Source organism: Halichoerus grypus, chromosome 10, assembly GCF_964656455.1.
Source record: "Halichoerus grypus chromosome 10, mHalGry1.hap1.1, whole genome shotgun sequence".
NCBI classification, from domain to species: domain Eukaryota; kingdom Metazoa; phylum Chordata; class Mammalia; order Carnivora; family Phocidae; genus Halichoerus; species Halichoerus grypus.
In genome coordinates, this window is record NC_135721.1 from 88,206,936 (window position 1) to 88,279,024 (window position 72,089).

General features: G+C 42.3%; 1 protein-coding gene across 2 annotated transcripts; it reads left to right on the forward strand.

Annotated features, from left to right (window-relative positions):
• The first annotated feature begins 2,081 nt into the window (after positions 1-2,081).
• Positions 2,082-39,622, forward strand: LONRF2 (LON peptidase N-terminal domain and ring finger 2). 2 transcript variants are annotated; one of them, XM_036119552.2, is made up of 12 exons: positions 2,084-3,233; positions 13,211-13,329; positions 21,558-21,680; positions 24,038-24,196; positions 24,732-24,933; positions 25,327-25,426; positions 25,708-25,822; positions 28,989-29,110; positions 30,488-30,646; positions 33,775-33,937; positions 36,442-36,591; positions 38,283-39,622. In XM_036119552.2, the coding sequence occupies exons 1-12, from the start codon at positions 2,552-2,554 to the stop codon at positions 38,475-38,477; spliced, it is 2,289 nt and encodes a 762-aa protein (XP_035975445.2). In that variant the 5' UTR covers positions 2,084-2,551; the 3' UTR covers positions 38,478-39,622. The 2 variants fall into 2 exon arrangements, with proteins under 2 accessions (XP_077912935.1, XP_035975445.2); XM_078056809.1 differs by lacking the exon at positions 30,488-30,646 and having other exon boundaries at positions 2,082-3,233.
• Positions 39,623-72,089: the final 32,467 nt, after the last annotated feature.

A 72,089-nucleotide genomic window follows, 5' to 3' on the forward strand; every position in this document is an offset into this window, starting at 1 on the left:
TATCCTTTCTTTACTGAATAGGCTTTGTCAAGAATCAGTTGCCAATACACATGTGTGGGTTTGTTTTTGGAATCTCTATCTTATTCCATGGATCTACTTGTTTATTTTTGACACCAAAACCACACTGTCTTGATTACCATAACTTAATAATGAGTCTTGAAGACTCTATGTTGTTCTTTTTTAAAAAAGTCATTTTAGGTACTGTGCATTTTCATGTGAGTTTCAGAGTTAGCTTGCTAATTTCTACAAAAAGCCATGCTGGGATTTTGATTGAGATAGATTTGAATTCATAGATCAATTTGGGGAGAATTGACATCTTAACAATACTGATTTTTCAAAATATGTGAAGCAAAAACTGATAAAACCGTAAGGTGAAATAAATTAATAATTACAGTTGGAAATTTCAATATCCTTCTCCCAACAATCAATAAAACATGTATACTGAAAATCAGTAAGGATAAGGAAGACTTGACCAGTATTACCAACCAGCTTGACCTGATTAACATTTATAGAACATTCCACCCAGCAACAGAATACACATTCTTTTCAAGTGCATGTGGACCATTTACTAATATACTACATATTTGAACCATAAAACAAGTCTCAATAAATTTTAAGAGATTCAAGAAGTCCCACAAGGTAGGTTCTCTCACCTCAGTGGTTTGAAAATAGGGATCAATAATAGAAAAGTATCTAGAAAATCCCAAATATTTGGAAACGAAATAACACACCTCTAAGTAACCTATGGAATGAATAATTGGATTTCTACATACTAGCAACAAGTGGAAATTGAAATTTAAAAACAATTCTATTTACACTATTACAAAAATTATGTAAAATTTAAGGATAAGTGTGGAAAAAAAGTGTAAGACCTGTACACTAAAAACTAGAAAACATCGCTGAGAAAAATCAAAGACGACCTAAGCAAATGGAAAGACGTGTTCATCTTTAGTGTCTCGTCTTTGTAGCACTAATTTAACTACTCAGCTTTTTCCTCTGAGCTTTCTGGTTGTTGGTTGTGAATTTGTTGAATAAGCAACCTTTAAGTAAGTGAATTGTTACTATAAAGAAAGATAAAAAAACCCAAAAGTGATTAAAAAGAGAGTTTGGAATAATTCAGAAGTGAGAAACACATCAAAACCTACTTTGACTATAACTGTTATCAGTCAAAATAGAGAGCCCTTTGCGCCCCGTGACCTGTGGAAATCATTCATGGGAAGGGCTGGCGGAGGGATGGGAGGTGGTGGGATGTGATCTGCATTGATTATAGGACTAGGAGATTGGCCAAAGTTGTCTCTTTTTTCCCTTTGTGAATTAGTTTAATTTTTCTCTCCTTACCTAAGGAGGAGGCATTTCCCCTTTCCCAAAGCCAGATTTGATTAGGGTATTTTATATTGCCTTAGTCATCAGCTTTAATGTTAAGCCTCACAAATTTAGAATAAAGAAATTTCTACTTGACATAATGAACATACGGATTTTGGCATATTGCATTTTATTGCTTTTAAATACATAGAATTAAAAAAATGGTGGAACAATGGGGAAACAATAGGCCATGTCTAGTGAAGAATTCTATAAACTGGTTAATGAGCACAGAAGGAACATTTAGTCTTTGCTCCTACACCAATGTAGCTTTTAACTCCCTCCTTCCAGCAACTTGTCTGCAGTACTCCACGTTAGGAGACATTTTTTAAAATTCTATTTCGGCTTTTCTAAATCAAGGGCGCAGTATATTGTCCATTACTCAGATCCCTCCTCCTCCCAGCACCTAGCATGGGATTTCTTTACGTTATCTGTTAAAACTACTGTTCTAAATCACAATTCGAAAATGTCTCAGTCTAAAATTTAGAGTTCCATTAGGAAGCTTCCTGGAGATCTGTTCAGTGCCCACTTCAGGCTCTCCTGTCACCTAAGACAATTTCCTAAATCAAATTCGCGACGTGCTTGGTAGCTGCCTCGGTTCCCTTTTTAACCACGGCCACAGGTTGTGCGGGCGGCCAAACCTCCGAGGAAAGGCTGGAGCCGCGGAGGAGGAGACCTGGGCGCCGGGCCCGCACGGACACCTGTTCCGGGCGCGGCCGCGGCGGCGGGAAGAGAGCGCGCGGCGAAGAGCGCGTGTAGGCGAACGCGCACGCACACGCGCGCCCGGCCGCCCCGGGACGAGGAGGGAGAGCGTTTGCAGGAGACGCGGACGTGGGGAGGGGGTCGCCACGTTCTCACAGGCCGCCTGGGTTACATAAGCGAGCGGGGGGAGGAGGGGGCTTCGCGAGCGCCGGGACTCGGGCCGTGCCCGCCGTGCCCGCCCCGTCCCCGCCTCTACCCGGGTGGGCTTGTGACCCTGCGGGACCGGCCGCCCACGCCGCGCGGGGGACACCGCCCCAGCCTTGCGCCCGCCCTCGCCAGTGGTAACCGCGGCCCAGAGCGGCCGCCCCCAGACGCGCGGGGCTCTCGGCGAAGGCGGCGGCCGCGCTTCCACCGCCGGGCCCCAGGCAGCGGAGCATCCTCTCGCCTAGGCTTCTTCCGTCCGGGCCTACGGCGCCGCAGCCCCGTGGCTATGAGCCCCGAACCCGTCCCGCCGCCGCCGCCGCCGCCCCAGTGCCCCGGCTGCGACTGCGGGGAGCCGTTCGCCAAGCGCTTGGAGAAGGGCGACGAGGCCTTCCGCGCCGGCGAGTATGAGATGGCAGCGGAGCTCTTCCGCTCGATGCTGGCCGGGCTGGCGCAGCCCGACCGCGGCCTGTGCCTGCGGCTGGGGGACGCGCTGGCCCGCGCGGGCCGGCTCCCCGAGGCCCTGGGCGCGTTTCGCGGCGCCGCGCGGCTCGGAGCGCTGCGGCCCGAGGAGCTGGGGGAGCTGGCGGGCGGCCTCGCGTGCGCCCTGGGCCGGCGCGAGTGGCGGCTGCCGGCTGGGAGGCCGGGCCGCGCCCCCGAGGAGCCGCGTGGGGAGCAGCCGGCCTCCGCGCCCGTCGCGCCCCGTGACCTGCTGGGCTGTCCGCGCTGCCAGCGGCTGCTCCACAAGCCGGTGACCCTGCCGTGCGGGCTGACAGTGTGCAAGCGCTGCGTGGAGTCGGGGCCGGCCCGGCTGCAGGCTCGGCGAGTCAACGTGGTGCTGAGCGGCCTGCTGGAGAAGTGCTTCCCGGCCGAGTGCCGTGTGCGCAGGCTGGCGGGCCAGGCGCGGGGTCTGCAGCGCCAGCAGCAGCCCGAGGCCGCGCTGCTCAGGTGCGACCAGGCTCTGGATCTGGGTAAGTCGGCTTTGGGAGCTGGCCCGCCAGCCTTGCCCACCCGTCGAGCAGCAGGGGTGGACGTGGAGAGCTTTGCTCAGGCTTAGGGGTTATTTTCTTCTGAAGGTGGTAAGGTCAACCAGCAACCGGGGTGGCTGGTGTCAGGGGCCAGCTGCGCCCCACTGGTCCCGTCTTTCGCAGAATCTCCGCATCCTTCCTGAGTAGCTCTGTGAGGCCAAGACTGTCTTTCGCTCCCATCTCCGCTGTCTAGAAGTGGGAGGATGGCCAAGTGTTTTTATTTGCCCTGCAGGAAAATGCAAATAACTAACACCCTAGAGGCGCACAAACGGAGTGCCTTGTGATGTGGCAGGATTTGCTCTGGGGGTTTCAGCTAAACAATCCAGGAAGGATCCCCTTCCGTTCTGCTTTTATTACTCGTACATTCTCTCTCAAAGGGCAGATGTTGTTATGCTGTGGTTAGCTTATTAGATAATTATATTAACTAGTGTGTGTGTTTAATTTTTAAAAAAATAACTAAAATCTGTGACCAGCACCAGGCTCTTTTACCCCTCCCCCTACCTGTTAAGAATATGTAATTTAAAAGACCCAACTTCCTTTTGCTACAGGTTATGTATGATTTAAATCACTAGCCAAGAAGACTTGGTTTAATTTTTTGTTACTAAAAGAATCTTGTGTGCTGTAGTCATTATGCATTTTATTTTAAATTTAGAGTTAAGGTTTTCCCTTTTAGAGGGCGCACCTATATTTAAATTGGGGGATTCATTGTTGGAGTAGAGCAGTGAAACTGTGTTTTATATACCAAGTATTCTGTACCATTTTTGCAGCCAGTATATCCATACTTTAGCAGGCTGTATATTTTTGAATTTTCCTCTGTCTTGTTTATGTATCTGTAGCATGGAGCAGCACTGTCCAGTGGAAATATTGCGTAAGCCACATATGTAATTTTAAATTTCTGGTAGCCACATGTAAAAGGTGAAAAGCAGGTGAAATTAATCTTAACAATATTTTTTAAACCTATACATCCAAAATATTATTTCAACATACCTTCAGTGTAAAAAATGGAGATTTTACTTTAAAAAAAAATCAAATGCATTGTGTATTTTACATGTACTGCCTTCCCCAATTTGGATACAAAATTTTCATCAGAAATACTTCCTTTATATTTCAATTTCATAAAACTTAGAGTTGAAAAAGTAGATTGGCATATTGAAGTTGTTCCAAATTAAGTTTTACACTAGTCAATAGAGTATCAGCTTTTAAATTTAAATTTCAATTAGTTAAAATTAAAAAGTCAGTATCTCGGTTCCTCTGTTGCTCCAGCCCCATTTCAGTTGCCCGGTAGCCACACGCAGCTGGTGGCTACTGTCTTAGACAATAGAAGTATAGAACTTTTAAAACCAGTTGTTGGGGAGCCTGGGTGACCCAGTCAGTTAAGCGTCTGACTCTTGATTTTGGCTCAGGTCATGATTCTAGGGTCCTGAGATCAAGCCCAGCAGCAGGCTCCCTGCTCAGTGGGGAGTCTGCTTCTTTCTCTCTCTCTCTCTACCTCCGTCCCTCCTTGCCCCTCTCCCCTCCGGCCCCTTCCCCTGCCCATGCTCTCTCTAAAATAAAGAAATCTTAAAAATAAATAAAAACAGCTGCTGGAAATGAAGAAGATCACAATACCAACTATTGGAGAAGATGGAGAAAATGAGAACTATCATATGCTGCAGATGAGTCTGCAAATTATACACCTGCAAAATTGTTTAGTAGTACCTGAAATGTTAAATACGACCTTTGGCTGAGCAGTTTCAATAAGGTTCACATATATGGGCACTGAAAGAATGTACACGAATATGCAAGAGTTTATATCCTCATGTAGAGATAGCCCTGAAGTGGAAGCAACCCACATGTCCAATAAGGATGTAATGAGTGACTATATTGTGATGCCTTTTGGAATACTATACAGAAAGAAAGTAAACCAGCTACAGTTACACACTACAATGTGGACAAATCACAAACATAATGTTGGGTGAAAGAAACTAGACTCAAAAGCATTTTTACCATGTGATTCTATTTATCTGTAAATCCCAACAGGCAAAATATATTGCATATTGTAAGTGAGGGCAGTGGTTACCTTTGGGAAAAAAAAATATTAGCAGATTGAGTCCAGTGATACACTTAAAACACATCACGGTCAAGTAAAATGTTCATTTAATCCTTGTATATCAACCAGTGTAATTCACTACATTTACAGAATAGAGAAAAATCATATGACCACAATGAGATACCATCTCACACTTGTGAGAATGGCTAAAATTAACAAATCAGGAACCAGCAGACGTTGGTGAGGATGTAGAGAAAGGGGAACCCTCCTACACTGTTGGTGGGAATGCAAGCTGTACAGCCACTCTGGAAAACAGTATGGAGGTTCCTCAAAAAGTTAAAAATAGAACTACCCTATGACCCAGCAATTGCACTACTAGGTATTTATCCAAAGGATACAAAAATAGTAATTCAAACGGATACGTGCACCCCAATGTTTACAGCAGCGATGTCCACAATAGCCAAACTGTGGAAAGAGCCCAGATGTCCATCGACAGATGAATGGATAAAGATAATGGTATATATATGCAATGGAATATTATTCAGCCATCAAAAAGAATGAAATCTTGCCATCTGTAATGACATGGATGGAAATAGAGGGTATTATGCTAAGCAAAATAGAGAAAAATACCATATGATTTCACTCATGTGGAATTTAAGAAACAAAATAGATGAATATAGGGGAAGGGAAGGAAAAGTAAAGTAAGATAAAAACAGGGAGGCAAACCATAAGAGACTCTTAACTGTAAGAAACAAACAGGGTTGCTGGAGGGGAGGTGGGTAGGGAGAAGGGATAATTGGGTGATAGGCATTAAGGAAGACCCTTGATATAATGAGCACGGGGTGTTACATGCAACTGATGAATGACTGAATTCTGTCCTGAAACTAAAAATATACTATATGTTAACTAAGTTGAATTTAAATTTACAAAATCTGTAGCAATCATCGTGATGATAAAATATTGAATGTTTTCCCACTGAAGGAAAAGCTGACAAGGCTGTTCACTTCCATCACTGCCATTTTGCACTGTATTAAGATTCTAGCTGGTGCAACAGGGAGACAAAAGGTATTGAGATTGGAAAAATAAAACATTATTTGTAGATGAAATGTTGGGAGTACATAGGAACTTCAGAGGAATATTTGAACTATTAGAAATTATAAGTGAATTATCAAGGTTGTTGACTATAAGGTTAATACAGAAAGATCAGTGGTAATTATATATACTTAGTAAAAAACAAAATAGAAAACCCATTTATGTAACCAAAAAATTCTTTGGAGTAAATCTTGAAATACCTAAAAGTTGTTCAAGACCTCTACGCTGAAAATACAAAACATTTCTACAAGAAATTAAATAAGTGGAAAGATGTATGATTTTCATGGATTGCAAAACTCGGTATTGATGTGAGTTCTGTGCATATTGAACTATAGATTCAGTGCATTCTCAGTCAAAATCTCAGCTAATGGTTTTGGTGGAAGTTGATGAATGGCCAACGCAATAATGGGGAAAAATAACAAAGCTGGAGAACTGATACTGTAAGATACCGAGGCTTAGTATAATACAGCTGCAGTAATTAACACAGAGTTGTATTGGCCAAGTATAGACACATAGAAAAGGACTCTCATGTACAGTCACTTGGTTTGTTACAAAGATGCCAATAGAGTTAAATGGGGGAAAAAGTCTTTTAAATAGTCTAAGTCTGTTGCTCATCCATTTGGGAAAAAAATGAACCTAGATGCCCATTGCACATCATACATGGAAATTATCAGAGATCTAAAAAAATCGTAGAATGTTTTCATGAACTTAGGGTAGGTGATACTTTTTAAGACACAAAAAGCATAACCATACAGGAAAAGATAGATAAATTTGATTTATTTATTTTTTTTAAAAGATTACTTATTTATTTATTTGACAGAGAGAGACAGCGAGAGAGGGAACACAAGCAGGGGGAGTGGGAGAGGGAGAAGCAGGCTTCCCGCCGAGCAGGGAGCCTGATGCGGGGCTCGATCCCAGGACCCTGGGATCATGACCTGAGCCGAAGGCAGACGCTTAATGACTGAACCACCCAGGCGCCCTGATAAATTTGATTTAATTAAAATTAATAACTTCTGTTCCTGAGACCCCCCAAAAGAGTGAAAAGGTGATGGGTATTTGTAATATGTATCTAAATGAGAATGCCGATTCAGAATATTGAAAAGAATGCCTATAGTTCAAGAACAAAAAAGGAAGTCTGTCTAAATAGGCAGAGTTGAACAGATGCTTTGTAAAACTAGATATCAAAATGGGCAGTAAATATATGAAAGAGAGCCAAATGTAATTACTGATCAAATGCAAATTTAAACTAAAGACATTAAAGCATACCTGAAAATGAAAAAGAGTAACCATATTTAGCTTTGGCAAGTATTGGAAGCAATCGGAACTCTTTACATTGCTGGTGGAAGTGCAAATTGGTGCAAGTTAAACATGTTTGGAAGTACCTACTAAAGCTAAATGTAAACATAACTTCTGGCACAGTATTTCCGCTTTTGAGTATATGCCAAATAGAAATTAATGCTTATGCCCAACAAAAGACATACAAGAATCTTCATCGCAGCTCTCTCTCTCTCTCTCTCTTGCTCTGTGTATATGTGTATATATATATATATATATATATATATGCCAAAACATTTGGATAACAACCTGTCAGTAGAATAAGTATTTAAATCAAGTCATACAGTGTATTATGCAGCAGGGTTTTTTTAATTTTCATTTTATTATGTTAGTCACCATACATTACATCATTAGTTTTTGATGTAGTGTTCCATGATTCATTGTTTGTGTATAACACCCACTGCTCCATGCAATACATGCCCTCCTTAATACCCATCACTGGGCTAACCCATCCCCCCACCCCCCTCCCCTCTAAAACCCTCAGTTTGTTTCTCAGAGTCCATAGTCTCTCATGGTTTGTCTCCCCCTCTGATTCCCCCCCCTTCATTTTTCCCTTCCTACTATCTTGTTTCAGAGATACAGGTCTGTGATTCATCAGTCTTACACAATTCACAGCGCTCACCATAGCACATACCCTCCCCAATATCCATCACCCAGCCACCCCATCCCTCCCACCCCCCACCACTCCAGCAACCCTCATTTGTTTCCTGAGATTAAGAATTCCTCATATCAGTGAGATCATATGATACTTGTCTTTCTCTGATTGACTTATTTCGCTTAGCATAATACCCTCTAGTTCCATCCATGTCATTGCAAATAGCAAGATTTCAGGGGTGTTTTTTTTGATGGCTGCATAATATTCCATTGTGTATATATACCACATCTTCTTTATCCATTCCTCTGTTGATGGACATCTTGGCTCTTTCCATAGGCAGCGGGTTTTTTTTTTTTTTTTTTTTAAAGAAACAGAGACATACAGCAATATGGAGAAATCTCACAGAATGTTAGTGACAGATACAAAAGAGTACATTCTATTCATATAACCCCATGTATAAGTTCAGAAACAGGTGAAAGTAATTCATGTTGATAGAAGTCAGAATGGTGGTTACCTTTAGGAAAGGTGTACTACCTGGGAAAGTGCAAAGGAGCTTTCTTAGGTCCTGATCTGGGTAGTGATCACTCAGGTGTATATGTATATAAAAGTTCAAGATACACATTTATGATTTGTAGCCTTGACTTTGTAAGTCCTACATCATTTTGAACAAATAAACCATGAGAAGTACTGCCATTTATTCTTTCTATTCACCAGGACCACTACTTAGTTGACATTGCTTTGTGTATCAATTCATTCAACTCTTCATAAATAACACTTGTACAGTTCTCTACTTCTCACCACTGCCCACTCATTTGACGGATCTTACGGTCGTAACTCTAGCTCCCAGCATGACAATGACCCTGGGTTGCAGTTGGAGAACAGTCTCTGATTAAGCCTAAACACAAATGTAGAGAGTAGACTATCTCTTCTTTTCCTCACAAAGCCTGGTTCTCGAACTGTACTCTTTTTGACTCCTTTCCCCATACAAGGGTTAATCGATCAACTGTTTGGATATTTTTGTCAGTTTCTTGGAAGGTGCACACATGTGTTTTTCTTCCATAAGCTGTCTCCACACAAAGAATTTTAAGGTGCTTTTCCTCTTCCATTTATTTTTTGTGATTCCTCCATAAATTCTCTCAGTTTTATTAAGCTTAAGGCTTAATGCTTAGGAAGTGTGTAGAGATTTATTTGAAATGTTTTAAAAGATTAAATTATGAAGTTCTGGCTTCATAAATGGATTGCCAAATGGTGGAAGTCAACAAAGAAAATAATTTGATTCATTCAGTGTCTGGATGGGAAGTGACTGTTTGGACTTCAGTAAAAGTAGCCTTTAGAATGGGAGGAGTAGAGGCTTAAATGCATTCATTAGAGAAGAATGATTAAAAATAAATGTAAATGAAGAGTGTTTTTAACTCCAAAAATTTTGTCAAGATCAATTAAGCTAACACAAGTGTAAGCAAAGAGATAATGAAGAAAACATTAGTGAAACAGAAAAAACTTAGGTTGGTTAAGAAGTCAGAAGCTGGTTCATTACAAAGACCAATAAAAGAAACAAATGTTTGGCAAATGTGATGAAGAAAAAGCAAAACACAATTAGGATCAGGAATGAAGAAGAAGCACAGTTGCAGATATAAAAGAACATAACAGATTTTAAAGCCTATATAAAAAGGACAATTTTAAGGAAACTATAAATTATCAAAATTGACCCAAGAAGAAGTAAAAGCCTGACATTGACCAATAACCATAAACAAAATAGAAGTGCTACTCAGGGCTTTTTCTTTTGAAAAAGACATTAAGGTCAAACAAATTTTAACAAGCTTTCAAGGAAGATTAACTTTCATCTTATTTCAGATCATTGAGAGATATGGGAAATTTTTCATTTAGTTTTATAAGATTAGTGTAGTTTTGATACTACAATCAGTTAAGCTTAGACAGGAAAAAAATTATAGGCTAGTCTTACCTATCTACATAGTTGCCAAAATCTTAGTTAAATTTCTTAGTATCTGAATCCAACAATACAGTAAGACTTAAGATCAAGGTGAGCTTATCCCAAGAATATGAGGATGTTTCAGTATTAGACAAATTGTTCAATGTAATTCCCTATAAGGACAGATTTAAGGAGATAAACTCCAAGTAATCTCTCCTGCTGAAAGAGCATACTATAAAATTCAGCACCTACTTGTTGTAATGCCTTCTTAGAAAACTAGGAGTAGAAAGAAACTTAACTAATTTGATAAATATTCTCTGTCAGGAGCTTACAGTAAACATATTTCATGTTAAAACATTCCACATGTCCTTTTTAAAATTCAAAAATAAGAGATAAATGTCTGCTATCACCACTGTTACTTCAATGTGGAAATGAAAAGAAACACAAGGAATAAAACCTAGCATGCCAGAGTCAAAGCTGATTGTTTTCACATGATATGGTTGTTTAGAAGATTCAAGAAAATCAACTCTGGCAAAGTAGGAACAAGGTGGGAGATCTTCATTCTCACCCACATTTGCAGCAGGTGTATTTCTCAAGCTCAAACTATAGTTCTAGCAGCATTTTTTTTTTTTGAGATTTCCAAAAATCTCTAAAAGTTATTTCTGTATTTGAAAATGTATTTAATTGTGCGTTTGAGGAACTTTTACTTAGTCCTCAGTTGCAAATGATTAATCTGTAATTATGTTTACTGTATGACATACTACAGAGACAAATATGAGAAGAATCTAATAGAATTCTATAAAGAACTTATAAGCAATAAAATGCTCAATTTAAAATCATATGCTTGTGGATTGACATCTGTATTTCATATTCCAAGATGAAAAACATAAAATCTCATTACAGATCATAATCAGCACATGAACATTTTCCAATTTATTTTGATGATAGGGGAAACTAACTTTGAACTTTAAGGAAAATGTTGTCCCTTCCCCCAAAGAATTCCATTCTTCTAATTAGTAGACCTGTGTTACAAAAAAGTACTAAATTATTACTGTTATTTTTTAATTTTGCCAATAAAAATTTTGTGAAAATTTGTTTTCTTTCTTGTTATATAAGTACCTGTACAATATCCTCAAGTTTTTTCCTGGCCTACAAAACCTAAAATACTTACTGTTTGGTTTTTTGCAGAAAAAAGTTGTTGATCCTTACTCTAACCAGTCCATGTCATTTTAAAAGATTCAACTTTTGGGCGCCTGGGTGGCTCAGTCATTAAGTGTCTGCCTTCGGCTCAGGTCATGATCCCAGGGTCCTGGGATCGAGCCCCACATCGGGCTCCTTGCTCCGCAGGAAGCCTGCTTCTCCCTCTCCTGCTCCCCCTGCTTGTGTTCCCTCTCTGGCTGTGTCTCTCTCTGTCAAATAAATAAATAAAATCTTAAAAAAAATAAAAATAAAAAAATAAAATTCAACTTTTATTGTTAGATTCTCCATTTCTGCCATATCTTTGCTCTTTTCCCACCTTTTTTCCTTGTCATACCTTCTCTCTATTACACATATGTAGCAATAACAGAGTCATAAGTAGCCCCCCCATGTCTTGATGTAATATCCTTTTGCATGAGTTCTATTATGCACACTTGCCCACTTACCTACATAAACTAGACGTGGTGGCATTTGGAAAGTACCAAGTGGCTAGTTTGAGAAAGAGTCAAGGTCTAGGTTCTGGAGCAAACTGAAATGGGTATTAGGTAGAGAAATGAGAACACATTAGGTACTTAGAGTATTTATCAATTAAAATGCATGCTGTAGCTCTATTGCAAAGATCCTGCAATGAGCATAGGTAGAGTGAACCAGGTCCCAGCAGGATGAAAATGGCTGTGAAGGTTCTGCTTTCATAAGCTCCGGCTTTGTCACCTTTCCATGGTACCTTGCCAAGTCAAGGACTTCACATACTACATATCAGCTCATAGAGTCACTCTTGGCATCTGTGTAGCGAAGCTTATCTCCATAGTCTCATATGAGCAGTTCTCAAGCTCTCTTCTGTTTGAGGAAGTTTTTTTTCCCTTTCCTTTCTCACTTAAGAGAACGTACTGTAGGTACATTTATGATGATAAGTCCACATCCATGCAGTTGTATAAGAAAAAAATTACGGATTCTTTTGTTTCTTGAGTATGAATTTCCTTGTATACTTTCAAGAAAGTTATTTATTTTTTAAAGATTTTATTTATTTACTTGACAGCACAAGCAGGGGGATTGGCAGGCAGAGGGAGAGGGAGAAGCAGGCTCCCCACTGAGCAAGGAGCCCGATGCGGGGCTCGATTCCAGGACCCTGAGATCATGACCTGAGCCGAAGGCAGATACTTAACCCACTGAGCCACCCAGGCACCCCTCAAGAAAGTTATTTTAAATCTTTTCATTTTTAATACCTAGTTATAGCATTAAGATGATTCAGCATTTACTCATTATTATTGCAGATAATGTTGTGCCTAGTGTGTATTTGGCAGTCTGTTTTTCTTGGTGCATTTTGAAGTCATGTTAATACTCTTTCTGTTTTGGGCGCCTGGGTGGCTCAGTTGGTTAAGCGACTGCCTTCGGCTCAGGTCATGATCCTGGAGTCCCAGGATCGAGTCCCGCATCGGGCTCCCTGCTCGGCAGGGAGTCTGCTTCTCCCTGTCCCACTCCCCTCTCTTGTGCTCTCTCTCTCTCTCACTCTCTCTCTCAAATAAAAAAAAAAAATCTTAAAAAAAAAAAAAAAAAATACTCTTTCTGTTTTCCTGAGAGAAGCTATGTAAAATAAACTTCTCAAGCTATTAAACCACATATGATTTGAGGGAGTAAGTATTTATTTTGCCTTTATGTTTATTTTCCAATTTAATATTTTTAGTGACTTAAAGATTTATTTTTAAATGTAGTCATTTTAATTTTTTTCTATTGCCCATGTCTTTCAGCTCCTAGAGATAATTCGTTATTGCTGCTGCGAGCAGAGTTACATTTAACCATGAAGAACTATGAGCAGGCTCTACAGGATGCCAATGCCGTTTGTCAGAATGAACCTCTCTTGACTAAGGTATTTGACTAAGGTATTAGTTGGCTTTGGAGATAATAAATGTAAGTTTATGGGATTTTCTTAAGAATAAACGAAGATGATTGTGATTAGGTACCTATACACAGTGTACATTTCCCTCATGATAGTAGTCTAAATGTAGCAATCTACTTCATAATAAACCAACTCAGTTTAAAAGACCAAAAAGTCTCCCAGCGGGATTTAGTTAAGAAACACTAATTTAGATTACTTTTAGGAGATATTTAGCTGAATAATATGCCTTTTTAATAAACAAATAAATATATAAACACAATGATAAAATTGTATAATTTGTGAGTAAAGGGAAATGTTTAAAATTACATGTTAGTAAGATCGTATAATAATCATGATTAACAGTTGGGCCCTAATATGCATGGAACATACAAATGTTGTTAGTGAAAGGATGAATGTTTTGTATTTTGGAATAATTTTATTCTGTGTTGGAAAGGTCTAATATTTCTTTCTGTGATGATGCAAAATAAGCTTTGTTAAAATAATAATGATAGCTTAAGTTGTCACTGAAGATTAAGAAGCCAAACAATAAAAGTTGTAGCTTTTTTCATGAATCTCTGGATTTTAAAACCCAAAAGAGATTTTAAAGTTTTAAGGAACTTGTAATGAAATTAACATGGATCATATGCTCTATTAGCTAGTAAGTAAAAATATTTTGTCCCTCTATATTACTGTTTATCATTTTTGTTTTAGAAACATTGAAGAGGCATTAACCCATGTTAATAGAAAAGATGGACTTCTTTCCTTCCTTCTACCCAACCTTCCTCCATTCTTTTAAAAAAAAAAAATGTTTTCAGCTTAGATTAAGTGTTAAATTGGAATTGGGGATGAGCCTAAGGATGGGAAACAAATGTTTGTTGGACCAAGCCCAGAAATCTGTTTTTTGCTTGCTTGCTTCACTAAAAATATTTTCTCCTCCTTTTTCTGATGACTTTTGTCCTATCCCTTGATCTATTAATCTTCTAAAGTAATTTCTGTCAGTAATGATTGAGCCTTAATTGTTATGAATTATAAGTTTATTATTTCTGACTGACAGAAATTGTATTGCCTTATGAGGCTGTATTGCCCTATGAGGCTAGTTTCTGTATTGCCCTATGAGGCTAGTTTCTTCTCCACAGTATTGATTTTTTGAGGTAAAAACTTGGCAGTGTGTCTTTGATGAAAGACAGACTTAGTTACTACAAAGTTACGTTGAGAATTTTAACTATAAGAGAGCCAGCAAATGAATTATTAGCTTTTGGGATTTGGGTTATGTCTTTAGGGTTTATTGCAAATCTATGGACCTCAATTCTTGATAAATGCCTAGTGAAGAACAGCTTTAGTGGAAGTATACCCTGATAAATCAATTTAAGGTAATGAAGGATGGAAATTTGTTTCCAGGTTAATGTTATAACTAAAGGATTAGAGCAGAAGCGACATTGGAAAGTAAGTTGAAAGGACTGAGGGAAGGATGAAGTTGTCCAACTGTGGCTGAGATGATACGGAAGCACTTGTAGAACCAACTTCGAGTTTTCAGTTGGGGACTACTATACCAGTGTGTTTTATCCAGGCAAACTATCCTTTCAAGCCATCCGTCATGGCTGATACTGATTCACAACTTTTGGTGCAAATGGAGATAAGTCAGTGCTAACAAAATATTTGCCCATATGCAGAAATATAAATAGGCATGTGATAAGTTTGATCTTATTCAAATGGGTAAGCATACCTGTGCTTTTTAATGCTCATAGAATCCTATGCTGGTAAAATAAGTCTCAATAGATTTCAAATTATTGAAATCTTGAAGAGTATGCTCTCTGACAATAGAATGAAAAGAGTAATTGATGATAATAAAACATCCAGGAAATCCTTAAACTTGTTATTTAATTAGATTACCTCTAAAAATCCATGGAACCAAGGAGAAATCACAAAGGAAACTAGGAACTATTTTGAAATCACTGATAATAAAAGCCCATTACATCTAATTCGTCATATACAGCTAAAACCATTCTTTGAGGGAAATTTATAATATTAGTAAATTATTAAAGAAGGTCTCAAAAGAGTGATCTGTTTCCTCCTTAAAAAACTAAGAAAAGAAGAGCAAATTAAAATAAAAGTAAGTAGAAAGAAAGAAATAATATAAGAGATAGGAGTCAATACATAGAAAACAGAAAAACAATAAAGAAAAGTCAATGAAACAAAACCTGTTTTGAAAAGATCAGTGAAATTTATATACCTCACAAGACTAATCAGGAAAAAAGAGAAAAGATACAGATTACTAATATCAGGAATGAAAGAGGAGATATCACTATAGATCCTACAGACATTAAAAGGATAAAAAAGGAACAATTTTATGAACAAATTTATACCAATACATTCAACAACCTAGAAGTTAACAAATTCCTTGAAAGATACAAACTACCAGTGTTCATTCAAGAAGAAATAGAGAACCTCAATAGCCTTATCTTTCTTTAGAGAAATTGAAGTTGTAGTTAACCACCCTCCCCTCCAAAATATCAGGACCAGATGGAATTGCTGATGAATTCTATCACACATTTAAGGAAGAAATAATGCAAATCCTTCAAAGATTCTTCTGGAAAACAGAAAAGGGGGAACACTTATTTTATGAGAACAGCATTATTGTGATAACAAAACCAGGCAAAAACATTAAACAAACAAACAAACTTCACACTGATACCTGTCATCATCTCATTTGAAAATCAATTTGTATTGACAGACTGAAAAAATGCAATAAATGAAGGTAAAGCACTTGATAAAATTGAACGCCCTTCATGTTAAAAACTTTGTATGAACTAGAAATAGCAGGGGATTTCCTCAATCTGATAACACTATCTATGAAAACCCTTATAGCAAACATCATTCTTAATGGTAGGAAATGGAGTGCCTTTCTGCTAAGACCAAGAAAAATAAAAGGTGTTTGCTTTTACCACAATAAGATACTGGAGGTACTAGCCAGAATGGTAAAACAAAACCAAAAACAAAAAAGAAAAGAAATAAAAGGCATACATAATGAATGGAAAGGAAAATGCAATACTGTCTATTCACAATTGACATAATTGTGAGGAAATCTCAAGAAATTTACAAAAAGCTTGCAGGATACAAGGTGGTATGCAAAAATGAAACCAATCATATTCTACTAAGCAACAAGAAACAATTATAAAAATGAAAATTTAAAAATAATACTGTTGACAATAGTTTAAAAAAACATGACATACTTAGGAATAAGGTTAACAAAGTACCTACAAAATCTATATACTGAAAACTACAAAACATTGCCGAGAGAAATGAAGTATCACTTAAATAAGTATAAATGCGTACCAGGTTCAGAATACTCAATGTTAGTAAGATGACAGATTCCCCAAAAAACAACAGTTCCAATTAAAATTCTGGTATTCTTCTTTGCAGAATTTGGCAAATTGGCTTTAAAATATACATATATGTATGTGTGTATATGTATACACACACACACACATTTATGGAAGTACAAGGGACAGAAGAGCCAAAACAATTTTAAAAAATAAGAATGGAGTTGCAGGAAATACACTACCTGATACCAAGACTTACTATAAAGCTACGGTATTGAGAACTGTGTAGATTACTAAAACAGAAGACAGTAAAGAAATAGACCTACACGTAAGTGGTGAATTAGTTTTTTACCATAGTGCAAAGATAACTCTATAGGAAAAGAATAATTTTTTCATTTTTTAGTAGGAGAAAATTGGATATCTATTTGCAAAAAAAAAAAAAATGAACCTCAACCCTCTCCTTACATCATATATTAAAATTAATTCAAAATGGAGCATCGACTTAAACATATAGTCTATAACTAAAGCATATCTGAAACAAAATATAAAAATCTCTGACACTTTTTGTAAAGCAAAGATTTCTTATCCAGGACACAGGACAAATTGTAAAAGAAAAAGTAAATTGGTCTTCATCAAAACTGAAAACTCTGTTCTTTAAAAGATAATGCTACAAAAACAAAACAGCAAACAGAATGGGAGAAAATATTTGCAAGACATATATCTGGCAAGCCATATATCTGTATATAGCATATATAAAGAACACTTACCAACTCAATCATAATGTAAATAACCCAGTTAAGTAATGGGCAAGGACAGATACTTCACTAAAGAAGACATAGGAATATCAACTGAACACATCAAAAGAGGCTCCACATCATTAGTCATTAGGAAAATGCAAATTAAAACCTCAAGGAGATACCACTATATACCCACTAAAATGGCTTAAACTTAAAAGAATGACCATACTAAGTGTGGACGAGGATGTCCAACAACTGAAATCCTTACACAATGCGGTGGGAATGCAGAACAGTACGGCCACAATGGAAGACAGTTCAGAAGTTTCTTTAAAGTTAAGCATACACTTCCTATGTGACCTAACAATCGTGCTCTTAGTTATTTTCCCGAGAGAAGTAAAAAGATGTTAATATAATATTTATAACAGCTTAATTCATAATAGTCAAAGACTGAAAATAACCCATAGGTCCATCAACATGTAAACAGAAGTTATCAGCAAGATGGCAGCCTAGGGGTCCCAACACTCATTTCCCCCACAAAATCAACAAAAGCAATAAATAAACAACTATAAACCAATGAAAACAGCTCTGGGAAAGCTCTGGACTACAGTAAAGCAGCAGTAGAAACCCTGTAGAGCCCCAAAACTAAGGGTGGCCACAAAGAAAAGTGTAGGAAGTATTTTACCTGTATCACTCCATTCCCCAGTCCAGAGCAGCTCAATACTGAGAAGTGTCCCCTCAGAGGGATTTCACCCCATGAGGTAAAGAGAACCGGAGGACTCTTGCAATCCTTGTCATCGCCATGAACTTCTGCAGCCTTTGCTACTGAGGACCCCAATACTCTTAACCAAAGCTGAACCCAGCTGATAGAAGTGCCCAGAATCCTGCCTCAGGGTCTCCTTCCCAGGGCTGGTGCTGTTGCTGTGGTGACACCTGGCCACTGGAGCCCAAGTTACTGCTGTGCCCTGTTCTCCAGGACTGGAATGCCACAGGGCCTCACCATCTACAGGAAGCAGAGCTGCCTCTGTGTTGTCGCCCCCTCCCTCAGTCTGAAGCCCTGACGCTGACCCATCGTTTCAAACCTGAGCTTCTGCTGCTCTGTGCCCTTCATCCTGGGTCCCAAGTGACAGCTTTGACCTGCTACCACTGGGTCATGCTGCCATTGCTGTGTATCCCACCCCCTTGGTCCTGAATTGGGGTACCTCTGTGCCCTGTTATGCCTGGGCTATCTGTTGATGCATCTCTCCCCCTCCGCATTATCCCCCTAAACTCATGTCACAGCAAGGAGCTCCAGAGACCCAGATCCCGGTTCCATGGGTGATCTGCACACACTCTTACCCCTCAGATACTATTGTCACAGCAAGTGAGTCTGTGTCCCAGACCATGGGCTGAGGTAGTTCTGCCTGTCACTGAGCCTGTGACCCCAGCTTCTCTGCTGCTGTGAATGCCAGCACACCAGGACTGTCGCCAACACCCATGGACAAAGTACAACAGGAGGATCCCAGCAGGCTTTCCCCCCCAACAGCCCTAGCCATCACTGCTGTCACAGACACCCGCAGGAGGCCCACAGTCTCGGCTGCTAAGGATTCCCACAGCCTTTGCCAGTGTTGGACGCAGTTGCCAGATCTGCATGGACACCATGCTACCGCACCCTAGCCAGCTGGTGCCTTTACAGCCAACTTTAGATGAAAATCTTTCCCCCTCGAATCCACATTGCCCAGACAGAAAACCAGCAAGGAAATAATGGACTTGGACTATATTTCAGGCCAAATGGATCTGATAGTTACATATAGAATATTCCACCCAAGAGCAGCAAAATATATATTGTTTCAAGAGCAAACAGAACATTCTCCAGGATGGATCATATGTTAGGTCACCAAACAAGTCTTTTTTTTTTTTTTTTTTTTTTTTTAGATTTTATTTATTTATTTGAGAGAGAGAGAATGAGAGACAGAGAGCACGAGAGGGAGGGTCAGAGGGAGAAGCAGACTCCCTGCTGAGCAGGGAGCCCGATGTGGGACTCGATCCCGGGACTCCAGGATCATGACCTGAGCTGAAGGCAGTCGCTTAACCAACTGAGCCACCCAGGCGCCCGGTCACCAAACAAGTCTTAACAAATTTAAGAAGATTGAAATCTTATCAAGTATCTTTTCCAGACACAATGGCACGAAAACTAGAAATAGTAACAGAAAGAAAGCTGGAAAAATCACAAATATGTGGAAATGAAACAACAGACTTCCAAACAACCAATGAGTCAAAGAAGAAATCAAAGGAGAAATAAAAAAATCTTGAGACAAAGGGAAATGGAAACACACATACCAAAACTTATCGGGTGCAGCAGAAATAGTTCTAATAGGGCAGTTTACACCTACATTAATAAAATAAAGATCTCAAACAACTTAATCTTATTCTTCAAGTAACTAGGAAAAAAAAGTCCAAATTTAGCAAAAGGAATAAAAATTAGAGCAGAAACGAAATAGAGACTAGAGAGACAACAGAAATGATCAATGAAATACATGTGTGATTTCATTTATATGAAATTCCCAAAAAGGCAAAACTCTAGTGACAGATCAGTGGTTCCTGGACTTGGAGAGAGGTTAGGATTGACTTTGAAGGGCATGTGAGAACTTTCTGGGGTGATGGAAATGTGCTACATCATGATTGTGGTTGTACTTACACACTGTATATATTTGTCAAAAGTCCTATATTGTACCTTTAAAGTTGGTGGTATTTTATTATATATAAATTATACCTCCATAAGTCCATCACGGAAGAGAATAGGGAATATTTATGAGATGAGAAAGCTCAGCAAATTTTTGGAATGCAGGTGAATGGATGAAAAAGCAGAGAACATTATAGTTCAAATGGGAGCTGAGCTTATGTCCTAATGCAAACTCCAGAGAAGATTCAATTTAAGCTCTTGGGAAAGGAATAAGAAAGGAGGTTTGCTTGACATGCCAGTTCACTCCGCCACGCAGAACAGTAGTGGGGCAAAAAAAAAAAAAAAATCATAATGCCCCGCCTCCACCTCCTGCAAAGAATTTGGACAAACTGCTTGGGGAAAGTGTGGCTGCCAATGCATGCAGGAGGTTCCCCCCTCCACCCCGCCCTAAGTAAGCCCCTCTAAATCCTGATGCATGGGGCTCCCTGCCTAAGGCCTGGCTTCCCTACCACACACCTGAAAATAAAACCTCTCAAATAGATCTCCCTCATGTAGATGAAGGATCCAAAAAGTCTTCCATTCAGCAATGAAGTCTATGAAGTCAAGGGTCTGGCTCAACACGAGACAAAACCAGTTGGAAACAGTACATCTTTTTAAAATATGAATGAAGGGGTGCCTGTGTGGCCCAGATGCTTAAGCATCTGCCTTTGGCTCAGGTCATGATCCCAGGGTCCTGGGATCGAGCCCCGCATCGGGCTCCCTGCTCGGCGGGAAGCCTGCTTCTCCCTCTCCCTCTACTGTTCCCTGTGCTTGTGCTCTCTCACTCTCTCTGTCAAATAAATAAATAAAATCTTAAAAAATATATATATGAATGAAGAAACAGGGATTAACACGAAAAAATTCAATAAAATAAAGAAGAAAAAGACTAAAATGCATGATCAGGACTGACCCAAATGGAAATATAATATATGAATTGATAAAACAAATTATAATGTTTACAATGATTTGAGAAAATACTGCATTCACCCAAAAAAAAAAAAAAATTCTGGTGGAAAATACTGATCCCATATTGCACTTTGTTTATTTCTGTTGTAGTAATTTGTATGTTATGCTTTGTGTTATAGATATTTCTTGTCATGTCGGTCTTTTCTCACAAGACTATGCTCTTTGAAGACAGGAACATGGTTGTGATCTGTGATGACTGAGTGTATTTAAAATTGGTAGATAGTCACTTCTCTTACTTAGCATGGCCCTTGAAACTGCCTTGGGCTTAAATTCCTAGTCTGGTGACTCCTGTGTTCTGCTTATAGATTGTGTTTATGAGATATTCAGGTTTGCTCAGGTTCCAAGGTAGTAGAGCTAGAGCCATCCTTGGGGGGGTTTTGTTTATTCTAGCTGATATGAAAATTCAGTAGTTCTAATGATTTTTTTTCGGGGCCCTTTGTATGCAAGTATATAATCACACTTTTTAAAAATGTGTATCTTGTCTTTTGATGAATCCAGGGGCATCATATGAAGGCTCAGGCTCTTTCTGGATTGGGAAGAAGTAAGGAAGTGTTAAAGGAGTTTCTCTACTGCCTTGCTTTAAATCCTGAATGTAACTCAGTGAAGAAAGAAGCACAGAAGGTGTGATTTTCTTTAAACGAATTCTTTCTTAAGTCTCATTTATATAGCCTTTATGTCCATGCTGAGTAATTCCTGCGTGTCAAATAAACAAATAATATAGTTCTGAATATTCATGACAATGTGATTAAAAGCACACAGGAATGATCATGAGTTTCACACGTTTGATAACTTTCATCCAGGGATAAAGCACAATGTTTCATGAGACAGCATTTGCACAGCTCCGTTCTGCTGGGATAATGACATGGGCTAAGGAGGCAGGGTCAATGTGTGAGATTAGGGGAGGCAAAGTGAGTTTTCTTAGAGTTGTAATTTCAAGCATTATAGTTTGTATAGGAGACCTATAAAAGACATTGTGATAATATACAAAATATAGCAGTTCAGCTGGAAAGGTTGACTTGAAATTGCCAGCAAAGCTTCACCAGCATGATGCAGGTCTTTAACCCAGCCTTATTAGAGGTCATTGAGTCACATTTACTGTGGGAACCCACCCCGTATATAAGAGCCTGTACAATAGTTAGTCTGAGCACTTGCAGTGACCACGAGTTCTTGTTTTTATGTCAGTGTTTCCCTATTTTAGCACTATTCATTGCTGACTTCTTTCATACATTTACCTTGCAATTTCCACTTTACAGGCTAGTTTTATTTTCTGGAGCAAGAGGGAATGAATCTGTTCTTCCTCCTCCATTTTAAACCACCTTAGATATTTGAGATTGGCTGTTATCTTTGCCCTAAGTCTTTCTTTGGACTGAACATCCTTTTCTCATGGAACAAGGTTGTAAGGTTTCCTCCTCTGGATGCATTCTAGTGTACCTCAGCATCCACATCTGACAGCGACACGAGGGGAACTTTTTTTTTTTTTTGAGATTTTATTTATTTATTTGACAGTGAGAGAGGGAACACAAGCAGGGGGAGTGGGAGAGGGAGAAGCAGGCTTCCCGCAGAGCAGGGAACCCGATGCGGGGCTCGATCCCAGGACCCTGGGACCATGACCTGAGCCGAAGGCAGACGCTTAATGACTGAGCCACCCAGGCGCCCCACGAGGGGAACTTTTACCTTCCCTTGTGTTCATATCATGAAGCGTGTTTGTTTATTTTTAGCCTAATACCATCACACTGTTGGCTCCTATTAGAACCTGGGTTAGCCCAAACACCTAGATCTTTTTTTGTTTTCAGTGAGAACTTTCTAGCAATACTTTTGATCCTTGTATTGTGCAGTGGATTGGTCTTTGTTAATGCTGTCAAATTATCATTTATGGGTTTTGGCCATTGTTTCAACTTGTCAGAATAATACTCAATCTTAACATCGGCTCTTCTATCCCTGCCTGCTTTGTCCCACCTGCAAATTTCACAAGAACCTTAAAACGTATCTCAACTGCTCTTTACAACAGCTTAAGAAATTCAGCCTGAGCTCAAACTTAAGCGGATTTACAAAGGTCCCAGGGCCAGAATCTAGGCCTGGTGATGCTTGGGGTGCTTCTTGTCTGTCTGGTGCTATTTCAGATATGATGTTTTTCCCTGTAGCATTCTGTGAGGGGTAGATGTCTTCTATCTCAGTGCCCCAACACTGCCAGCCTGTTGATGCCCATGAAATGTAATCTCCCAGGCAGCCTTCTGCTGCTTTACTGGAGCCCCCCAGAGCCAGTGCTGAGGACACTGATGTCCCTGCTGAGTGCTGTTCCTTCTTGATACAGAGGTCATGGGTACTGGTGCACTGATCTGTCACATGAAGAACAGTGGCAGGGTCTTTATTGGGTTTCAGTCACTCCTTTATACCTCTCTTAAGCCTTTGGATTCAGCTGAGTCCATGAGGTTTGGCAGGACCATCGAGTGACTGGCAGTCACTTCCCACCACCACCAGAGGCTAGTCCATGGTTCTTGAACTAGAATTATGGCTCTTCACCCGATCTTCCTTTAAAGTTCTTTACTAGGCGGCTCTTCTAGTTCTCTTGTAAGTTGAGCAGTTCCTCTAGAAATATCTCAGTTGTGGGTGATCACAACGTGGATTTAATTTAGGATCCCCACAACCTCTACACCCCACTTTTCTCTCTTAACCATGAGACTTTTAAGGATGATTTTCTGTAGCAGATATGTAAGGACCAGACAGAAAGAACTGGTAATACTCATATTTTATAATTGGTAAGACTAAGCTGGAAAGGGACTGGTAGCTAAACTGCCTAAAGCATTGATTATGGTTCCAGAAACTTGAGTTTTGAAATAGTGGCAGTTGGAATATGGTAAATATTCTTTTCAATGTGTTAGGCCTATTTGCCCTTAGAGTTTCCTTTGGATCTTTAAGACATATTATGTATTTTTCAAAAGTGTTTTAAAATTGTTTTTTTCTTCTTGGAAATTTTATAGGTAATGTGCGAGGTGTTTTTTCCAGCTTCAGAAAATGTGCCTCAGAATTTGACATCTTCCATCCAAAGCAGAATATTGAACAGCAGGCTAAAGGCTCAGTGTGCCAGCCATGTAAACACCCAGCCTCTGGAAGAAGGTGGTAGTGCAGGGGGTTCTAAGGTATGAAGTACATGTGTTTGTCAGGATTATCTTGATTAAGCTTTATGTACTGCCTTAATTTTGAACACTTACAAGTTATTCAGACTGTGGCATTATGTTAGTTGGAAGTACTTCTCAAGACCGGTTCTAGCTCCTCAACCTGAAAGTTTTTAAGTTTTTAAGTTTTAAAGGAAGCTGGTGGAAGTAATGAAAATGATTGAAAGAAACATGTAGAAACATTCAGGACATCACACATTGAGAACCCCAGGCATCAGGAGACTCGAATTTATTTTGGCTTGGAGAAAAGAAAACAGAGGGTTGGTTTGCATATATGAAGACTGATGTTCAGTTGATCTGTCTCAAAAAGAATTATTCTGTATTTTACCATGGGAAGTGTAAAGCTCATCTTGGAAGTTAATAGATGAAACCAATCATGAAGGAAGAGCATAAGCCCTCTTTTTTCCGGAGATTTCTAAGAAAAGCATTACATGAATATTGTTTTCTCTTATGCTATGATTTCTTTAATATTCAGGGTTCTTTTTTCCTACTTAACCAGAATCCATCTGAGAAATCTGATGTGTTTAGAAATACCAATTCTTCAGTTTTGTATTTTACACTGGGCCTGCACTTTGAAGAGGATAAAGAAGTGTTGGAGAGTATCCTTCCAGTAGCACCCAGCACCAGTTTAAAGAGACAATTTCCAAATGATTTGGAGGATGTGCATGACCTGAATGGCCCTGGGAAAATTCCCAAGAAAGGTCAGTAAGTTATTTTGTCATGGAGTTGTATGACTCCAGAGTGATAGAATGTTAGCTAATATTCAATATATTTAAAAAAAAATTTTATACGGATAGTTTAAAATTAATAATGAAAGGGATATATCAGCTTTATGATTATAGAACATTTTAAAATTGTTAATCCTACAAAAACTTCATAGTCAGAAATAGGGAAAATTTAGTTATAACTTTAACTTTTATTCATGCTCACTGTCCAGATAGATTATTGTTATATATGCTTAATCTGATAGGAACTATTCCTGCCCAGCATGATTTGTTATATTGGTGTAACACATTTTAGCCAGAGGAAATGCAGATGCTGCATGCTCTTGTCCAGATGAGCAATGTTAATTATAGCATTTTAAACTTTTTCAGAGGCAGATTCCTCACCTCAAAGGAACATGACCTCTAACATAGGAGAAAGTCCAGAGCTCTCCATAGATGTAACTGACTTTGAGTGTGCCCTTTGCATGAGGTAGGATGACAGAGAACCTGTGCAACTGTTTGAAAACCTCATCCTTTCTGAATTGGATATCCTAAACATAATGGGCTTTTTATTATCAGAGAAATTACGTATACCTTAGTAATAAATGATTTATTTTCAAAAAATTTGATAAGGAAAATCTCAATGGAAATGGATATCTGTAATTTCTACAGCTGTAAGGGAATTATCTTAAGGAATTCTTAGAAAATAAATAGATTATTTGAAAATCTCTTCTGGACATTTTTGGCTAAAAACTCAGATATATTTTCCAGGTTGCTCTTTGAGCCTGTCACTACACCATGTGGACATACGTTTTGCCTGAAATGCCTTGAACGCTGCCTCGACCATGCCCCACATTGTCCACTGTGTAAAGAAAAACTCTCAGAAGTAAGTATTTCTTCTGGAACAACAGGACCATTCAGCCACTCCTCTCATCCCTCAGTAGATGCTCATTTCTGGGGTTGGCTTTGCTTCCACTACCCATTTACTAAAGAAAGTTGGATTTCTCCAGTCAAAGATAGGTCTTTTTCCTATCTGATTTCTCAAAAAGTACACAAGAGAAGTTTAGATGCAGAAACAATTAAATGTCAGGGAAATTTTCAGGCATGAATTATAATTGAGATATACTGAAAACAGGTAACATAATTGGAGCTCTTATAATGTGTTAGTTATAAATAGTTGAGATAACATTACTGAGTCCCCGCCATATGTTAATCCTAAAGGGTTGAGATAACATTATGGCGCACTTAATACGTGCCAAGGATTCTGTCCTTTACCTCATCTCAAGGTGAAGTCATATTGCAGTACTCAGTTTTGCATAGGATCGAAGACTTGATCAGTTCTGACTACTGGGAAATCCCTTTGGTGTGCTGTCCGTTGTGTCTTTTGTCTGTAATCAAAGCCAGTAGTACTTAAGATTCCATGGAGGGAAGCTATTTAGTTATGTCTAACTCAAAAATAAACTGTTAAATCCATCCTTAGGTATGGTAAATACAATGAACAACACTTAAAAGCTCTTAAAGCTCTTCTGATCAACTTTTCAAATTGTGAATATGTATCAACTCTATTGGGCCCTGGTGCCACTAACCTTCCACGAAGCAAGTTATTTAACCTCTTGGGGGGAGGGAGGGGGTTTTTAATCCATAAAATGATACTAATTATATTTGCCTTAATTACTACTAGAGATTAAACTCACTTAATGCATTTTAAGTGGGACAAAGTGGTTTTTTAAAGATTTGTCTATTTTTAGAGAGAAAGAGAGTGTGTGTGTGTGCGGGTGTAAGCTGGGGAAGGAGGACAGAAGGAGAGAGGGAGAGAGAGAATCTCAAGCAGACTCCCCGCTGAGCGCGGAGTCTGATGCGGGGCTTGATCTCAAGACCCTGAGATCATGACCCGAGCCGAAATCAGAGTCAGACACTTAACGGACTGAGCCACCTAGGTGCCCTAGGCTAAAGCGGTTTTTTTAAAACAAATGTCCAGTAAAATTTATTTTTGAATTTGATATGGTAAAGGAGATATTATACTTATGTGAATTTTTAAATAATTGTAACATAGTTCACTGCCAAAATTTGTTAAAATAAGTTGTAATTGAGACCTTTCTGAATCATTCTATGTATATACTTGCTTTTTTAAATTGCATACATGCTGGAACTCTATAAGTTAATCAGGGCTCTCATCATGAATATGATTCATTGTACTATGTGCCATGTGTCATGATGACAGTGCTTTCTGAGTAGCAGTTTCCTTTGGCAGTTCCTCGGCAGGTCCATTGCACTGTGTTTGCTCTCTCTTCTTGCTAACGGTGGCGTAGCATCTGGCCTGTTACCTTGTCGTACCCATGCTTGTCTGGGCTGGTGGGCCTGGAGGTGGCTTGTTTATTCTCAGACAGTAAAATGCATGTCTTTATGACTACTGTGTGTAACACAGACCCTTTGTTCACTTCCATGTTCAGTGCTCTCTGGTGGGGGGCTGTGTGATTCGTGCGTTGAGGTTGGCACTATAATACAAGCTCCTTAGGGACAGAGAGGACTTCTGTCTTGTTTTCACTCTATCTCCGGGGGCCAGAACACACAGTAGAGGTTCAGGAAATCCATTCTGAATGAATGATTGAATGAATGAGTGAATGGTTAAGTGCAAGTTCTGCATAGATTGCCAGTGCTGCAGAATTTGGAATATAACGAAACCAACTAAAATTAAAAATCATTCCTGTCTCTTTCTTTGATGCCGAAACCCCTTCATGAGCTTAGACTTTCTCACATACATTATCATAAACACAAATCATCAACTATCTAGGTATGCACACAAGTCTTGGCTAACGCAATGCCAAGTAAAGCAAATTGTATTACTCTTCAGTAAATGGTGCCATAAACTAACAGTATAAAATAGGGATGTCATTAATAATACTTACTGTGAATTAAGTTAAACTTGTTTCTGCTGGTTATTCTGTTACTGAGGGCCTCAAACACAGTTGCGTCCCCGAGGCTGAACTCCTAGTTCTCAGTGACAGCAATACACGTGGCTTGTTTCACACAAGCTGAAGGAGACATGGCAGTATGTCCAGGACCTGCCCAGACGTAACTGTTAGAAATCTGTAGAGCAAACCCCGAAGTGCAGCACGTTAACAAAGCGACACCCTCACAGTGAGACCTACCAGTCCCACGGTCCTGGTGCCACTGTGGCTCTACACCAGTCCCTTAACCCCTCTGAGACCCCTCTTCCTTATTAGTACATTGTAGACGATGCTTCTGGGATAGGGCTATTTCAAGGCCTAACTTCATTTATATGAAACATCTGTAATTGGTACCTGATATATATTAGGACGTTAGGGAAAAGAGCTGTTATTTGCAAATTCATATGCCTAAGATAAAAGTGGTGCACACACACACACAGAGTAATATAGATCTTCAGCTACATTTGACCCTTCCAGCCACCGGGATCCTGGCACATTTTAATTCAGTTTCCACCTATTTCCCTTTACATCCAGCTCTCATTCCTTGGTCCCTCAGTCCCTTTCCCAATCCAAATAAAGTCAACTCTGCCTCTCGCACATGTCCATTTAAGTAACAAAGCAAAGCTAGAGAAAAAGCCACAAAATTGGGAAGATTGGTTTCAGTTTAAATTCACAGTCTTAAATCTTAGACTCAAAACATTAGTAGTCATTCTTACTATGCTTCTCTAGTAGCTTCCATTTTCCACTTTCTCGGGTGATTATTTCCCATTTCTCTTCTTTCGCAACATACCCTACTCACTTCCTCTCCCTTCCCTGACATTGTGATACATGATTGAGAATGCAGAAGCCAGCAAGGTTGGGATTCACTCATCCTTCCTCCAGGTGATGAACACCTTCTCCTACCTTTTTCTCAGATTGGGAGGAACTGCCCTGCCCCGTCCCTACCCCAGGCTGGCTGACCTCCCAGCTCTCCATCCCCATCCTTTTGTCTTCCCAGAGACTATCCCTCTCCCCGCTTGTTGACCTTTTCTACTGGGGACAGAGTGCTCTGTACTCTAGAATTAATTACCATGTGGTATTATTTAACATTTCCTTTTGTTACAGTTGCTGGCAAGCAGAAATTTTAATATAACTATTTTGGCCGAAGAATTAATATTTCGGTATTTATCTGATGAACTCTCTGATAGGAAGAGAATTTATGATGAAGAAATGACAGAGCTGTCAAAGTAAGTCCTCATGTTGTATGTACTTGGTTTTGAGTTCAGATTAAAGAAGGAAACCTTTGCATTCATAGCTATATCTCAGGTTTTTATCCCCCCCTTGGCAGAGAAATTAGACCTAAAAATAGAAAAAAAAATTAATTGCAAAGAGTTTATGGAAATTTGATTGAAAGGGGTCATAAGAAATATTTCAAAAGTGTGTCCTCATGGGGCCCCTGGGTGGCTCAGTCAGTTATGTGTCTGACTCTTGATCTCAGCTCAGGTCTCGATCTCGGGGTCATGAGTTCAAGCCCCATGTTGGACCCCATGCTGGGTATGGAGCCCACTTTAAAAAAAAATTGTGTCTTCACAAAATTATGTAGTTGCTTTTTGTATCTAAGTAAGTGGTACTGAATTTTTCAGAATTGAAAAGGCACAGTATATAGAAACAGGAGGGAAAACAGGTTTACCCCTTGAAATAGTCTTGACAGGTGTTTTTATCTTTTAAAGTGATTAGAGTTGTGTGTTGTAGCAAACTTTAACTATTGAGGTCTTATAATTCTTCCACTCTTTTTTATTCAGAACTCATTACCTTTGACTACTGTGTAGTTTTTGCTTTTATCAGAACTTTTTTCTCTTCTTCTTATTTATTTTTATTGAGGTAAAATTGATGCATAGCACTGTATGAATTTCAGGTATGTAACATAATGCTTTGATATTTATATATATTGCAAAATGACCACCACAATAAGTCTTAACGTCCATCACTATACATAGTTAGCAAATTTTTTTTCTTGTGGTGAGAACTTTTAAGACCCATTCTCTTATCAACTTTCAAATATGCAATGCAGTATGATTAGCTGTAGTCACCATGCTGTGCATTACATCCCCAGGACTTACATATTTTGCAGCTGGAAGCTTGTACCTTTGACCCCCTTCACCCATCCCCCACCCCACCTCAGCCTCTGGCAAGCACCAGTCTTTTGTCTGTATCTATGAACTTGGTTTTGTTCTTTTTTTAAGATTCCACTTGTAAGTGAGGTCATACAGTATTCATTTTTCTGACTGCTTTCACTTAGCATAGTGCCCTCAAGGTCATTAGAACTTTTTTTTATCATAGTCGTAAGCTATAACTTTTTCCAAGTAAGTTAATACAATTCAGCATGTTCTGTCTCATCAAATTAAATAAGACCGGCTTGGCAGGAAACCTGGTAAGCTGAGAACTTTCTCATGAGGTGGTCCTTGGCTTCCTTTCCCCACTAAAGACTGAGACAGGCCTGAGGGTTTTATGTTGTAAATGAGAAAATTGAGGTTGGCTAGCTTTTTCTATTTTACAGTGACTAATATTCCCTTTTGTTTCTAACTGCTCCTACTTCTAAGTTTACATTTTCCCTCACCCAACAGTCTTACCAGAGATGTCCCCATCTTTGTGTGTGCCATGGCCTTCCCCACGGTCCCGTGTCCACTTCATGTCTTTGAGCCCCGCTATCGGCTTATGATAAGAAGATGCATGGAAACTGGCACCAAACGGTTTGGCATGTGTCTGTCTGCTGAGCACGCAGGGTAAGAACTGTCAGCATTCAGAGGGTCCTAAATAAATACATAACTTGTTATTTTTCTCGAAGAACAATTTAAGATGATGTTGAAAACTTCCGGTAGCTCCCATTACGCAACAAGGTCTAAGTCTGAGGCTATCTATGATGTGGTCCCAGCCTTTTTTCTAGCCTCATCTCCTACTCCTTTCTTTCAGACATCGTACTTGCTAGTCCACTACCATATTATTTGCCTTTCTCTAAATACAGTTCATATTCATGCTTCTCTCTGCCTGTAATTCTCTTCTAGTTCATCATCATGCAAACAAATCCAGTCTAACTTTTAAGGTCTAAAAAATTTGCTAAAAAATCGAAGTCTCCACCTACACAGCCAGACAAATTTCAGGCTTATAACAACCCCAGCTCTTAAGTTTTTACCTCTCCTCGTTGTACATCAAATTGGCAGGCAGCTCCCCTCCATGGCTGCTCTGGAGACCCTGGGTCCTTCCCATCTGTTGGCTTCCTTATCCTCTAGGGCTTTGTCATTACTGCATGGTTATGATAAGGTCACTACATGCAAGTTGTAGCTGGTAGAAGAGGCACATATGCTCTGGAAGGATTCTGGAGAAAAGGGATACATATCACTGTTGCTCACACCTACTGCATTGGAGGCTGGGAAATGTAGCCCACCCATGTGCCCAGGAAGAAAGGGAGAATGGATATGTAGGACTATCCACTAGTTTCCACCATATATGCCTAGGAACAGATCTTTTTTTATTTTTTAAAGATTTTATTTATTTATTTGACGGAGAGAGCACAAGTAGGCAGAGAGGCAGGCAGACAGAGAGGGAGAAGCAGGCTCTCCCCTGAGCAGGGAGCCCAACGCGGTGCTCAATCCCAGGACCCTGGGATCATGATCCAAGCCGAAGGCAGACGCCCAACTGACTGAGCCACCCAGGCCCCCCAGAACAGATCTTTTTAAAGATATGTATAGGACCTTTATGGAAAAAATTCTACAGCTTTATTGAAAAATATTCAGGAAGATCTAAATAAATGGAGAGAAATACCATATCCATGGATGGATGCATAGACTTTGATGTCATAGAAATGTCAGTTTTACCCAAATTAGTCTATAAATCTAAAGGAGTTTCAGTCAACATTCCAAGAGGGGTTTTTCATGGAATTGTTCAAGCTGATTTTTAGAATTATTATGGAAAAGTAAAAGATCAAAACCATGATAGTTTTGAAGAAATCAGTTGAGTAAGATGAGAGAACACTCTCATAATAAACTTAGAAGTCCTAGTAAGTAGATCACTGAAACAGAATATGGAGATAAGGAACAGATCTGCTCATTTATGGACCCCATATTTACATATAATTTTGTGAGAAAAGGCAAGCTGCTCACTTAAAAAGTGCTTAGAAAATTAGTGGGCAGTCCAGATGGAGAAAAACAATCTTTTCTCTGCCTTGCACCATATACACAAATTAACACATGTTATTTACATTCTCAGTATGAAAAACAACATATAAAAATTTTAAGAGAAAACATTGGAGACTATAATTAGGAAAAGGAAAAGATTTTTTTTTTGTACAAGATGCTGAGAGCACATAACATGGAAGAAGAGATTAATACGTTTGAATATATTAAAATGTGATTCATCAAAATCAGCAAAAGCAGAGTGAAAAAACAAGTTCCAGAAGTTCTGCTTCCATGAAGGATACAGAACACTAAGAAGAGCATTACTCCAGACAAACTCTAGGATGTAAGTTTCTTGAACCTGTTGGTGAGCAGAGGTTGCTCATAGTAAGTGAGGAAAGGCAAGTCCCTCCAGGGAGAGCAGTAGACAAAAGCCTGGCTTACCTGTGGCAGAGCCCAGGAGACCTGCAAGTGGGTAGGAAGAATTCAGCTAGTTTTCTGGGGGCCATGTTCTAATGACCTCATGTGGACAAGCATGAGAGTCCAGATGCTCTGGGAGTTACAGATGCAAGGAGGATTTGCCTTCATTCACAAGTTCTTGTCCACAGACAGAACAGGATGCTCATTGGAAAGACAGTTTCTGTAGCTGAGACAGGCTTTGGAGGAGCTGACATTTGAAGGCATTTGTCTGCTGATGGCTGGGGCAGGAAGTCCTCCCTTGAAGGGAATCTTCAGGGCACCTCCGTCAATGCCACCAGCTATGGATAAGATAGCCTTGTTAGATAAGCAGGAAGAGAGAGTTTTAGGAGAGATCCAAGCAGAGGTGTCCAGCCTTACAGGCATGTGACTTGGGAACGGTCACTCATCGTTTGCTTGAAGGTATGTAATGAAGTTGTTCTTTCACTTTAGAATTAGGTAGCCTTGGGTTCAGATCTCAGGTCTAAATCTTGCCATGGCCTTACATAAGTTGTTTGATTTTTTTAAACCTTCCTGTTTTTGTGAGGCTTGAATGAGAACATTTTATAAACCGCTCCATGTAATGCTTGACATGTAACGGGCTCAGTCAGTCTCCTCAGGAAGCGGATGAGAGTTACAAGAATGAGAGTGGTTAAGATCACAGGGGACAGCTCTGGAGCAAGGACGCCACCCTGGGCGGGCCCTGTGTGTGAGGGACACGTGGAGGAGGGAGGCAGCTGAAAAGGGCTGCACTGGTCAGGGAGCGCCACAGAGAGCAGCAGAGGGTGTTGGGTCAGTGACAGATCAGCAGGCTCATGCCAGAGTCATGTGTGACTTCTAGTGGGGTCATCTCAGTGGAATGGTGGGGTCTGGAGATCTGCTGGGGAGCAGGAGGTGAAGGCAGTGACTGTAGGTGACTTTCCATAGCGGTTTGTTGGGGAGGACAGAGCTGGCCGCATCAGTGGACATGGGGAAGGAGGGAGCAGAATCTGTGAGTGGCATGGCGGCCCCCGGACATACCGTGTGCTCTCTGTACCCCCCGCCGGTGCCCTGACCAAGGGGACTGAGGATGCTCTCTCCACCTCTCAGGTCCTTCCAAAGCACTAGCTTATTTGAATCACTGCAGTCCTAGCACACCCGTATGTTTTGCATTTAACAGAAGGAATCATCTGCAGGTGTCTCTTAGAGAAAATAAGCTTGCTGGTCCCATGTGGAGACACCACTAGTTTTGTTTGGATCTTCTGCGTTTTTAAAATCGTGGTAATTTCTCCCGACTGTCCTGTCAGAATTTCAGAGTACGGCTGCATGCTGGAGATTAAGGACGTCAGAACGTTTCCTGATGGGAGTTCGGTTGTGGATGCCATTGGGATTAGTCGGTTCAGAGTTCTGAGCCACCGTCACAGAGATGGCTATAACACAGCCGACATTGAATATCTCGAAGATGAAAAGGTGAGGTTTATTTTACTGCTGCGTGTTTAGAGGTCAGTCACCTTGTTTCCCTCTGCGCTGTGGAAAAACTTGGTCGGATTTTTACTGACAAGATTACTTATATCCTCCCTGATTTATTACCTCAGTGGATTTTTCACCTGACTTGGGACTGGTGGACACATCTCCTCCTCAAAAAAATTACCTTACTGTTGCACATTGCGAAATGCCTTTGTGATTTGTTGTCTCGGTGTTCCAGCTCAGGAGTTGGCAAACCTTTCCTACAGAGGGCCATACGGTCAATACTATAGACTTTCCAGGTCATGCAGTCTCTGTTGCAACTACTCAGCTCTGCTATTCTAGCACAGAAGCAGCTGTAGGCAGTCTGTAAATGAGGTGGCATGACCCGTTTCCAATAAAATGCTGTTTACATAAACATATGCAATGAATAGGATTTGACTTGTGAGTAGTAGTCCATCCCTGTTCTGGATGCTGGTATTAGTTCAGAATGAGATATAATATAAAAAACAGTGCTTAAAAATACCTTCTAAAGCTCAGTGTAAAAGGTTTGGATTTCTTACCCCTTCAGAAATACTGATATGTCTAATAGAAATATCAGAACCCATATCTTGACAGATTAACAAAATGTTTTGAAGGGATTCTCAGAAAGATGGGTACAAAGATGTCCCTAGCAGTCTTATTCATTAATTGCCAAAACCAAGAAATAGTGCAGATGCTCATCAGCAGAGGAATGGATAAACAAACTTTGGTATATTTATATAGTGGAATACTACTTGGCAATAAAAATGAAGGAACTGCTGACACACAGAACAACATGGAAGAATCTCCTAGGTCTCTCAACAAATCATCTCTCAATGTGATGCTAAGCCAGGGAAGCCAGACACATAACCACACATGCTGTGTGGCTCCATTTATAAATTCCAAGACCAGGCATCACTTGTCTCTGGTGTTGGAGGGCAGAGACTGGCTGGGGGGTAGAGGGAGGGCCATTGTGGGTGATGGAAATGCCCCCTGTCCTATTGAGGATCATGATCCCACTGGTGTGTACGGCTGACAATACTCTGAGCCAATCATTAAGACTGATGCATTTTCTGTATGTAAATTATCCTGCAGAAAAACATTACAACCATCTAGAAAGAGGAAATCCTTGGAATTACTGTATCCCTCTTTTGAATTCTTTGGTTCACATTTAGAAACATGGAAAGCGAGAGCCTTTAGCTGTCTGACATCACACTGGAAGTCACTTTGGGGACAGTGATGTACATTCATGATGCCCACAAGAAGAGCCACACCCATAGCACCAGCACCATCCCTTTTCCAGCTGCTGGTTCTGGTCATCCTGAGCACAGGGGCTCGCAGTGCAGGGGAGCCAAGCACAGCGAGTCAACCCTAACGCCACAGGACCGGAGAGTGGGGTTTAAAGGATGTGACCGAGTGTGATTGTTTTCAGGGTCCCTCTGCCGCCCTAGTAACAAATCTGAGGAGAGGGTTTACTGACGTGGATGGTGATTTTTAGTGGTCTATGTATGTAAAATGAGAGCTTACATAGCTACAACATGAAATAATTTTGGTGGTTTTTTTTTAAAAAAGAAAATCCTCTACTACGTAGAATGTTTAATTTGTATAAGTCAAATTGAGAATGGTTGTATGCATTATAATCTAATTCCTCAGTTTACCCTAGTTTTCAGAGATACTGGAATTTTATAACCAGAAAGGACCTGAATGGTTTATTCCCACTTTGTAGATGAAAAACCCCTACCCTCAGGAGGCTGTGTGACTGCCTCATGAGAATCAGCAGTGAAGCCAGAACACACCGGGGTCACTTTGTCCCCTGCCCAGTGCTTTTCCCACTTAGGTGTTCCTGAGTAGGACTGGGACATACTTAAAATGAATGACTTGGTAGTGAGATAGGCAGCCAGAAGCAAAGCATGGTAAATCTAAAGCATCAGGCTGTGTAAGGCTGTGTAAGGCTAATGCAGAGAAGTGTGGTAGCTGTAACATGTCTTTTGGAATATAGTTTGGTGATATGGAATACAATATTTTAAATGTCTCACTCTTTGACTTGGCAATTCTACTTCTAGGAAACTATCCTGAGGGAATGACGGCCCTTTCTCTCACCACCGACAACAAAAATAAAACAACCCCCCCTACTTTTGCATAAATATTTATATTGCTGTGTTATTTTTAAATATATCTTATCTGAATGGTGGAGTGAATTCTCAAATAGAGGATTGCATGTAGCCATTGAAAATTACTCATAGTAACATGGGATATGTTTATATTGTTAAGAGAAAAATCAGGATGTTATAGAAAGACAGGGTAGATAGATCTTCACTGTATAAGAAAAGTACAGATTTGTATGTTGAGCACATAATAGGTTTATAAAACACGAATCAATTATCTAAGAAATAAATGCCATGAATCCACTTAGCAAATGCGGCAGATGTCGCTGCATTTCATGTGTAATAATGAGTTGTTGAAATGGTGGTCCCTTTTTCCTTGATCAGGTGGAAGGTCCAGCATATGAAGAACTTACCAGTCTTCATGATTCAGTTTATCAACAGTCGGTTTCCTGGTTTACTTCACTTCAGGATCACATGAAGGAACAAATTTTAAGCCATTTTGGGTTAATGCCAGACAGGGAATCTGAGCCTCAGGTATAGTCTCCTTATTTCTTTTATAATGCTATTATCTGCTGCTATATAATGTACTAAGACATATTATTCTGAAGGAAAATTAGGCAGTATTATGCAATATACTCCATCGTGATCACTTACGAACCAATTCATTTATCAACAGCACAAAGAAGCACCTAATATAGTAACATGTGCCTTTTGGAGCAAAACAGTCAATGCTTTCTGATTAGTACTGCATAAAGGTAATTTCTTTTCTATCAAAAAAGAATTTATTCTGATTGGCTGTCAGCTTTAGTACTTTTATTTCTCTCCAACTATTTAAACCAACTGTTTTATTTCTTCTCCAACTATTTAAATCATTTGTTTAAATCTTACAATTTAGAGAGTAATAATCCTGTATATTGGCATGAACACTCCGTGTTTTGCACATAATATTGCCTTGCACCTAATAAACAGGTGTTGAATAAATGAAGAGAAAATCAAACTCTCGTTAAATTAGAAGCCTTCCTGCCTTCTATCCAGCCCAGCTTTCTCTGGTGCTCTGCAAGCGTGCTTTCCGTGAAGCTGGCTTTTCAAGCAATGCCTGGCTTCAGGCTGTGAAGCAGTTCTAAGTGCAAATGAATCCTCTCCTCCTCCTCTGAGTGACAGAGCCAGGCAGGGATGGTTTAGGCTTGTGGCTGAGAGTATGTAGTTCCTTCTACTGTACATGCTCATCTTTCTTGTGGAGAGAGTGGGGCTGGAGGACCAGCTCTCAGAAAGTTTGGGGGAAGATGAAATGTCCTTTGTACTTTTCCCGTTCATTTTTATGTTCTTTTCCTATCTCTTGAGGATTTCTGACTTCCACCCGTCCCCCCCGCCATGTCTTTTCCAAACTCAAGACCATCCTGTAAGCCAAAAATTGTCTCAAATGTAATCCTCCTGATCTTTCAGTAGAATCTTCCTCATCCTAAACTAAGTTGACACCAGAGTCTACCCTCTCTAGTTCCCAGGTGGGATTCTGTATACCTTTGGGGTGGGATTGGAGGAGAATCCAGGACAGGAAGCTGGGAAGCCTGGTTGTCTTGGTTCTTAATGCCAGGAATACCGAGAACAACTTTATGACCAGCTTTGCTTAGAGCTCAATCCAGAAGTGTGTGTTTGGGTATGTGAAATAAAGGCTATCAGTTAGCATAATAATTCTTATACAGTTAATTCATGGTGATTCCCATATATATAATTAACAATAATTCATATATAGATGTTTCATCTATGTGTGCACATTCATCACATAGCTATTAAAAGCTTTATTATAATACTCAAACTTGTACACATAATTTTAGCCTTCCTAATATTGAGTTTTTATGGTATATTTAAAACTAAAAAACAATAACACAGAACACTGGAAATAGAGGTAAAAATTATGGTCCTTTCATCCGATAGCTATATACTCCCAACTAAAGCTTTGAGAGAACAGAAACAAGTAATTCATGAAATTTCCCTGTGGAAGATGCTTCTCTTTGCAAGCTCTTTGTTTTGTGAGTTCTTCCACATTTAAATGTGTAGTAGGAAAGCAAACTTTGTATGTCAAGGGCTGAATGGATGGGAAGTAGACCTAAAATAGAAGGTAACATTTAATTCTCACTTCTGCCTTGTTGGTGCAACAGAAGGACAGTATCGGGGGAAGAGCTTGTATTTTAGGTGATAATTTTGATTTGCTTTCATTTCTTTTGCAGAGTAACCCTAGTGGCCCCGCGTGGTCCTGGTGGATCCTGGCGGTGTTGCCATTGGAACGCAAGGCTCAGCTGGCTATTCTTGGCATGATCTCCCTTAAAGAGCGTCTGCTTGCCATTCGGCGAATATTAGTCATCATCACGCGTAAGATGAATAGTCGGCAGGAGCTGGTTAATAGCAGGGAGAGAAATAATTAATTTTCTCTCTCTGTCAAGGTTTCTGGAAGCCCTTGTACTTTTGTGAGGAGTGCTAGGCATGGAGAGTATCATCCCATTCATCATGCTTTGTAAAACGCTCATTGATAGGGTTACAAAATGGAACACTTAGCAAACACTGACTCCTATTCAAATGTTAAAAGTCTGTGCCTCGCGGAACCTGACTCTCTGCAAGATTAGCCTGAAGTTTGAATGGAGCCCATGGTTGGAAAAGAACCTAAGAGAATCTCTCTGAAGCAGAGGCTCTAGGGTGTAGTTCAGTGACAGCAGGGAACACCACAGATAGTTGACGAGTGGTTTAGGTTTTGCAAGAAAGAAGGACCCTCTCCCCAGTAAAGTGTCTTCCTGCACCAGATGGAAACAGCATGCTTTGGTGGCTAGACAGAAAGGGGGAAACCACATTTTTATCTGGAAGCAGATTTCTCAGAGCACAGGCTAACTGAAAATGTGCTTAGGCTTTGTGTGTCACTGTAAAGTTGTCTGTGAAGTTGAGGAATCAAACTGTGGTCCAGCGCAGGAGCCCAAATTAGTCATCACCCAAGAAGCTGTAGCTGCCGGATAGAACTGTGTTTTGTGTCCTGTGGTAGTTCAGATATTGTACATTGCATGTTGTAATCAAATGAACGTCAGAATATACAAAGGTGTACCCTGGATATAGAAAAATCTGAGACCAGTATAGGTGACTTGAGGATATATATTCCTACACACTCAAGAAAGAGTGAGCAAAAGTTAGCTAAAACTCTACATGCATTGGGATGTCAACATACAACCAAACTAGTGCAAAAAACTCCTTGAAAACATAATCCTGTCTCATTATTTGGTGGGTACTAAGCATTTAGGAAATTGTCCTCTTGCTACTAGGATTTGCATTGGAAATTAGGCCCATCAGTAATTTGAGTTCACCATCCATCCACTCATATATGAAGACATGCTATGGAATGGGCATCTATCTATTCCAGGAAAACATACCAGGACAATATGCAAGAAGGAGGAGGTGGGGATGGGATGTAAATAGTCAGCAAGTTTTTCCTCCATGTTCAACCTAAAACCTTTCTTTGTGTCTTTTGAAAAGAGGTTTTAGAAGTGATCAGACCTGGTGTTATCTATTAAAGAACAATACATGACAACTTCAGCCTCGGATGCATGTTGGTAGTATTAATTGGAATAACCATTTGAACCTGAGATACTGAATTGTTCTCACTGGCCTAACCAGCTGGTGCATTGAGTTGGCTTCTTGGTCTATGCTGTAGATAGAATGGAAAGATGATAAGAACCAGGCCAGGGAATAAATCACAGCTCTAAGTTTTGCTTTATTCATTCAAGGTGTATGACATTTGAGTTTTAACAAATATATTTCATAATGTCAAAAGTTGGTTGTTTATCAATCCATCAAGCATTTTATTAGAAAGACTTTATAATTGTGTTTCATTTTAATTGTAGAAGTTTTCAATAGCTAAAGCTCAGTTTCATTATGGGAGTGAGAAAATACTATTCTTATATAACTTAGTCATAAAGTGAAAATGTGAAAGTATTTCCAATCAGATGTTTCTAGTGCCTCACTTCCTGCAAATCTCAAATCTCATCTTGAACATGGTTTAAAGGCAGTTTCGCCAAATGATTTCTAAAATATTTTATTGATTCATGTGTTAATGATAGTATCCAACCTTCTTAGGCATTGTATCTTAACCTGATCATCTAAAAGAAACAAAACTCTGTCTAGTATGCCAGAGGACCTTTCTCGGGAATGGTTCATGGAAATGGGTATGCACTGACCATTCTCTTTCTTTCTCTTTTGGAGAATTTTTCCTACCTTAAAACCATATCATTGCTGTTTCTATCTGAGAGTATGTAAAATAACCACAGTGTGATCACAGTTTCCCCAGGAGCCTTCCTGAAGTTAAGTCCCTGTGCCCAGAGTACCAGGGCTTGTCCTGTACATCAGATGTTGTTGCTTTCTCAGCCTTACTCCTGAAATGTCATTACTGGAACGGATCTCTGACCAGAACCACTAACTTATCTTTTCCTGATTCTGTCTGCCTTTTTCTGAGTTGTGAGCTCGTTCCAAGTGTTCTTGTGTAAAAGCCTGTTTGGCAGTAGTGATGTAGATAGAACAGCAAAAGTTTCTGTTGTCTTTATCTTTTGACACCCAAGGGAATGGACTGTGACCACTTCAGGCTCTGTCCAGCATCTCACCTCTGCCTAGAGCAGAGCAGGATCAGATGGGCACTTCCTGAGCACTTAGATGATATTCTTTTTTTTTTTTTCTTTTAAGATCTTATTTGTTTATTAGAGAAAAAGAGAGCACACGCTCGAGAGAGCACAAGCAGGGTGGGGGGCAGGGAGGGAGAGGGAGAAGCAGACTCCCCACTTAGCAGAGAGCCCAACATGGGACTTGATCCCAGGACCCCAGGATCATCACCTGAACTGAAGGCAGATGCTTCACTGACTGAGCCACACAGGAGCCCCTTAGATGACATTCTTTATCAGGAAGTTGGACCAGGGAAATAATATCTCAAGTCATATTATGAAGGAAGCTTCCTTTTACAAACTTAAGGAAACCTAAACTCCGGTTTGCTACAAATTTGCTACAAATTTAGCTAAAGCAGTGGAACAGCTCCACCCGCACATACCTCTTTTCTATCATGGAGATGTCATTTCTAATATTTCTCGGAAAATAAGGTCTCATTTAGAGTCAGAACATTCAAGTTTAATTTTACTGAAAATGTTCCAACGCTAATGGTCTAGTTACATCAGAATAAAAACAGAATCTACTTAGAGTAATAATAACAGTGTGGGGGGTAGTAATTTTCTTCTTTAAGTATAGTACTTGAAGTACATTCTGTGCACTCTGTTAGGCGTTTTTCCATCTCACTCTCCTAAGTGGCTTGACTCATAATTCCATCCCTACCTACATCTCTGAAATACAACTGATACCCTGATGGGCAGTGTTCTGAAAGCTCATGAGATTTTTAGGATATCACATTCCCTATGAGTCCTCATCTTCAAAATTGAAAGTTAGAATACTTTTTAAAGTTCCAAATTTTAAAAAAAATGTAAAATTTTAAGATTTTTCCATGCAACAACATAAGTGGTTCATAACCAATTCATGTGCCAACTTTTGGAGTGTTATCCCATTTTTATAACCACAAAGATGTCCTTTCTTCTCTTAAGCATCACCCCCCCATCTCCCAAACCAAAAAGCACCAAAACTGTTTAGTAAGTTGTATCTCAACTGTTAACATATATCAAGTCTTACTACAGGACTTTTGAATCATCAAAGAACAAAATTATAGATGGTAGAATTACCATGAACTATGATAGTATCATTTTGTCATAAAATTATTTGAAAATTGGTAGTTGTTATAATCACAAAAATACTCCATTGCCTGGACTAGCTATATTACATAGAAGTCATTATGATTTTTAAATTGCTTTTAAAAAGTACTCATCTGTTTCTTCTTCCTTTCCCCTTTTATGTTAAATTATTTTGATAGGTACCACTCTTTAAAATTTAGATGCTATCTATCAAATAATGTGACAGATAACGAAGAAGAAAGATGGAGCATTAGGAGGGAAAATAAATGTGGGTGAGTTTTGTTTGTTTAAGGCATAAGGCTTTATTTTTCCTAAATACCCCCATGGAATAGGGTAGAAAGGTCCCCATCTCCCATTCTCAACATGGATAGCAGTGGCAGCTTGCAGAAGGAAGCTCTTTCTCTGTAGCTCTGCCCCTATGAGAAGACCCTGTTCTGATTCTGTGACTCATGGAAACTAAAAAGCCAGGGAGGCTAGATCTGAATGAGTAGGGTGAGCTGTGCCAGCCATATGGAAAAAATTGAACACTGATTGTTGCCCAGTATCACCTCGTCCCAAATGGGGCTAATGCTTCATTCTGAGCCATTGCTTTCTGACCCATAGGAGGTATTTCCGCCTTTGCAACTCCTCCCCTTAACTTCACCTTAACTTTGGCCTCTCAACGGCCATACCAAGTCTGCTGAATCCTGTCAAGTAGCTTTTAGTAGTGGATCTGCTTTTAGGTGAGTATTAGCATATTGAGTATTAGAATATTGCAGTAGCATAAACTATTGAAGAAATTCGTTTGCCACCACTGCAGATAGACTAGTTGGGGACATAGCTCTGATTTGTGCCCAAGACTTAATTTCTAAGTGGCTGGGTGACAATGCAGAGAGGTCCATGCCACTGAAAGAATAATTTATTGTTACTCATATTTCCACTAGAAATGAGAGGCATGCACTCAGGGCCACATGGGGAAGCACCAGAGCCAGAAGGCAGAAGCAGGAGTGTGGGGGGGAGCCTTTATTGTGTTTCTGTGGGAAACACCAGGCAGGGCAGGGGAAACAGCTTGGGATTGTCTAGTTTGGGTGGTGGTGGGTTTTGGGCTATACGGGTGGGATCTTCTTGTCTGGTATTGAGCCCTGGGTGAGTAAGGCCGAGGACTCCTTTTCTCGTGGACTGTTAAGAGCCAGACAAAGGAGGTGGCTCAGAGTGTGGGCTCTGGATTGGTTGGTTCTCATGTGAAAGTTATGCTTCCTCATGGGCCCTTTGCTGCCTCTGACTGACCAGCCCAGGGCGGGCAGTCTCACCAACCAGTGAGACCCCCAAGATGTCAAAATATCATAAAGTCTTTTTTAACACATGATTAATATGATTGTCCTCTGATGTTTTGACATTACATTAAGGAAACTTTGGAGTGATAATAATGGAGACATTAAAGAGTAAGGCATACGTTACCTTGAACAGCACCAAAAGTTTTTTTTTTTTACTGTTATGTTAGTCACCATACAGCACTTCATTAATTTTTGATGTAGTGTTCCACGATTCATTGTTTGCATATAACACCCAGTGCTCATTGCAACAGGTGCCCTCCTTAATACCCATCACTGGTCTAACCCATCTCCCCACCCCCTACCCTCTGAAACCCTCAGATTGTTTCTTGGAGTCCGTAGTCTCTCATGGTTCGTCTCCCCCTCCGATTTCCCCCCCTTCAGTTTTCCCTTCCTTCCCCTAATGTCCTCCAAAGTGTTATATTATAAGAGTAGAAAGGAGCAGCACAGGCAGAGGTGTAAGGAGTCCCTGAGGCCGGCCCATAACTATGGTTCCCATTTATGTGTATTAGCCAAGATCATAGATCTGGAGTCTTGGGGGTGGGTGGTCTTCAACAATGTCTTAGCAGAGTTGTAAAGTGTATGAAAAGTATGAGTGTGATAATAATATCTTGATCTATTTCTCGAGTCAAGATGGCAGGTCCAGCAGTTATGCTATTGGAGTGTATGATAATTTAATAAATACATTAACGATTAAGCAGTAAGTGTGTGTAACCAAGGGAAAGGAGTGTTATGACTAGAGACATGGGGTAGGAGGTTCTGGTGGAAAGCTGGAGAGGGCAGTAGGAGAAGGAGAGTGAGTGAGTGGTGCTCTCCCAGAGACTTGGGTTGACTGAGAAGGCAGGTGCTTCCTGGGGAAAGTAATAATCACCATTCATTTTTGGAATACTTTACAGATAGTAACCTCCATCAGATTTCACTTCAGGTATCGGAGTGTAGGGGTATGTGTTTTGGCAGAGAGCAAGGAATATACCAGGGTAATGTGCTAAACAGGCAGCAAGCTCAGAAACATAATAGAATCCCTAATATTTAAGGAAGAGAAGTAAAAATGTCCTGTGTCCAATTCGTGACTTAACAAAGGCAGTCTATGGGCATAAATTCTAGTGTCCAAAATAGAGTTGTCTCCAGTCGCAAGCTCGTGGTCTGGGAGATGTCATCTGAGCAATGAGCTTCTGGGCCAGAGTGATGTTGTCTAGGGAGTGGGACATGAGGTATTCATTTTAAGTGGGTACCCACTCAGGTTGATGTGGGTCTCAATGTTTGCTATGTTTGCTTGAAACAGTGATTTACTTGAGGTGTTTGCAAACCAGTGAAAGCAACCAGACCAGCAGTAATAAGACCAACAGTCAGTGGAACAGTGGGCAGCTACACCTGGCAGTTTTTGTTTTTGATTTTTGGTTTAGGTTCACTTGGGTCCCTTATCAGTTGAGCAGCTGCCTGGCCTGTGGGAATGTCTGTGATTAATGGGTCCCAAGAAAGTATGTGCCCTCAATCTGGCCTTTAGCCCTTGTGGGATGGGGGCAAAATAGAAAAATGTATAAAGACAGGGAGAAACCTTGTTAAAGGGACTAACATATAATGAGTTTTTAATATACATGAAAGCAACACATATCCCCCTTTATTTTTTTAATTTAAATTTTAGGTAGTTAACATGCAGTGCAGTATTGGTTTCTGGAGTAGAATCCAATGATTTATCACTTATGTACAATACCCAGTGCTCATCACAAGTGCCCTCCTTAGTACCCATCACCCATCTAGCCTATCCCCTACCCACCTCCCTCCATCAACCCTCAGTTTGTTCTTTGTTGTTAAGAGTTTCTTATGGCTTGTTTCCCTCTCTCCTCTTTTCTTTTCCCCCTTCCCATATATTCATCTGTTTTCTTTCTTAAATTCCACATATGAGTGAAATCATATGGTATTTGTTTTTCTCTGAGTGACTTATTTCACTTAACATAATTCACTCTAGCTCCATCCATGTCATTGCAAATGACAAGATTTCATTCTTTTTGATGGCTGAATAATATTCCTGTGTGTGTGTGTGTGTGTGTGTGTGTGTGTGTGTGTGTGTGTATGTGTATATATATATATATATATATATATATATATATATATATATATCCCACATCTTTTTCATCCATTCATCAGTCGATGGCCATTTGGGCTCTCTCCATAGTTTGGCTATTGTAGATAATGCTGCTATAAACATTGCGGTGCATGTACCCCTTTGAATCTGTATTTTTGTATCCTTTGGGTAAAACCTGGTAGTGCAATTGCTGGATTGTAAGGTAGCTCTATTTTTAACATTTTGAGGAACCTCCATACTGTTCTCCAGAGTGGCTGCACCAGTTTGCATTCCCACCAACAGTGCAAGAGGGTTCCCTTTCTCTGCATCCTCACCAACACTTATTGTTTCTTGTGTTGTTAATTTTAGCCATCCTGGCAGGTTGAGATGGTATCTCATTGTGGTTTTTGATTTGTATTTCTCTGAGATGAGTAATCTTGAGCATCTTTTCATGTGTCTGTTAGCCATCTGAACACCTACCCCCTTTAAATAGAGGAAAGTGCAATTAGAAAAATTTTTTCCAGCTTTATTAAAAATGGATAAATATAATTACATACATTCTGAGTGTACAGCATGATGATTTGATATACATGTACATTGAGATAATTAACACATCTGTCACTTCACATAGTGTGTGTGATGAGAATGCTTAAGATGTACTCTCAGCTGCTTTCAAGAACACAATACTATATAATTAACTCTAGTCCCTGTGCTATACATTAAATCCTCAGAACTTTTATAATTGAAAGTTTGAACCCTTTGACCTACATCCTCCCATTTCCCATTCTCCCCAGCCCCTAGCAATCACCATTCTATTCCTTATTTCTATCAAATCAGCTTTTTTTTTTTTTTAAGTTTCCGTATATAGTGATACCATACAGTATTTGTCTTTCTGTGTCTGGCTTATTTCACTTAGCATAATTCATCCCTGTCGTCACAAATGACACGATTTCCTTCTTTTTAAGGCAGAATAATACTCCTGTGTGTGTGTGTGTGTGTGTGTGTGTGTGTATCAGATTTTCTTTATCCAATCACCCACTGAAACACATTTAGGTTGTTTCCATATCTTGGTTACTGTGAATAAGTTGCAGTGAACATGGGAGTGCAGATATTTCTTCAAAATACAAATTTCATTCCTTATGTGAGTTCATTTCATTTCCTATATGGTTTACAAATATTTTTCTCCATTCTATAGGCTGTCTTTTCAATTTATTAATTATTTTCTTTGCTGTACAGAAGCACTTTAGTTTGATGTGGTCCTACTTGTTTATTTTAGCTTTCCTTGCCTTTGCTTTGGACATCTTATCCAAAAAGAAATCATTGCTAATACCAATGTCAAAGAGTTTCTTCTCTTCATTTTCTTCTAGACGTTTTATGTTTTCAGGTCTTACATTTAAGTCTTTAATTCATTTTGAGTTAATTTTCATAGGTATAAGATAGCTGTCCAGTTTCATTCTTTTGTGGATATCCAGTTTTCCCAACACCATTTATTGAAGAGGCTATCTTTTTCCCATTGTGTTTGTTTTCTTGGAACCCTTGTCAAGTTTACTTGACCATATCTACATGGGTTTATTTCGGTGCTGTCTGTTCTGTTCTACTGGTCTATGTGACTTTTTATGCCTGTATGACACTATTTTAATTACTGTAACTTTGTAATGTAGTTTGAAATCAGAAATATGATACTGTCAACTTTATTCATCTTTCTCAAGATTGCTTTGGCTATTGGGGTCTTTTTTGCTTCCATATGAATTTTGGGGATTTTTTTTCTATTTCTGTGAAAAATACCATTGGAATTTTGATAGGGACCACACTGAATCTGTAAATCACTTTGGGTAGTATGCACACTGTAACAATATCAATTCTTCCAATCTAAGAACATAAGATACCTTTCCATTTGTTTGTGTCTTCAATTTCTTTCATCAGTGTCTCACATTTTTCAATGTACAGGTCATGTGTCTCCTGGGATAAACTTATTTCTATGTATTTTATAGTTTTTTTGATGTAATTGTAAATGGGATTGTTTTCTTAATTTCTCTTTCTCATAGTTTTTTGTTAGTGTATAGAAATGCAATTGATTTTGTATCCTGGGACCTTACTGAATTCATTGATTAGTTCTAACAGTTTTTTGGTAGGAACTTTGGGGTTTTCTATTTATAAGAGATAATTTTACTTTTTCCTGTCCAGTTTGAATGCCTTTTATTTCTTTTTCTTGCTCAGTTGATGTGGCTAGGATTTCCAGTACTGTCTGTAATAAAAGTGGTGAATGTGGGCATCCTTCTTTTGCTCATGATCTTAGAGGAAAGGCTTTTAACTTTTCACTGTTAAGTGTGATGTAAGCTGTGGGCTTGTCATACATAGCCTTTATGATGTTGAGAAACATTCATTTTACACCTAATTTGTTGAGTTTTTATCAGGAAAAGATGTTGAATTTTGTCACATACTTTTTCTGCATTACTGGAAAGATCATATACATTTGATCCTTCATTCTGTGGGTATCTGATTTGCATATGTTGAACCTTCCTTGCATCCCAGGGGTAAATCCCTCTTGATCCTGATGAAAATCATGTAAATCATGGGTAAATCTTTTCCATGTGCTCCTGAATTTGGTTTACTAGTATTTAATTGAGGATTTTGTGAATCTATCTTCATCAGATATATTGGTCTGTAATTTTCTTTTCTTATAGTGTCCTTACCTGGTTTTGTATCAGAGTAATAATGGCCTTGTAAAGTAAGTTTGGAAATGTTCTCTCTTCTTCCATTTTTTGAGATGGTTTGAGAAGGATTGGTATTATTTAAATGATTGATAGAATTTGTAAGTGAAGCCATCTGGTTCTAGTCTTTTCCTTTTAAGAATTTTTGATTATTCATTTGTGTCCTTGCTTGTTATTGACATGCTCAGCTTTTCTATTACTTCATGATTCAGTATTGGTAAGTTGTGTATTTCTTTGAATTTATCCATTTCTTCTAAGTCCTCTCATTTGTTGGCATAAATGCTCACAGTAGTCTCATAAGATCCTTTGTATTTTTGTGGTATCATTTGTGATGTCTCCTCTTTTGTTTATTGTGTATTTGAATCATCTCACTTTTTTCTTAGACTGGCTAATGGGTTGTCAATTTTATCTTTAAAAAAAACAACAACTCTTCATTGATCTTTCCCGTTGTCTTTCTCATGATTTGCACACTATCATTGCAGTATTAGAGTATTTTGAATTTGACTATATATTTATCTTTACCAGTGAATTTTATATTTTACATGTTTTCAATTACTAATTAGCATCCTTTAATTTTAGTTTGAAGAATTCCTTTAGCATTTCTTGTAAGGCAGGTCTAATGATGATGAATTCCCTCAGTTTTTGTGTATCTGGGAAAGTCTTTATTTCTCCTTCCTTTCTGAAAGACAGCTTTGCTGGGCAAAGCATTCTTGGTTGGCAGTTTTTTTCTTAGTGCACTCCGAATATATCATCCCATTTTCTCCTGGTCTGCAAGGTTTCTACAGAGAAATCTGCTGATAGTCTTATGGGGTTTCCCTGTATGTGATGAGTCTTTTTTCTTTTTGGCTGTTTTCAAAATTCTCTTTGTCTTTGATTTGTTTATTGATTTATTGATTTATTTAAGGAGGGAGAGAGAGCAAGAGATGTGGGGGAGAGGGAGAGAGAATCTTTTTTTAAAGATTTATTTATTTATTTTAAAGAGAGAGAGAGTGCTCACACACAAGTCGGCAAAGGGAGAGAATCTCAAGCAGACTCCCCACTGAGTGTGGAGCCCTAAGTGGGGCTTGATCGCAGGACCCATGAGATCATAACCTGAGCCAAAATCATGAATCATATACTTAACCAACTGAGCCACCCAGGCACCCTGGGAGAGAGAATCTCAAGGAAACTCCTTGCTGAGCATGGAGTCTGATGTGGGGCTCAATCTCACAACCCTGAGATCATGACCTGAGCCAGAATCAATACTCAGATACGTAACTGACTGAAATACCCAGGCGTCCCATCTTTGTGTTTGAGTTTTAAGAGTTTCCTTATAATGTGTCTCAGTGAAGATCTCTCCAAGTTGAATCTGTTTGAGGACCTTTGAGCTTCATATGCCTGGATGATTCCTATCTCTCTCCCAGTTTGGGAAGTTTTCTTCCATTATTTCTTTATATGATTTTCTGTCTCTTTGTCTCTTCTCCTTCTGTGACGTTCATAATATGAACATTTTTTTAAAGATTTTATTTGAAAGAGAGTGAGTGAGAGAGAGAGTATAAACTGGGGGGGTGGGGGAGGAGGAGCAGTGGGAGAGGGAGAAACAGACTCTCTGCTGAGCAGGGAGCCCGATGTGGGGCTTGATCCTAGGACCCCGGGATCATGATCCGAGCCAAAGGCAGATGCTCAACTGACTGAGCCACCCAGGTGCCCCAGTATGAACATTTTTTGCTTGCTGGTGTCCCATAACGCACATAGGTTTCCTCCACTCTTTTTTTTTTTTTTTTTTGGCCTCTGATTGGATCATATCAATCCTCTGTCTTTAAGTTCAGAGATTCTTTCTTCAGCTAGTTGAGCTTGCTATTGAAGTTCTCTGTTGCATTTTTCATTTAATTTATTGTATCTGTCACCTCTAGAATTTTTATGTGGTTCTTTTTTATGATTTCTAATTTTTTGTTGAAGTTTTTATATTATTCATGCATTAGTTTCCTGAGTTCATTGATTTGTGTTTTCTTGATTTTCACTGAGCTTCCTTAAAATAATTATTTTGAATTCTTTTTCAGGTAACTCACAGAGTTCCAATTCTTTGGGGTCAGTTGCCTGAAAGTTATTGTGTTCTTTTTGTCATGTCATGTATCCTTGCTTTTTTTCCTGTGTTTCTAGTGGGTTTATACTGATGTCTGAGCATTTGAGGGAGAATTTACCTCCTCCAACCTTTTCAGACTAGCTTTGATGGGGAAAGCTTTTTAGCTGAACATGGGCTGTGAGGGCACTAGCTGAGTAGGGTGCATTTCTTGTTCTGGGGAGAGTACAGTGGCATAGTCTCTATGCAGGTCTGTTAGATGAGGTTGGTGTCAGTAAAGGCTGTGGGGATCTTTGGTGGAGGGCTCGCCGGTGGCAGTGGTGGCTAGGTCTACTGCAGTCCTTGGTGGTAAAGGTTGCTGAGGTTCTCCTGTTCTCCTTTGTTGCCCATGGAAGGAAGTTCTAGTTGAGAGCATCCCTCCTGGCACCCAGTCAGTACACTGATCCTCAGTGGAGCTGTGGCCCAAGGCTGGGTTGCATGCAGAACCATCATCGTGCACAGATACACTTGCTGCAGCTGGGACACCCGCGTCTGAGGTACTGGCATTTACAGATCTCCCATGGAACCAGGGCCTGGGTCTGGGGCTTGTGCATGACTTGAGCCCCAGGAGCACGGTATGCAGTAGTGGCACAGACCCTAGGATGACCGAGTACAGCAGTGGCCTGGGCCCAGGGGGGCGGAGGACAGCATCAGCACATCCTGGGGAGAGTGTGTCAAAGTTCCAGCTCTGACCCCAGGGGGCGGGGGGCAGAGTAACAGCAGCTTGGCCCCAGTTATGCTGGATCAAAGCTCCAAACTCAGGAACCAGAGAGGGAACACAGAACTGTCGTGGCGTGGCCTGGGGATGGCAGGTCAGCGCCTGGGCTTGGGACCTGGAGGCAGGGCACAGAGCAGTAGTAACAACAGCCCAGCCCCTGTGATGGAGAATCAACGCCCTGACTTAGGACACAGAGGATGGTCACAGCGGGGCTGTGACTTGGGACCCAGCAGTGGCAGCTCGGCCTGTGATGGCAGGTCAGACCATGGCCTGGGGACGAGGCATAGAGCAGCGGTGGCTCTGCCCTAGTAATGGTGGCTCAGAGCCCCGGCTAGAACCCTGGGATGGGACACAGAGCTGCGGCAGCACAACCCTGTGCTGGTGGGTCAAAGCCATGACTTAGGAGCCTGGGGGCAGCTCTCACCACCGGGACTGCTCCAGCCCCGAGAAGGAGACCCTGCGTGACTGTGAGCAGCTCCGTCAGCTGGGCTCAGCGTCGGTGAAGACTGTTGGGGTCCTCAGTAGCGAAGGCTGTGACTGTCCCCTGCTGGGGGCCCCTGCTCTCCTGTCCCTGTGGGGTGCAATCCCTCTGAGCCGCTCTGGACTGAGGGTCGGGGTGGTGTGGGTAAAAATGCTTCCTACACTTTTCCATGTGGCCATTCTCTGGTTTTGAGCTCTGCAGGGTTTTTGCTGCTGCTTTTTTATAGTCCAGGGCTTTCCCAGAGCTGTTTCCATTGGTGTGTAATTATTTCTTTGTTGCTTTTGTTGTTTTTGTGGGAGAGATGAACATTGGAACCACCTACCCCATCACCTTGCCAGATACTTTGGGGGGAAGTTTTTTAAAGTTTGTATGAGGGGTGAACCAGCCAAGAGGCCCTGAATTAAGAGACATTAAGGCCTGGGGCATGATTGGGGCCATCGAGGGGTCTGTTTGCTAGACCCGAATTTGAAAAGGAGTTACTTGAGGAGATCATTATTTTTCAATTAAACTCGTTGTCTGGGACCTACCAGAGACACGAAAGTTCTGTTGAACACCTTTTCCAAAAGCCTAGCATTGCATATTCTGAGAAGTGACATGTGTGTCTTGGTTACTATTCATAATGCCTGTAACCTCCACGGGAGTAAGGAGTGTCCTGGCAAGGGCTTATGTTGTGGGCCTAATACATGTGTGAGTTTGATTTGTGTTTTAGAGATCTGTGAGGGACAAGACTCCCAGAGATTTTTATCCTGACAGGGACAACCCTTAGGCAGTGGCAGCAGTTGTGATATGTATGCCGATGGGGCTGTTTGCTGAGCAGAGAGCATCCGGTGCTAAGAGGACTGCCTTAAAGTTTGGCCAAATGTGCCTACCCTTGGGCTCCCATCCTTTATTAGAGGGACATCCTGGCTAGGAGATAGAAAGTTGCAATGTTCCTCTGAGCTCTCCATCATTTCTAGGAAGGTGGGCAATGCCAATCATATAGTCTATGAACTTTCACTGTTGTTCACTCAGTTAATCCCAAGGGCTCCTCAGATAGCCAGGGGTCTGGGGAGGGTGACCTCCTCTAGCACAGTAGTATCTAGCAAGGGACTGAGGACAGGGGAGATCACCCCCTCCTGTAGGTGGACTGTGTCAGAGAGCCCGAGTTTGGCTCCATCCTATATCCAGGGAGGCCTCAGTACCCATGCGGACCTTGTGGGGTGCTGTTTTCTTGACCCGGGGGCATCTGGATACAGAGATACAGCCCAGTGTCTGGGAGAGCCTCTGCTTTCGGGAGAGTCTGGTACGTGGCCAGTCATTTGTTGTTTTAACGGTACACAGCATGAGGCCGAGAGGGTCAGTTTCTTGCATCTAAAGCCTTTGGGCCACTTATAGCCACATCAGTGACCTGAGAGGGGATTGCCCAGATCTTTTGAGTGAAAGAGTCTCTGAGGGCAGTGCCTATTGATGTTAATTTGGTCAGATTTCAGAGGTTTTTTTGAGGGAGCCCATGTAAGTGGGCTGATTTGTAAGTAGCAGCATCAGTGAGATTAAGGACAACTTGTAAATGAGTACCATGTGGTCATCAGAACCCAAAAAGTACTGAAAGATGTTGGACTTGTGTGTCCTTGGTGAGTGTGTCAGATGAGTCTCCTTGGAGCAAGGATGGCATCATTGTGATGTCGTGCCTGTGCTCCCAGAGAGGATGGGTGCAGCAAAGATCTTGTCTGCGAAGTTGCTGAGGTACCCCACAGGGAGCCTGGAGAAGGTAGGTGTGTCCCTTTGAGGTGAAGGCGAAGTGTGCCTGAGAGACTGTTGCAGTAGGCACTGAGCAGAGTGTACTAGCCGAACCTCTAAGAGCAAAATATTTACCAGTTACTGATTGAATAGAATTAGTAATTTTAAGACTATTGGATATTGGGTATTGGGGCCCTAATGCATGGGACCACAGCAGCAACATGGCAGAAATCTACCATGAAGGACCTTTATGTTCCCTGGGTTTAAGAACAGGCAAATTTGGGCTGCAAAAATGGAGAAGCAACTGGGATAATCACCCCTTTGTGAATTAGGTTTTATAGAATAAATTTATTCTTGAAGGACCTTATTTACTTACTTTGGGCCAGGTAAACTATTTTAACGGTGTTGGGTGGGGGAATCACGGAGTCTCATTTTTATCAATCTAATTTGTAAGTGACAAAGACTTGTTAATTATAATTTATTATTCATTATGTTAGAGTGTCTGTACATGGGGTATTTTAGGGGAGTTGGTACTCTCCCTACAGGAAATTGAGACAAAACTACAGTTACAGTGAGGCATACCTACATTTTTTTCTGTTTTCTATTTGGTTACTTTTTTTCAGATTAGAAGAGCTACAGTGTCTAAACTTAGCAGAATCCCCAGGTATAAAAAACTATAATCCACCCTCCCCCCACCCCGTATTGATTAAGTCTAGGATGTTTTGTCATTGGCGCATTTTAGCAAAATGTTCAAGTTAATTTAGAACCTACATCTAAGGTTGTAGAGGCACAAAAACCAATGAACACTTTTTTAATCTCTTGGTTATATAAATCTCTTAGTATGTAAGTCTTATATATTTGCTCCATATGTAATTATTCTACATAATTTGTTATGTGAAATTTCATGGTATCATTTGTTGTTGCATCCAGGAGAGCAGTGGCAGCAGCATCCTGAGTGTGTGACCACGTAGTTTTAAGGAGGCTTGTGTTGTGTTGATAGGCATCAGCACTCACGAGGGCCCAGACACACTGGCCAGGAGATTTTTCATCTTGGATGAGTTGAGAACATTCCTCAGGTCCTAGGGGGAGCAGGGAGAGATGACTTCTCCGCCTTGTCCTTTTCTTCTCTTTTTATTGAGATGGAATTTACTTTGAACAAAGAGCTACTGGTCTCCATGGAAGGAGTTTCTTATATCGCATTGGGTCTGGGGACAAATTGCAATGGCAGAAAGGCAAGTGACAGCAAAGAGATCTGCCCTCGAAGTAACTTTTTCTCATTTTTAGAAAGACAGAGAGAGAACGTGAGTGGGGGCAGGAGCAGGGGCAGAGGGAGAGGGAGAATCTTAAGCAGGCTCCACGCCTAGTGGCCCTATGCAGGGTTCGATCTCACAACCCTGAGATCATGACCTGAGCCGAAACCAAGAGTCAGATGCTTAACCAACTGAACCACCCAGGTGCCCCTTGAAGCAACTTTTTAAGCCTTTTGGGGGCCGTGGTTTCCATGAGGAGGGCGCTCAGCATCATGTCAACAATGGATCCCTATAGTGTACTAGGGGCTAACGCTTGGACTTCTGCCAGAGACACTTTCTAAAAGAGAGATCGTCTGGATGAAGTTGGAATCTGTGTGATGGGACCAGTTGCTCACAGAATGAGGAGGGAGGTAACTCAGGCGAGCAGCCCCAACGGACTTTGGCATTGCTGGCTTAGTCAATCGGCTTACATCCCAACACAGTCTGTTGGAGGAAGTCACTCCTCGCTCCTGGTTGGTAAAAGCCTCTGCCTTGTGTGTCGGCCAGTTAGCCTAGTCCCTGAGGGGTCATCAGTCCAGAAACTAGGCATATCAGGGTGGGGAATCATGTGGGAGCCATGGGTCCAGTTATTTACCCCACAAGGTGCCAAGTCGGGAACATGGGTTACCATCAGCCTAGGCTACAGCCCTAAGAGTAAATGAGGACTGTAGACATGCACGCCGTTGAGGTCCTCCTACAAGTTAGGCTGGAACGCCGTGTCAGCATATGGTAGCTGCCTGAGTACGGGTGTGCCCACGGCTGGCGGTGGGGGCTAGTTAGTGAGTCAGGAGCAGTGAAGAGGCATGCCCCTCTGTGAAAACCAGTCACCCTTCTTGCTGCACCAGTTGTGATAAAATCTACCCACAGGATTTTAATTTCTGGAGGTGACTGAGTGACAACATGGAAAAGCTAATGCCATACCACAAAAGGCCACAGGGAGACGCACCAGAGCCACTCAGGAGGCAGAAGCAGGCGCACTGGGAAAGTTTGGGGGAGAGCCCTTAGTGTTTTTGCAGCAAAGGCCAGGCAGGGCAAGGGAACATCTTAGGATCGGCTAGTTTGGGTAATGTCAGGGGGCTCTTGGCTATAGTGCGGTGCTGACCCTGGGTGATTGGGGCAGAGGAATACTGCCTCCTGGAGTGTAAGAACCAGATAGAGGAAGCAGCTGAGAGTGGGGGCTCTGGATTGGTTGGTTTTCATATGAAAGGTGTGCTCCGTGGGGGTCCTTTGTTGTCTCTAAGAACTGGCCAGACCAGACCAGCAGTCTCCACAGTCAGGGAGGCCCCAAGTTGCCAAAATGTCACAAAAGATTTAAAAAACATGATTAAAGAAGCTCATTCTAGCATTTTTGGCTACAGCCTCTGTAAGAGAGGTGTACCCTCCAACGAGTAGGTATTTCTGTGCAGGAGTGGGGCCTGGGCCAGGGGCTCAGGCCTCCATGTGTGCGGAGCTCAGCAGGGAGGCTCCTTGGCGTAAGGCAGCCCCCAGATAAAGAGTGCGAACCGGGGTAACAGTGGAATCCCCTGAGGGAGTCTAAGCCATGAGGCTGAGTCGGCATATGTGGCCCTTAAGGACAAAAATGGTATTTTGCAACATGGATTATCTCTACCTTTTACTTTTGGGGATTATTTGAAATATTTCACTGGGGCCTTTGTCTTTTCACTTGAATAGTTTGGTCAAGTTTTGTATGCTAACGTTTGATCAGTGACTGGCTTATCTCACCTCTCATACTACTCACCTCCTATCTCCCCAACCCATACTTCACTGAACTCTGGAAAAAAAATTGTTACTAGGTAGGTTGGAAAGCTCTATTTGTATATTTGTTCTTTGCTAGTAGAGGGTGGTGTCATTAGCATCGTTTATAGCTGTGAAATGATTTTACCAGTTAAAAACTTGTTGTGTATTTTTTTCTTCTTAATTGGAAGAGCAGGTTTGAACCAATAAGTCGTTGTAGATAAACTTAAAAATTATGCTTTTATCTGTTTAGAGATAGACAATGTGTTATCACATTCATGTAATGTAGATTATTCTTCTGGCCTTTTATTTTCTAAGCTCAAGTCAGGGTTAAAGATGTAATAACAGTATTTGACATTTTGTTGCTTAAGTGAGGCCAGTCTTAAATGTTACAAAATTTACTTCATGTATTCTTGTACTGTTGATTTTCATTCATTGAAACTCTATATCTAAGATGTGATATTTGGCGTAAATAAAACTTACAGTGTTGTAAATGCTCTTTAATAAATAATTACACCCAAGTAATAGGGTACAATGATTGGAAATTAGATCAGTTCAATGCGTAGAATATTGTATTCATGTCCGATGGCTGCTCCACAATTACCACAAGCTTGGTTGCTTAAAACAACAGAAATGTATTCTCTCACAGTTCTGGAGACCAGAAGTCCCAAATCAAGGCAGCACAGCCACACTTCCTCCGAAGGCCCTAGGAAGGATCCATCCTTGCCTCTTCTACCTCGTGGTGGTTGCTAGCAGTCCTTGACTTGTGGCAACCTGACTATGCAGTCCCTGTCATCACATGGCCTTCTTCCCTGTATGTGTCCGTGTCTCCCTCTTCCTATATAAGGACACCCGTGATTGGATTTAGGGCCCACTGTAATCCAACAGGATCTTAACTTGATTACCTCTGCAAAGACTGACCCCAAAGAAGGTCACATTCACAGTTCCAGTTGAATATGAATTTTAGAGGAACACTATTCAACCCAGTACAGATGTGGAGCTATTCCAGCTTAATTCAGTATTAGAAAAATAAGGGAAGGGGCTATCAGTGGCTTTGCCTTAAAAACAAAAATTACTTTTTGAGAACGATTCTATCCAAGGCATATAAGACTTTATAGGAACTGAGGCTCATACAGTTTTTTGGGGAGTGAATGAGGGGTAGGACTTCATAAGAAAAGGAATATAAAAGTGCAAATACAGAGTTAGGTTAGGAAAATGTATATTTATAAAGAATCTTAAAAGGAGTAAGTTAAAAATTTTGAAAGCTGGCATACCACACTCATTGCAAAATACTGAAAACTGTTTTTATTAATGTCCTGGCACCTCTAAGATACATTTTCTTCCTTTTTCTTTTTTTTTTTTTTTTTTTGGTTGCATTTACTTTGAAACCCCTCTTCCTATGATAATTTTGTATTAGTTTCTCAAGAGAATGATATTTAAATTCTTCCTGTCTTGTGGTTGTTGAAAGAACTTTATGATTTAGAAGTTTCTTTTAGTTTCCACAAGTTGTTGGTTATGCCATTTAAATTATTAGGATTGCTGCCAAATTTGGGAAAACCTAAACTGATACTCTTTTATATATGAGCTGGAAGACTCAGGCATTTTCCAAAGTATTTCATGGAGTGCCTAATCTTAAATCTTTTAGCACTGTCCCACAGAATTTTCTGAAATGGTGGAAATGTTTATTTGTGCAGTCCAGTATAGTCGCCACTAGACCTAGGTGGCTGTTGAGCACTTAAGCTGTGGTTAGCATGGCTGAGAAACTGAATTTTTTATTTCATTCAGTTTTTTTTTAAAGATTTTATTTATTTATTTGACAGAGAGAGAGCACAAGCAGGGGGAGTGGCAGGCAGAGGGAGAGGGAGAAGTAGGCTTCCCACTGAGCAGGGAGCCTGATGTGTGGGGCTCGATCCCAGGACCCTGGGATCATGACCTGAGCCGAAGGCAGATGCTTAACCAACTGAGCCACCCAGGTGCCCCTTATTTAATTCAGTTTTAACCTTAGCTTTTCATCCAGAAATCTTCCCACTCCCAGCCCGGTGGCCCACCTCAGTGCCCTCTTCTTGGTCTCCCTCCGGGGCTGGTGACTGTGTTAGCAAACTGGGCCTGAGCCAGTGAATTTGGTGAAACTAACCAAGGACATGGAGATATGAAAAAAATTGTCTACTTCACCTACATATGTGTGCTTAGAATGACTATTTAATCAACATGTTTTTTTTTAAAAAAAGGCATACTATTCTGGGAAAAAAACGGTTCCTTTTTATGTTCTTGAGACTTGAAAGATCTTTTCCCTTCTTTCAGCATGCAATCAAGATGTATCAGTCAGGATAGACTACATGATGCTACAGTAACAAGCATCCCCCCAATCTCATTGTCTTCAAATGGCAAAGATTTATTTTTTATTTACATGACCTATCCACAGAAGTAGCTTAGAGATGATACAAAGGGTCCTTCCTATAGGGGCTAACACCTTGTACCCCTCAGGATCCTCTGATACCCCTTGTACCCCGCCTACCCTCCTGGTCACTAAGCCTATAATAGGGTTAAATCACAGTGAAAGTCACCCAGGGATATTCTGAGTCTGATAAAGTGGTTGGGGAGAGTACTGCATCCCAAAGCAATAGAAAGACCTAGCCCATGTGTACCAGCAGAAGGCAGGCGACTTGATGGGATGGGATTCTGGGATGCTCCATCAAAGGGATTGGAATATATCCTACTTAAAAGAAAGTTGATCAATTTGGGAGCAGTCTCCTAGAATTCAGGATGTATTTAACACACTAACAAGGACCCCAGGAGATGGGAGAGTGTCCTAGTGAAAGGAGTCCCAGCAGCCCTAAAATCCAGCCAGACCTGATGGTAGGAAAGGGCATTAGAGAACTCAGCCCACCAATGGCAGTTAGGATTATGGACTTCCAAAGCAAGAGAGGCCACGTGACAGCATGGAACTGCCAGAAGCCAGGTGAATAGTTGCTGTAATACGTAGCGATGCCCAAGGTGTGGAGGGAGGGATGGTGTTGACCCATAGATACGAGGATGGGTATCAAAACAAGGGGTCCCTAGGGCAAAATAGATGGACAGCCAACAAGGGAGCTACTCAGTCTGTACTACTAAAATAAATCCAGAGGTGAAGGAGAGTTGCCCCAATACAAATTCACATTCCTTTGCCCAACTTTCATATCTGAGTCAGTTTCAGGCCCGGAATCTGTTGAATGAAGACGATAACCAGTTCTCTGAGAGGGGAGGGGACTGTAACGCCATGGTAAGTTTCCCTGGGTCCTTCCCCAAAGACACCTTCAGATAGACGTTCATTCAGCTGACAGCGCACCAGGGGAAGAGGAATACCTCACATTTCAAGGACTCTTGGACACGGGATCCAAGCCCATATTGTTTTCCGGGCACATAAAGCACCACTGTGGCACCCCCACTGGAATGGAGCATATGAGGACCAACTAGTAACATAGTCCTGGTCAGGATCCAAGTCACCGTGGGTCACCTGCTTCACAGATCTTCCCCGTGGCCATTTCTCTCATGGCTGAGTGTGTAAATAGAACAGACCGACTTTAGTGTCCGTAGCCTGTGACGTCAGAGCTATCCTAGTGGGAAAAGCCCAGCGGAAGCCTCTGAAACTGCTCCCCCACTCCCTCAGCCAAGATCGTATCTTAAAACAGTATCCTGTCCCAGAGGGATGGCAGGTATTTGTGCCACTGTTAAATACCAAAAGAATGCAGAGATAGTGGTCCTATCATTTCTCCATTTAACATACTAGTCTAGCCCTTGAAAAATCCTGGTGGATCCTGGCAAATGAGAGCAGAATCCTCTAATTTTTTTTTTTTATTTGACAGAGAGAGACAGCGAGAGAGGGAACACAAGCAGGGGGAGTGGGAGAGGGAGAAGCAGGCTTCCCACTGAGCAGGGAGCCTGATGCAGGGCTCGATCGCAGGACCCTGGGATCATGACCTGAGCCGAAGGCCGACGCTTAACGACTGAGCCACCCAGGCGCCCCAAGAGCAGACTCCTTTGGACTCAACTGAGTATTAGCCCTGATTGCAGTCTGCCATGCCAGATGTTCTGTCTTTGCTAGGACATGTTCACTTGTGCTGAGGCCCATGGTATACATACTGATTTAGCAAATGCATTTCCTATCAAAAAAGAGGCCCTTTGCATTCACATTAAACAAATAATGTATACATTTGCAGTCTTGCCTCTGGACCAATGCTGACCTTCTGCCCTGTCATAAGATAGTCTGAAGAGCTCTGGACCATCTAGGAGTTCTACAGAACATCACAGTAATCCACTACACGACGATCTGATCCTAATCAAACTGGATGAGCAAGAAGTTGCTAGCACATGGAAGGCCCAGGTAAAATACACGCATTCCAGAAGATGGGAGAGAAACCCCACAAAGACTCAGGGCATGCCACATCAGTGACATTTTGAAGGGGTTCAATAATGAGAGGCATCCAGGGCACCCCGTCCAAAGTAAAGGACAAATTATTGCACCTGCTATGGTGAAGAAAACAGCACAGAATCTTGAAAGCCTCTTTAGATTTTGGAGGCACCATGTTACATATCTAACCAACATGCAAGGGGAGATGCAAGCTGCTGGCTTTGGGTGGGGCTCAGAGAGGACGGGGAAGGCCCCTGCAAGGATCCCTGACATGGAGACCATATAACCAGGCAGGTGTATCATTGGTGGGCAGGGAGCTGGGCAGAGTTTATGGCAGACCACAATGGGAGAATCGCAGCACGCACACCCCTTCTGGCCTCTGTGGAACAAGCCCGTGCCATTTCCAGCAGAAAACTATACATCTTAAAAAAAAAAACAAACCCTCCTGGTATGCGAGTGGGTCCTGGCAGAGACGGAACCCTTGACCTGGGGACATAAAGTGACCACGCCGCCACACGTGCCCATGATGAGCTGGGTTCTGACAGACCCAAGTCGTAGAGTTGGGTGGGCTGGCAAGAATCCATTTGAAGATGGAAGTGAACATCTACGGTCACACACAAACAAGAGCAGAGGGCACAGCAAGGGACACAGCCGGTGGTAGAGGTCTCTGCCTCATCCACCAGTCCTGTACCAGTGCAGCTTGGCAGCTCCTACCTAGGTCTGTCTTGGGAATTCTTTATGACCAGATGGAGGAGGGAGAAAATGTCCAACCTTAGTTCATGGTCGGGTAGGCCTGATACGGATGTGTAAGCCAAAAATAGGTGCAGCTGTCTCCAACCTCAACCCAGGGTGGTCTTCAAAGAGTAAGGAGGGGAAAACCTCCCAATGGGCAGAATTTTGGGCAGAACACCTGGTTGTCCATTTTGGGTGGAAAGAAAAGTAGGCCAAAATCGGAATAGATACGGACCCACGGGCAGTGACAAGTGGCTTGTCTGGCTTCAAGATCCTGGAAGGAAGACGACTGGCAGATGAGGGACAGGGTCTGGAGGAGGCATGTGGTTGGGCATACGGGAACAGTAGGCAGAGTGTGAGGAGACTCCCGTGACCTGTAGTGTTAACTGCAGAGCATTCACCCTGGGAGAGGCACTGAGCCTCCAGGGGGACAGGCTCTTGATCCTCCCAGTGCTGACACCGTGGTGGCAGGGATGAAGGCTGTGAACAGGCCCAGTGGCACGGGCTTCCACTTATCAAAGCTGAGGTAGCTACTGATGCTACCAAATGTCCAATCTGCTGTTCACAGAGACACAAGCCGGCTCTCTGCCCCGGCCTAATCCCTCAAGGAGAGCTGGTCGCGTACTGACTACATTGGACCCCTTTTACCCTGAAAGGGCCAGTAATGCATCCTGACAGAAATAGACACCCTGGATATCGATTTACCTTTCCCGACAACAGAACCACCGCTACATGTTTAGGGAGTGTGTGATGCACAGCATGGGGGTGTCACGTATCATGTAAGCTCTAGGGATCCTCTTCACGGCAAAAAGGCAGGAGTGGGCCTGTGGCCATGGACTCCTATCCACATCGAGCCCCTGAGGGCAACTTGTTATGGCCTGTTATGGGAATATTGGCCCCTCAGAGATACTGCTTTACAGGAATGGGATGCCATCCCCCAGGATGTAGGATACACGTGGAATCCAGCACCTTTATGTGGTGCCATGTTCCCAGTGGGAAGAACGCACAGGTCTGGGAACCAAGGGCTGGTTCCAGGAACTCCCAGTGACCTACCTGGAGCATCCATACGTCCCATAGCCTCGTTTTGAGCTCTGTAGGTTGAGGCATCTTGGTTTCCAGAGGCAGATTTCTGCCTGGGAGCACCATCAGACGCATTGGATTACAAGCTGCCGTTTCATCAAGACACGACAAAGTGACCAGCAAGCAGGAAGAGAGTCCCCATCCTGATGGTGGTAGTTGACTCTGATCAGAAGGAGTGGATTATGCACTGGGGAAGAGAGGAATGGGTGTGAAACCCGGGGGATCCATGTGGGTGCCCCTTGGAACTCCCTTGCTCAGTTTTGATGGAAAAGGAACAAGTGCAGCAACCCCAGCCTACGAAGGGTGTGTAGCCCAGGGGTGCGCACTTCTGGGTCAGTGAAGGCGTGAGAGCGGCAGACGTGCTGGCTGAGGTGAGGGAGAGTGGGATGGATGGTGCAGCAGGGAGGTAGTGCCCCTCCGCTGTGGCCCTGGGACCAGCAACAGAGGCAGGAGCTGTAGAGCACCCTACCAATCTTGTTTTCAGTTTCCTCCAGGAAAAGAGGCCCGCCGGAATCTTGAAAGAGCTGCTTCCCAAACAGAATATGAAGAAATGCGTCTGAGAGGCACAAGGCGTGGGCCGCAGTGAGCACTGGGATGTGCTGCCCAGATCCCTTTCAGGGCAGGACCGGTCGCTCTAGCGGCTGGGAGCGTTGGCAGCATGGAGCCTTTAGCCCTCTGACCCTCCCAGAATTGTCTCAAATGCTGAGAGTTCCCAGGGAGCTCACGTCCCATGACTGACCAGTCTGGGAGTACAAAGGCCTGGCCCTCTCTGCCACCCTTGGACATCTCTGAAAGATCATTCTGGCTCCAGAGCTCTCCGGGGGAGTCAGCCCAGGCTGCTGCTGGTCTTGCGCTGGCATTCGGCTTCTCTCTCTGCCCACTTCTGTCTGCTTCCTTTCCCTTCCGTAGTGTTGATTACAGGTGCATTCCTTAATAAACACTCTGCACACCACTCTCCATCCAGAGTCCGTCTCCCAGAACCCAGCCTGCAACATCACACACATCAGGGAAACACACGGGCTGCATGTGTTAATGACAAAAGCATGCGTCTGTGACCAAATCAGACATTCAGGGCCATCAGCGACCTGGGACAGAACAAGGGCACAAAGCAAGGACTGGATGGACTTCTCTTGGCCAGCAAGAGTTCCTCCAAACCCAGACTGAGCCATGCAGGAAAGCCTTACCTTGGTTCCCAGGCTCCTCATGACTTGTAGCCTAAGAGCTCAGTGCCTGGCTAAGTGCCCACAGGCTGACTGTTGAGAGCCAGAGCCAGGGGTAGGCAAAAGAATGACCCCCTAAAGATGGTCCATGTCCTCATTTCAAGACCTGGGAAGATGTTAACTTACACACAAAAAGGAACTTTGCAGACTTGAATGAATTAAGGATTCTGAGATGAGACTATCCTGGATGATCTGAGTGGGCCCAAGTAATCACGAGGGTCCCTTGATTTGGGCGCAGTGAGACCCGTGTCAGACTTTTGACGCCCAGAGCCGAAAGATAACGGATTTGTGGTCATTTGTGCCAGCAGCAGCGGGGAACGCATACACTCCAGAATGGCTGTCTTTCCAGGACCTGGCCCTCCCGCTTTGCCACCCTCTTGGCAGGAAGGGTGAGACCGTTCTGTCCAGAGAAAAACAGACTTCTTACCCCTTGGCTCTCCACCCAAGATTGCTATGAGCTGCGCAGCCTGGCACTGCCCCAGCGCTCCGTATTCCAAATGAAACCGTGGGAGCTGACTTTGGAAAAAGTAGAAAGTGATGGGCCATTGTTTCAGAAAGAAGGGGGGAAAAAGAAATGGAGGGGCTTAGACAGGAAACAGAAGCAGGCAGCCGCTTTCTTTCCCCAGCAGCCACAGTGTCGCCGACTCGTCCAGACAGAGCCTGAAGCTGAGGTCAGGTGCCAAGTGCACGGGCTTCCCTGGGACAGACGCCACCACAGGGGAGCGGCACAGGAGAGCAGGTCCGTGCTGTGTTTCCGGGTCCCTCTCCCTTTACTTCTTTGCCACTTCAAGACGCTTTCAGAAATGCATTTTTGAGAAAATGTCTTATTTCCAGGAAGAGCCTGAGGAGCAGAGCCTATCAATTAGCATAAACAGAGCCCAGGAAATAAACAGCAGACCCTGACAATCTCAGCTCACCACTGAGGGCCACCAGATTGATGCTGGCCAATGTAACGTTTTTGGTGTTTTGTTTTCCGGAAGAGTACAATCCGTGTGGCTGGAGCCAGGGCCTTGCAGCTCAAGGGAGGGAGGGGGTACTTAGGTTGGGGGATACCTGGTTTGTACCCAGAGCTGGTTCTATGGTGCTTTCTTCCTGCCACCCACCTCCCGACAAGGCAAGACCCCTCCCCGTCCCGAGTTGGGGTTTACAGGAGAACAGGCTCTGAGAGGCCCTGAGGCCCTCCCTAGGTCCCTGCTCCAATTGAAATCAACCCATGAATAAAGCTACATAAAAGCAAAACGTAGCACCCAAAGAAGTTACGATGTTATCAGACTGTTCTTCAACCTGTGGCATTTTGAGCCATTCTTGTGCATGGTAGTGAGGGGAGAGCTGCAGAGCCCACAGCAGGTGAGCCAGCAAAGCACACTCCAAAGCCTCAGCCCGAGTCAGGACAAGGTGCATCAGCAAAGCCAAGAGGAAAAGGGAGCCCAGACATAAGTCATCTCCTTGGTGTCCACCCCAGCTGGGTGACTAACCCAGGTCCAGCGGTGTCTAGGCCCCCATTTCCCGCTAGTGGGAGGGGGGCCTTAAGCTGGGCAGAAAGAGAGCCTCCCAGCCTGATGCTCTGCTGAGGTGAAACCTCTTGAGGATCCTGAGTGTTCCACCCCTGGAAATTGCCACATCCAGATCAGTGGGAAGGGAGGGATCCTAAGCCCCTGTGTAACCAAAAGTGCCCCTCCTTGAGCTCCATTGGATTTAGGGGCACTTTAGCCGATGGAAACGTGGAACCATTGTCAGTGATGACAACTAGTCCGGGGTCATTAGTATGTTGTATTGTCAATATAGTGGGTTGTGATCATCATTTCCAAGCAATGACATAAAACAGAAGAGAACAGAAAACTGCAGAATGCCCTGCATAGAGAATATGTTTGGCTACAGTCCTGAGCAACTATAGTATGGCATGGGTTGTAATGTGAAATGTGTTTTTTTTTAAAGATTTATTTGTTTATTTTAGAGCACGAGTTGTGGGGGAGGGGGAGAGGGAGAGAATCTCAAGCAGGCTCCCCACTGAGCGGGGAGCCAGATATGGGACTCGATCTCACGACCCATGAAATCATGACCTGAGCTGAAACCAAGAATTGGATGCTCAACCGACTGAGCCACCCAGGCATCCCGCACATATTTCACCACACTCACAACTTATCCTGCTGGATACTCAGGCCAGATTTCCTTTCCTGGAATCCACTTTTTTCTTCCTCCCAGTCGTGAAGTGGGGGCTCTGCCCCCAGCATCGTGCATGCGTTGCTCCACTTCTAGAGAATGAGACAGAGGCCCCAACAGCCCACCTGGCCAGGAAGGAGCAGCATCTCTCGCCCCTCCATACTCAAGGAGAGTGAGGGCCCTGGTATCCCATAGGCCATTGTGCCCTAACACGGCACTGGGGACACACTGGGTGGAACAGAAGAGCAGTTAGCACTGCCTGGCAAACAGCTGAGCCACCAGCCACTGAGCCAGAACTAGCGGCCCCACAGGCCTGCAAAGGGCCAGACTCATTTGTTGGCCCAGGTCCCAGAAATGGAGCATCGGGGTACCCTCAAACCCATGTTCAAGACTGCACACGTGTCACCTGCCCCAGAGCCCACTCCACCTGGTGGATTGTCCTCCTACTGTCACTGAGCCTGGAAGGAATCGTCATAAACCTGGAGGAATGGGGGGGGGGGGGACTGGCCTGAGGCATCTGTGCCCCCAGCTGTGAGCTAACACAATTCTATCCCAAGGATGCTCCTGGAAGAACTGAGTGAATCTCCCTTTTTAGAGGCATACCTGTGGTCTGACAAAATCCTATTTACTGCCTGGGAGGACACTCTCATAGAGCCATGGACACTGCTCAGCGAGGGGGAGGGCGGAGGACTCTTGGGAGGCGGATCAGTGCTTCTACGGTGGGAGGAGTGGCTTAGGATTAGTTCAGAGTGGGGTCCCTCCCAAGCTACAGTGGTTCTGTGTTTGGGTGTCCCCAGTAAAGGAGAAGAGGAACAAAGTGGATCTGGGACGTCTGGGGTTCGATGGCATTTTCCTGCTGCAGCCTGACCTTTGGGAGAAATGCTGTTCCCTGGGAACCCTGCAGCTGGCTCTCTGAGTCTGTCCTCCCAGCCTGGCGAACATCAAGGCTGCTTTTTTCCCCTTATAATCTAAGCTGGTTTTACAATTTCAGTTTTGACAGATTCTTACTCTTTCACTGGGGAAGGTATTCAGAAATATATTGAACAAGTATTCACACTAAGCACAACTCCCTGGAGCACAGGCAGGTTCCTTGTATCTCTAATGGACCTCTCAAAACAAGGATGGTCTTTTTAACATGGTTCCATACAACAGATGCCTACAGAATAAATGCATGCATGAGAGAATGAGTTACATGTGTTAACATTTTGAGGATTTTTATGTGCTAAGTGCTTCCTATATGCTAACTCATTTATTCCAACGTTATGAAAACCTCATGGGTTGATCTACTGTATCTCCATTCTGCGGATAAGGAAACTGAGGCTTTGCACAAGGTCACAGTAAGCGTGCAGTTGGGACCTGAAGACAGACAAGACAGGTCTAACTCTAAAACCTATAGGCTGAGCTCAAGAATGATGCTACTCCCTTAGCAACCTGTCAGCCTCAAAAGGCAAGGGCCTTGTCCTAATTCATTTCCCCACTATCTTGCACAGAGCTCAGCTTGAGGCGTTCATAGATATTTGATGAATCAATGAATAAAAGAAGAAAGGGAGGGACAGAGAGAAGGGAGGGAGAGAACAGAAGGGAGGAAAGGAGGGGGGCAATGAGGGAGGAAGCGTCCATTCTTGAAGATCCCTTCCGATGGACAAGAGATGTTTTGCGCCATCTGCTGGACGCGCTGCAGTACTGCAAAGGCTTGCGTGCGCTGCCCCCAGGCGTTCCCGTCAGGCCTTCTGCGTGCACCTGATGGTTTTCCAAAGAACTTCACCAAAATAATAAAAGTCTTAAGTGAGACCCCATGACAAATGGCTTTAGGAGAACAAAGCGCAAACGCCATTGCCCAGGCAATTGATCGTGGAGTCTCGGAGTGCTTCCAGAGACCCGACTGTCTACGTTCCTCTTCATTATCAGCAATGCTAGGCAGAGTTGGACTTCCCTTTATAGGAGAGATGAGTGGGAAAATTCTGGTTGTAAATGCAGCTCCATTTTCCCACTGATCTATATTGTGCTGTCTCGTGATTTCCGTTGGATCGTCACTTGACAGTATGTCACACAGTCTCGTTTTAAGTTTCTCTGCCAACTAGATACTTAAAAATATTTTATACTTAAAAATACTGGAGACCTCCAGTTAAAGGAACCCTAGAAGGAGTTCTTCTCCGAAGCCAAGAGCTTTTTTTTTTTTTTTTTTTTTTTTACAAACAAAAGGATTGGTCTATTTTATACATTTAAATGATTTCTTACAATTCTGGACTCAAGTGTGCAAATAGTAAAAGATGACAGACTGAAGGGATGTCAACCCGAAATAGCCCAGAGTCATGGGAAGATTTCACCCAGATTACAAGGGCAGCAGCAGGGCAGGAAGCAGAGGAAGGATCTGGGTGAAATGCACCTGGGTGAACTTGTTTATTTAGACCAGACTGTTAGAGCTAATGCTCTGTCCTTTATGACAGCAGTGGCGGCGGCAGAAACGCCCTGCTCCTCAAAAGAATGTTGTAGTGGTGTTTCTCTCCGCTTACAATGAGGGATCAGTGAGGACTGCCAAGGATAAATCAAGATAAATGCCCAGGAGCAGCTTTGGAATGGCACCCTTACGGCAAAATACCTATACTGGGGGGAGTCCTGCGATTCTGCCCCTGCACCTGGTGCTGTAATGTTAGGACTGTTGCCGAAAGCCAAGTTCGGCTGCTCACTGCAAAAACCAATACTCAAGAGACAAGCGTTGGTTGGGGAGGAAAATTGCTTTATTCAGGAGGCTGGCGACCTGGGGAGATGGCGGACTGATGTCCAAAGACAAGACAGGTCTGGGAGATGTCCCGGGTTCTGGGTTAAGGAGCGGGTTATTTTTAAAAAAAAAAAAAAAAAAAAAAAAGGAGCGGGGTTTTTTAAAAGGGGAGACTCAGGGTAGGAGGTGAAATATGTATTAATGGGAAGGCAGGAAAACTTAAGACTACTCATGAAGATGGAGCGTGCGCATTGAGCAAACATAGAGGCAACAAGCATCCCATGTTCACTTTGGGGTGGAGACTTAAAATCAGAACCAGGAGAAATTCAGCCCCTGATGTCAAGAGGTTCTCTTAGAGCAAGGACAGGGGCTATGGGCATGCTCCGAGAGCCAGATTAAACTGGATGGGTCTTGGGCTCATTATCTTGGGTAAGGAATATGGAGCCTTGCTTGTTCCCAGGCTGGAACCATATCAGCAGACCTTGAGTCCAAGCTTCTGCAGAGAGAGCTGGTGGATTTGACAGTGGGGTCTGGAAAGATACAGTAGCTGATTAGTGGGAAACAGTCCTCTGAAAAACAAGTTTTAAACTTTCTGCTGGTTTCAACCTCATTAATCCTATGATGCTCGGTTTCAAGACCACGGAATCTGGAGTGAGATCTAGGTTCAGAGTTTGTCTCCGTCTCTCACTAGCTGTAGTGCAGGTGACAACCTCACTAAGGTTCATTTTTCTCACCTGTGAAATAGAATAACAGACTGTCTGGCAGGCTATTCCGAGGATAAATGAGACGGTGCACGTAAGCCCAGTAGGCGCTGAAGAAATAGTGGGCATTGTAATCACCCTACTTACAGAGGAGGCTTTTAGTTGTCTGTGTCTTCATTCTCCCCCTTCTTTCTTTTTTCTTTCAAGATTTAATTATTTATTTGAGAGCGAGAGAGTGGGGGGAGGAACAGAGAGGGGAGAGAGAGAATCCTCAAGCTGAACATGGAGCCCGACACGGGGCTCGATCCCAGGGCCCAGGGATCATGACCTGAACCAAAATCAAGAGTCGGCTGCTTAAGCGACTGAGCCACCCAGGCGCCTCTCCCCTTTCTTTCTTAGCAAGGTGCCCAGCTTACAAAACTACAATTCCAAATCTCTTTTTACAGATAGGGATGGCCAATAAGAAATAAGGGAAGTTATTGGAAAATAGGAAAAGCTATTTTAAAGGAAGTTTTCACCTCTGGCAAATGAAGTTTTACTCTTGCTCTTTCTTTTTTCTGCATGGAACTCAGAATCAGTGGGTGAGTCTCTAGCAGCCATATTGTGACCATGATGTGACCCTGTAGAAAGAATTTATTCTTCAGGGCTGATGAAGCAGAGGGCAGAGCAGCTGGGGTCTCAGATGACTTTGTGGAGACACCACAGCAGTCCTGGGCCACCTAACTCTGAGGGACTTCTGTTAATATTGATTCAGGCAGGCTGGGTCTGAAGACCCAGAGGGGGGCCTATAGGACCAGCCGAGAGGGTCCTTGGTTTTGCACAGGATAGAAATCAAATGTGAATTGGAGAAAGTGAAAACAGAGTTTACTGAATAGTAATAGAGTATATCAGACATAATGTCTGGGAGACTCAGAAAGGAAAGGAGAATGAGTCTCCTGGTCACTTGGGGTTAGGGGTTTATATTGGAAAGGGGTCCAGGATATGTGTTCCTTCAGGAATCCAGGGTAGGGTCCAATCAAAGGCAAGTGAGAAGTGAATGATAGGTGTTATTTCATAAATCACCGAAGGTAGGGGGTATAGATGCCAACCAGCCGAGTTTTGTTTGAAGCTAATGTCAGCTCTTCTTAGATGTTGTCAGGTGTCTGGGGGCCTAGGACAAAACTCAGAAGGATGAACTTTCTTGCTTTCCCCTTGAAGTGGGAACATAGCTTCTTTGGTTTATTCAGATGCAAAATATAGAACATGAGTAAATGGGGCCTAGCAGAAAAACAGCAGAGACCGAGCCTTTCTAAAAATGGAGTGCCTTTCCATTTCCCCATCTCAGTGTGAGAGAAAACAACCCTTACCTTCTTTAAGCCACCATGATTTGACAGCCATATGCAAATCCTTGCTGGGTGGCTTTAAGGAGAGACTTCCTAACACTTCTAGGCCCTCACTTTTATTTATAAAATAAAGGGGTGTCTTAGATCACCCCCATGGACCTTCCCAACTCTCATATGGCAGGCCCCCATTTCCACTTCCTGAGTCTGGAGTTTATACCACAGCAGAGTTTCCTTGGTGGCACCTGCCTGCGTTTATCTTTTCTCTAGGAGGCAACAGCCTGGTCTGGGGTGGGGGTTGGGGGTGGTGGCCTTGTGGAGGAAGGAGCCAGTGGGGAGGGGTGCATAGAGGGCAGAAATGGACCTTGAGGTTAGCTGTCCTGATCATTGTATCACCATGTTGCTGTCCTCAAATGCTGCCTTAAGAGGATGCTCTCAGCCCACTTGCTGAACTCAAGGGTTCCCGTGGTCAGCACGCTGGAACGAAATTTGTCCCTGCAAGTTCAGCCTGTTTCTTCTCAGTCAGAGCTGCTTGTTTTGCCTGCCTCCTCGGTGGAATGAAAGCAAAACTTCTAGCAAAAGACATCAATTTGATGATTTTTTAAAAAAATGATGAACTATCAGCAAGTGGCTGCACTGGGAAATGGCCACATGGGGTCACTGCACACTCAGGAATGAAGGGACACCAGCCTCGGGGGTGGGGGTGCTGTCAGGCAGGGTTGAATTTGAGAAAAGAGCTGCCCGTGGAAGGGATGAAGTTGCTCCTTTCCTGCAAAGCTGAGCTGACCAGGACACAGTTGAGCCCCTCCCTAAAGTCAGGAGGCAAGAGTCTTAGTGTAGAAAATAGGCTTCTGGAATATTACAGTTTTATTATTTTCGTTGTTATAGGATTTTGGATTTCGTGATCTTTTTTTTGGCTCACAGTTGATAAAAGCTATCAGTCTTTTCTCTAAAAAGGTCAAATGCCCACTAAAATAAATCTTTGGCTCAAAGTGTCCCGACGTGAGTGAGTGCCTAGCTTTGTTCTGCTGGGTGGTTGGTTTTGGTGTAAAATAATGGCTATGCTAGCCCCAGACACAGGTTTGAATCTTATGCTGGCTGGGTGACCTCGGGTGAGATGCTTCACTTCCCGGAGCCTTTATTTTCTTATTTATAAAGTGGGAAATCTATTATCTACCTTGGCTTGGAGTTAATGTGCGTAGAACACCTGTCAGTACTAGGCGCATAGTGAGCAATCAACATGACCACGTTGCTCCCGAGGTAGGGAGCACAGGAAGAAGGCAGGCCTGGGGGAGAGGATGGTGGGCTCGGACACAAGTCTGGGTGTGTTCACAGTATTCTGGGAGAGGCAGGTGGAGGAACAGCAGATAGGGAGCTCAGGAGAGCTGGAACTCTCCTCTAGGATGGTGCAGAGGTGGGGCCATCCCCACGTAACTGAAGTCACCACAAGTGGTGTGGACCAGTGGTTGCCAAACTTTAACAAGTTCAGAAGCATCTGGAGGGCTGTTAAAACACAGGTTGTGGGGAGGGCCAACCCCAAATACCATGCAATTTGTAACCAGTTGTTTTCAGGGTCCACAACATGAGGCCTGGACTGGCCGCTCTCTGGTGGCTGGTCTGAAGCCAAAAGTGAACTTGAGAATTTCCGGTCGGCTTCAATCGTGCCTTAGGTAGTTTCTTTTTTTTTATTTTTATTTTTTAGAGATTTTGTTTATTTATTTGACAGAGAGAGACACAGTGAGAGCAGGAACACAAGCAGGGGGAGTGGGAGAGGGAGAAGCAGGCTTCCCGCGGAGCAGGGAGCCCGATGTGGGGCTCGATCCCAGGACCCCGGGATCATGA

What these genes read in the sequence shown, in the direction of transcription:
- LONRF2 (XM_036119552.2), top strand. Translation starts at nt 2,552, where the DNA reads ATGAGCCCCGAACCCGTCCCGCCGCCGCCGCCGCCGCCCCAGTGCCCC. An exon ending in GTAGTGCAGGGGGTTCTAAG is followed by an intron (nt 24,197 to 24,731) that starts GTATGAAGTACA and finishes CTACTTAACCAG; the next exon opens with AATCCATCTGAGAAATCTGA. An exon ending in GAGTGTGCCCTTTGCATGAG is followed by an intron (nt 25,427 to 25,707) that starts GTAGGATGACAG and finishes TATATTTTCCAG; the next exon opens with GTTGCTCTTTGAGCCTGTCA.